The 60,539-nt window shown below is 31.9% G+C and overlaps 4 protein-coding genes across 4 annotated transcripts in view; all 4 read right to left on the bottom strand.

Annotated features, from left to right (window-relative positions):
- Positions 1–2,805: 2,805 nt before the first annotated feature.
- LOC144576205 (putative aquaporin PIP1-2) lies at positions 2,806–5,472 on the bottom strand. The gene is made up of 4 exons (XM_078326509.1): positions 4,835–5,472; positions 3,921–4,216; positions 3,700–3,840; positions 2,806–3,131 (listed from the first exon to the last, which is right to left on the bottom strand). Exons 1-4 carry the CDS (start codon positions 5,169–5,171, stop codon positions 3,039–3,041), a joined length of 867 nt encoding a protein of 288 aa, XP_078182635.1. The 5' UTR covers positions 5,172–5,472; the 3' UTR covers positions 2,806–3,038.
- Positions 5,473–28,365: 22,893 nt separating this feature from the next.
- Positions 28,366–35,052, bottom strand: SPPL2 (SIGNAL PEPTIDE PEPTIDASE-LIKE 2). The gene is made up of 14 exons (XM_078326508.1): positions 34,639–35,052; positions 34,212–34,367; positions 33,637–33,748; positions 32,931–33,050; positions 31,644–31,795; positions 31,355–31,540; positions 31,133–31,167; positions 30,863–31,019; positions 30,595–30,648; positions 30,412–30,504; positions 30,181–30,323; positions 29,348–29,418; positions 28,849–28,932; positions 28,366–28,752 (listed from the first exon to the last, which is right to left on the bottom strand). Exons 1-14 carry the CDS (start codon positions 34,789–34,791, stop codon positions 28,637–28,639), a joined length of 1,632 nt encoding a protein of 543 aa, XP_078182634.1. The 5' UTR covers positions 34,792–35,052; the 3' UTR covers positions 28,366–28,636.
- Positions 35,053–47,476: 12,424 nt separating this feature from the next.
- On the bottom strand, positions 47,477–52,810 carry LOC144543668 (cuscuta receptor 1-like). Its single transcript, XM_078292009.1, has 5 exons — positions 52,417–52,810; positions 51,612–51,767; positions 51,361–51,516; positions 51,145–51,291; positions 47,477–49,827 (listed from the first exon to the last, which is right to left on the bottom strand). The coding sequence occupies exons 1-5, from the start codon at positions 52,790–52,792 to the stop codon at positions 47,627–47,629; spliced, it is 3,036 nt and encodes a 1,011-aa protein (XP_078148135.1). The 5' UTR covers positions 52,793–52,810; the 3' UTR covers positions 47,477–47,626.
- Positions 52,811–59,371: 6,561 nt separating this feature from the next.
- The window catches only part of LOC144576202 (U-box domain-containing protein 33-like), an 8,379-nt gene continuing 7,211 nt past the window's right edge, over positions 59,372–60,539 (bottom strand). The window contains exons 8-9 of the mRNA XM_078326504.1: positions 60,016–60,539; positions 59,372–59,773 (exon numbers count right to left, since the gene is read on the bottom strand). The exon at positions 60,016–60,539 is cut by the window's right edge and continues 202 nt beyond it. Of these exons, the coding sequence (XP_078182630.1) occupies positions 59,588–59,773; positions 60,016–60,539 (710 nt within the window). The 3' untranslated portion in view covers positions 59,372–59,587. The remainder of the gene's footprint in view (positions 59,774–60,015) is intronic.

Here is a 60,539-nt window from a genome sequence, read left to right as displayed (position 1 = left end):
CAAACTTTATTACTATAATAAAAGTGCATTGACGTTTTGGTATTATTTCACTAACTGAGCTGAGGAACCAATGGTTATCTACAAGATAATTGGAGGCAAAAAATTCATGGACCTTTGATTTATTGTGAATTTCGTTGTTTTTGGAATATACCGTTTTGTTTTCTTTATGCAATCAAGGTGTTTAATACAACAAAAAATTCATGGTACTGGTACAATACGGTTCAGTGCTGGTGCTGGTACGGTTCAGTGCTGGTACTGGTACAGTACGGCTATGGATTGGTACTTGTACGATTTAATATTGTTTTCTAATACACTGGTCTTAGAAGGTAAAATGGGAATAATAGAAAATTAATCTTAAATATAATGGATTGGACAAATATGTGAGTTTCTATAATTTTTAAGGATTAATATATAATTATAGATTTTAGAGGGATAAATACGTAAGATTGAAACTTTTGAGGTATATACATGAAATTCCCCCCTTTAAATATTAGTGTCAAAGCAGATAGGATGGTTTGAATCAATACTCAAAATTTGCCAAGGTGGAATGCATTTGCCGATTTTTTTAAAAATACCCAAAACAAAAAATAAATAATTAAAAATAACCAGGTTTTGGACAAAATTTTAAAAATGCCCAAACCGCCTCAAAATTCGGCGGTCCGGAATTTTAATTCCTAACCGCCCCAAAATTCGGCGGTCTGGGCCTATATATACCCCCAAATGGCTGTTTCTCTCTCCTCACAATTCATTTTCTCAAAATCTCACTCTCTCTCCTCCCCACCCGAATTTCTCCTCTCTTTTCTACTCTCTTCTTCTCTCTTCTTCCAATTTGCAAGTAAGTCCCTATATTTTTTTGAAATTTCATTTGTAGTGTAAAAAAGTTGTAGATTAGTCCAATTATGTTAGTAAGGTACCAAAATTAGTATTTTTTTTTAGTTAGTTGAGTTAGTGCTAATTAGTTATAATTATGATTAAATAATTACGGTACCAAAATAAGAACAAAAAAACACTAATAAAAATAACCACAGTTAAACCCCGGAAGAAAAATTTATCGGTTGGGGCTATTTTTGCGAGCTTATATCTCACGTTTTGTTCAGAGATTCTGAATAAAACTTAGCAGTGCTGTTCTAGGATGTTGATACTATATGTCGGTAAATTTTCATGATTTTTGGAGATGTTTTGCTAAGGAAACCAGAGGTGCAAAGTTGGACCCCGGAAGAAACATTCATCAGTTGGGGCTATTTTTGCGAGCTTATATCTCACGTTTTGTTTAGAAATTCTGCATGAAACTTGGCAGTGCTGTTCTAGGATGTCGAAACTATATGTCGGTAAATTTTCATGATTTGTGGAGATGTTTTGCTAAGAAAACCAGAGGTGCAAAGTTGGACCCTGGAAGAAACATTCATTGGTTGGGGCTATTTTTGCGAGTTTATATCTCACGTTTTGTTCATAAATTCTGCATGAAACTTGGCAGTGCTGTTGTAGGATGTCGAGATTATATGTTGGTAAATTTTCATGATTTTTGGAGATTTTTTACCAAGGAAACCAGAAGTGCAAAGTTGGACCCCGGATGAAACATTAATCAGTTGGGGCTATTTTTACGAGCTTATATCTCACGTTCTGTTCAGAGATTCTACATGAAACTTGGCAGTGCTGTTCTAGGATGTCGAGACTACATGTCGGTACATTTTCATGATTTTTGAAGCTGTTTTGCTAAGAAAATCAGAGGTACATTTTATTGCAAAAAATCTAAATATATAAAACAATTTGATTTGCAAAAAACAAAAACAAACAAAAAAATTCGGACCACCGAATTTTGAGGCGGTTTGGGCATTTTTAAAATTTTGTCCAAAACCTGGTTATTTTTAATTATTTATTTTTTGTTTTGGGTATTTTTAAAAAAATCGGATGCATTTGTGTTCACCATGGCACTCTGCACTTTACTTTTAGCTTTTCTATAATCATACATGCGTGGTGCTAACTTAAAAGAAGCAAAAATCTTTTGAAATCTTGTAAAGTCCAAAATCGAATCTCTGGAGATGGATTATGCGGAAAGAACGGTAATAAAGTTAAATCACTATTTGGTAGTTGGTAGAGTTATATTTCTGTTATTATTCTTGTCTTGGAAAACAGCTTCTTTGATCTTAAACCTGATATAAAATAAAGGGATTCAATCTACTCTAAATTCATATCAAAAGGTCCGGCGATGGAGATCAGTTCTATATGTTATACAGAGGACGCACGAACAAAATTGAAACGACAAATTCATCACGAACTAAAAACAGAAGACAAACTCCTGAAATTTAAAGTCGCCATCTTTCTAAAAATTAATTTGTATTCGAAATCAGATGGTCTGAACCGTATAAACTGTCAAATTAATCTAGTCCGTGGGATTTAAAACGGATGGTCCGTTTTATAAATTGTCAAATTCCACGTTGTCTTGCACCGGGACATGTCTATTTAATCTCTCTCATTCTTTCTGGTACATCACATTCCACCTTGACAAAATTCCAAAATGGCAAAGCAGAAACAATACAACCTGCCATTAAATTTTGAAAAGGGAAAAGGAAAAACCAAACACGCCATTCAATTATCATTTACCAACCCTCTCCCCATGTGAGCTTGGGGGCCCACTAGGGAATTATTGCTGTGCTTGTCATGCTTGCACGCGTGTTTAACAGTAATTTTTTTTAATCCGTAAAAAAAATGTCAAAATAATTATAAAAACCAATTTAGCAATAACCATCTTGATCAGGACTCAGGAGACCATATTGCCTGATACAAATAATTGTGCCAAAAACATAATTTAACAAGGATAATATATACTTCAGAACCAGCTAGAGAAAGGTTACAAGCCACCAGAGTTCTAGATAATATAATTTACACAATTGATAGAACCATCATATAGTTCATGGAACCGGAAATACAATACAGCACTCTCAAGGGACCACAACAAAGCCTTGATGATACAAAGGATGATAAGAAAAATAGATGGATATAACAAACCCAAAACGGTAATAGTATTGTTTTTTCTGAATTTATCTGCTCTTGAATGGGATAGCTCTGATCACTATCTGGTGGTACATAGCAGCAAGCGCAGCTCCAATGAAGGGACCCACCCAGAAAATCCACTGAAAATAGATGACAATAAAAGATTATTATTTTTTTTGTCCCAAAGATAAGATATAAAAAGATTAGCACGTTAGATAAGTTGCTAACTAACTGGTTCTTTTCCTTTTCAAGGGTTACTGAAAAACAAGGGGTGTGATGCTATGGCAATTATTATCTTTTGAGCAAATAAGTGTACAAATGTTTGAGATGAGAGTTCAAATGCCTTCATTTTTAAATTTTATAAAAACAAAAATTCTAAAATTTGTGTTAAAATAAAACCATTGGATGTGATTTATATTATTTTCTCTATATAAATGTAAAAATTACTACTATTTAATTTTGTTTCTATGTGAATCAATACAAAATCAACGTTCTGAAATTACCCACATCAGTATACTTTTTTCAAACTCTTGATAACAATTAAAACAAAATTAAAATACCATAATCTTTTACATTCTCATAGAAAATGATGTAGAACACATTACGTATTTTACTTCGAAATTTAAATTTTAAATTTAGAGTTTTTGAAGTTCTAACAATGTGTGTGTTGTTTGTTGGAGAAAAAAACAGTTTAAAATTGCTACTCACCATATCATCCCAAGCATGGTCCTTGTTGTAGATGATGGCAGCACCCAAGCTCCTTGCAGGGTTGATACCGGTACCGGTAATTGGGATAGTAGCCAAGTGAACTAGAAACACTGCAAACCCAATTGGCAGTGGTGCAAGGATCTACATCAAAACATAAAACCCAAATCAGAACACACAAAAAAAAAAGTGAACAAGAAACTGTCAAATAGGCCACCACTTACAGGCACATGAGAGTCCCTAGCACTCCTCTTGGCATCAGTGGCAGAGAAGACGGTGTACACCAAGACAAAGGTACCGATGATCTCAGCGCCCAAACCAGATCCCTTTGTGTACCCATGAGCAACCACATTGGCCCCACCACCTGTGCTCTCATACAACCCCTTCTGGTATCCCTTCACGATACCAGCCCCGCATATGGCACCGAGGCATTGCATCACGATGTAGTAAACAGCCCTTGTCAGAGAGAGTTTTCGGGCGAGGAATAGACCGAAGGTCACAGCTGGGTTTATGTGTCCTCCTGTGGAAATAATAGTTAATTTTAGATTTTCAAGGTGTATTTGTGCAAAAAGAAAAGATGAACACCTTTTAAGCTTAAAGATAATGAAGTATTTTTTTTTTCAATTACTACCTAGAGTTTGGCAAAAGTGTTTTTGTTTTGGATTTTGGTTACGACTAATAACTAATAAATCGACATGGCTTGGTTCCTTAATATGAACAGTTTTAAATATGGGGGAATTTTCTGGTATCTCCCTCAAAACTCAAAAGTTTCAATATTAAATATTTCTCTTCTAAAATCAGTAATTACATATTTATCCATTAAAATTATAAAAACTTACATATACGTCCAAAATATTTGTATAAGAAAAAAGTACATATTTAATATATTATAGAGTTATAATGGATAAATATGCGAGTTTTTACACTCTGGATCTATTACTTCAAACTATAAACCTGAGCTTTATTCCAAAAAAAATTTTAAACCTGTGATCCTTCAGAAAATAATATATTTTCATAGAAGCAATTTGCCAAATGCCTTTGCTCTAACTCTAAGCACCATAATTGCAATACTTGTAAACTACATCACCCCAAGAAGAAAATAAACACCTTTATTACAACAACAAAAAAAGGATCAGACCTGAAATCCCAGCAGTGCAGTAGACCAAAGCGAAGATCATGCCACCAAAAGACCATGCAATCCCTTGGATACCAACAGATTTACACTTGGAACCGGAGTTGTTAACCCCCATCACAGTCAAAATGGTGATGTAAAGAAACAGAAAGGTGGCCATGAACTCGGCGATACCGGCACGGTAGAAAGACCAAGAAACCAACTCTCCGGCCTCAAAGAATGGAGCTGGTGGTGGTTCCTTGTAGTCTTTCCCTTCGTCATTGGTTTGCGCCGCCGTGCCGATCGGTTGCCTCTCAGAGAATTTGTTCGCGCCAAGACGAACATCTTCTTCCTTTCCTTCCATTTTTTGTTCTCTTTTTTGGGTGTCTCCTTTTTAGTTTCTTGGTTTGGTTTTTTGAGGAGAGTAGATGAGAGGAGGTTTCTGAGAGGTGGCAGTGGAGAGGAGAGTGGCTTTATACAGCACAGAGGAAGGGGATGAAGGTTGTTGAATACTTGAATGATTGATGATGTAATTTTCGCTGGGGTCCCCATAAAAGGTGATATTTTTTATTGGATGCAATTCTTATCCATACATCCATCATCATTATATTATTTTGGTGTTACGTTGTTCTTTGGAATGTGCTAAACTTCAAAATATAATTGTTGCGATTCTGGGATGCAATATTATCACATTTTAATTGCCAAAAAAAGTATTATGGCATCTTTACATATAATTTTCCTATCTATTCATATGTGAGATGATACATTTTTCTTCCTTATTTCATGCACTTGATAAATTTGTAGAAAATATCTACAAAATTTGTAGTAATTGATACGCATGCGTATTTTTCATTTAATACATTAAAATGAATTAACTGGGTACTTCTCATTTATCAATAACCAAAATACAAGTATAATTATTCACGATGTGATGCTTAATTTGGGTGAGCACCGCTGTTTTTTTTTTTTTATTATTTTGGAGAAAAGAAGAGTCGAACTCTCGTCTCTTTCTTTATATCTATAGAGAGGAGAGCAAACTCAGAATTTTAGAAATCGCAGTAGTTTAAGATAATTTCTAACCACAGTAGAAATAGGGACTAGGGAAGGTAAAATTTTATTTATGATCTAACAGTAGCAAAAATTTAAACTTCAATGACAAAGATGGGTTAAGATGTTGACAGAGTTAATTTTGCTTCATGCAGCGCATCATTAATGTAGACAGAGTAAGAAAAATTCAAGACTAATACATTAATGAAGCCAAACTAGCTCTGTCAATAGTTTTAATAAAAGTGTCCCAATCTCAGATAAAAACTACCGCACAGCACCGCACCGCAGAGAAAACCTGCGCAGAACCGCAGAGGATACGCTCTCCATGTACAAAGGACAAACAACTTTGAGCCTTAGGAATTATGATATATTTTTAATGTATTTGCCAAGAGAGCCTTGTAGACTTGGCCTGTGATAATTGGGTTGTTTAGGCAGTGTGTTCTGGAAAGAGCATCTGCCAGTCTAGATGAAAGAGCCATTTTCCTGTGTCAGAAATACGTGTGTCTTTTCGTGTTGTTCCCCCCTGACAGTAGGTTAAACCGTTAAAGCATGGGAAAGCCCGACAGCGCATCTGAAGATAACTCGCCACACTGTTTGAAGTTACAGAGGATATAGACTCAACAGTGGGGACCACATGGTCGGTTTGTTTGGTCTTATCCTTTGTGAGACCTTGCTATTGTCTAGTGTTATATTCCATATTTCCATCTGTCAATCACTTTCAATATGATCTCATTCGTTATTACAAGGCCATTTTTTTTTCTTCTCTCCTATTCTCAATTGGTCGTCTACAGCAAATTCCAAAAGATTAGTGTAGAAGATTATACTTAAACGAGAAAAAGACAGGTGCCGATATAATTTTAACATTTAAGCTAGGTTTGATCTCTGTAATTTTGTTCTAATTCATACAATTTCTGCTCACATACCCAAAAAATGTATTTTTAAACAAAGATAAAAGTCAAATCATTCAATTTTTCCTTAAATTGTAAACTTGGCATAAAAATTGTTTGGATTTGTTCAAAATTTTAATATTATGTACGATACAAAAATGTCCGTAATCAATACATATTTGCTGTGTTAATTAAAAAATAATCAGCTAATATCATTCTATTATCAATTAATACAGTAATTAGTCAGCATTTTATTTTATACATTTTTGCCGAAAGATGCCAACAGCATTATCCAGAGCATTCTTTGCAAATTTTATGTCTAACATTTTCTCCAAGTATATTTTATTTATTAACGTCGTGATAAGATTATTACTGAAGGAAATGTTTTGTGAAATTTAAGTTAGTCACAAATAATTAGAATAAAATGTTGCTGTGTGGATGTTGTATATATATATGCATTAGGGTGCAAATGAATTAGGCTAACTACAAATTTCAAATAATCAAGTTTTTTAAAAAATATTTTAAATCGTTTAAGCAGGTTTGAGACCCTATTTTATATTTGAAAAAAAAAATGTTAATTTACCATCTTTCTAAATCTCTTAACTTATGTTTATTTTAATCTTTTGTGACATAGTATTGTAGTATATATTGAACTATAATATTTAAGTTTGAAATCTTCTCGGTAACATTAAATACATATATATATTTTTATAAAAGTGTGTAGCTTCCACCTATTTCATATAGAAACCAAAAACAATTCATACAATAATCAATGAAATATTAATTCCATTGTGCTAAACAGAATAAACGGCTAGGTTACTACAACATAAATTGATTAACTAAGATAGAGGGCAATAAAGGTCATAAGGACTGTATCAGTACAAAACAAATAGCTAAAAATAACTAGTTAGAGCAAGTGGAGCAATTAGTCGATCTTAATATGACTAGCAAGTGAAGAAGAGCTAGGGGAATAAGAAGAAGAGGAGTCAGGAGAGAATTAAAGGCTCTGAATCAGAGGGCAGTGAACCATCATCCAAATCAACAAGCTCAGTTTTGTCTCTCAAGTAGGTTCATAGATCTGACTCCTCTGACCCAAGTCCTTGAGTGTCCTTGGTTATCTAAATCTGACAGTATTATCAAACTGCCTACTTAAAATAAGGGAGAGTAGGACTGGACAAAAAAGCTCGAACTCGTAATTCGCTCATTTATAGCTCGTTTAATTCGGCTCATTTACAACTCGAGTTGGCCAACTCGTTTAATAAATTAGCTGAGTTCGAGTTGACCCCAACTCGCTCATTTATAACTCGAGTTACATAAAATTACATAATATTGGTCACAATAAATTCCAAAATAATCAAAATCCGAATCTCTAGACTGTTATTTGTGCTTTGAGATTCGTGCAAAATATGTTTGAACTTGTGTTGTAATACTATCACTGGTTAAACGAGTTATAAACAAGTTGTGAGCCAACTCGAGTTGACAACGAGTTGGCTCTACAACTCGTTATTATCATCTCAACTCGAGTTGGCTCGCTCGTTTATTAAACGAACCGAGTTTGAGTTGGGGGTAACTCGCTCAAATTCGGCTCATTTACAGCCCTAAGGGAGAGACATCTATAGGTATAATCAATGTTAGTTTAAAGAAAGTATCATCTTATCTAATTTTGCATCAATAAGAAGTAAGTTAGATAATTAATAAATGTGTCTATACTGGTAAGAGTTGGAAGAGAGACATCATTAAAGCATAATTTATTTTGCACTAATTAAATAATCCAAAGAGTGGCAGCTCTAATTAATTTTACTAAAATGACATTTTTTTTTAAGGTATACAGGAGTCTAAAAACCAGATATCTTCTAAGACTGTACAATCATATTGAAAACCATTATGGTGAGATTTATGTAGTATTTAAGAACTAGTTTATTGTGTTTATTTTTAGAGCATAAATTATTTTGTACTAAATAAATAATTCTGGCAGCTCTAATTAATTTAACTAAAAGGATATCTTTTAAAGGTATACAAGAGTCTCAAAACTAGAGATCTTTCAAGACTGTACAATCATATTGAAAACTATTATGGTGAGATTTATCTAGTATTTAAGAACTAGTTTATTGCGTTTATTTTTTGTAGTATATAAGTAGTTATATGTTGTTTTGTTCTCGTGTTATAGGTGCTATTATTATGCCCTATCGTTATTATTGGATAATGATTATTAAGTATATAAATGAATTATATGGACTTTCGAAATTTAGAAAATATATCTTAATTAAAATGTATATTAAGATTTGATGTTCATTTTATTCCGTTTAGAAGTGAAATCATTGAATGATCACTTTGTCGTATTATAATTTCATCGAATGTGTTTTTAACAGTGTTGTAAGAAAGGGTCTTAACAATCGATTAAACGACTGTTTAATCATTAATGGTGGTCAAAATATTACGAATATACTTAACGGATGTCTGTTTGCAGATGAAAACAATTAATTAGTCATTTTTCCGATTAATCGGTCATTTTACCGTTTAATTGTCCGTTTATTTCCGTTTATTCCCGTTTATTACCGTTTATTTTTGTTTATTCTAATTTATTCCAGTGAATATTTATTTTCACATTGATTCTTTTTTTTTCTGTGATAGTGTGTGATAATAAGTTTTATAAATCTTGTATTGTAGTTTTATTTGTGCTTGGGCATACATCCAATATTTTTAATATATGTTTTTCTTCTTACTTACTTTGAAATTGATTAATTCTTTCGTTATTTATATACCATATATTTTTTGTACTTATTGATGTATTTTTTTTAATTAGTTCATATTTATTTATAAAACTAAGTTGTTATTATAAACTAAATTTAGTGATTTCATATTGGAATGTTTCATTTCTTTCAAATAATATGTTATTAGCATTTGAAAAAACTTAATTCTTGATTTTTTTTTCATTAAATAAATGTGCTACTTACACATGTAAAGTGCTTATGCCTTGAGAAAAAATAAGCGTAGTTTCATGTTATAATAATAGAAATAAGTTAAATTAAATTTATTTGATAATTTAATGAGTTAAATAAATTAGATATATATACATAAATTTAATAAAAACGTTAAATTGTCCTCATAATTATGGTTAATCGATCGCATACTGATTAATCGCTTGGTGGTACTCCGTCCGTCTAACGACCGCATACCGTTATTTACAACACTGGTTTTAAAAGCATGCTAATAATGTAAATGATCATAACTTTCGTTAATGTGAGAATTAGTTTTTTAGTAAATTTGCCTTTAATCTAATAACAAGGGTAAATATTGCTTGAGGCCACTAAACTTTGTCATTTGTCACGAATTGGTTGCTCAAGTTTGATTTGTCTATTTGTAGTCACTCAATTTTGTCATTTATTCTAATCAAGTCACTCTATACTTTTATGTACAAAATGCTAACAAAATATGCTCATTATGTTAGTATTTTGGACAGAATATGCTCATTCCGTTAGTATTTTGAACAAAATGAGTATATTTCATTAATATTTTGGACATAATGAGAATGTTCCATTGAGATTTTGAATGTAAAAGTATAGAGTGACTTAATTGGAACAAATAACAAAGTTAAGTGACTAGAAAGAAACAAATCAAACTTGAGTAACTAATTTGTGATAAATGGCTAAGTTTAGGGACCTCCATTAAAATTTACTATGATAACAAAGATAATATTTTTTTTATATAAAAACTCACATATTAAAAATCAGAATATAAAATCTCTCGTAAATATTAAAATAAGTTGAGTGATTGGACGCAATTTACTCGTAAAACTTTTGTTACTGCGAAAATATTGAGGTGATAAAAAAAATCAACGGTTCAAAAATTTTCATGTTGGTTGATATGTCTTGTCCTGTCTTAAGAAAAGAGCTCAATTTCTTTGGTTTTACTTAGTGTTTGGTAAACGGGCCAGGCTGGGCGGTCCGGGCAAAACCCGGGTACGGGCACGGGTAGCCACAGTCACGGGCACACGGGCAAAACGGGCCGGGCATCACGGGTTTTTTTTTCAAAAATCCTGCCCTGCCCGTTTAATACTCGTACCCGTCACGGGATCGGGGGCAGGACGGTCCGGGTACGGGGGACCGGGCGGTCCGGGACTGGATCCGATTTTTTTTATAAAAAAAACAAAAATAAAAAACAAAAATAAAATAAACAAAAATAAAAAAACAAAAATAAGAAAAATAGAAATAAAAAACAGAAATAAGAAAAACATAAATAAGAAAAACATAAATAAAAAAACAGAAATACAAAAAAAACAGAAATAAAATTCAGAAATAAGAAAAACAGAAATAAAAAAACAGAAATAAGAAAAACAGAAATAAAAAAACAGAAATAAAAAAACAGAATTTAAAAAACAAAAATAAAAAACAAAAATAAGAAAAACAAAATTAAAAAAAACAGAAATTAAAAAACAGAAATTAAAAAACAGTATTTAAAAAACAGAAATGGGGGAATTTGGGTTTAAATTTTGAATTTTAGACCAAAAGTAAAAAAAAAAAAAAAATCTGCCACGGACACGGGCGTCACGGGTACGGGTTACGAGAAAGGGGGTCCGGGTTCTCACGGGTATTTTCCCAAAAAACCGGTCCGGCCTGTTTAATACCCGTGCCCGTGTACCCGTGCATACCCGTGGCACGGGCACGGTTCGGTCGGGACACGGGCACGGGCGGACCGGTCCGGGTTGAGCCCCCGAGGGCATTTACCAAACACTAGTTTTACTGTGATATTTAAAGAGGTAAGATCATATTTGCAATCTAAATTAATATAAAATTATATCATATTTTAAAAACTAGAGTACTGTCTTGCCGATTTTTTTAAAAATACCCTCCAAAAAAAATATTTTATTAAAAATAACCAGATTTCAGCCAAATTTTTAAAAATAGCCAAACCGGGCCACGGAGAAAAAATTCGTACCCCAAAAAAAAAAAATTTAATTTTTTATTCCGAGCGCGGATATTTTCTCCTGCCCGGATTTTTTTTTTTTTAGAGTTTGGAATTTGGAAAATAATGTTTTTTTGGAATTTTTTGTCCAACTTTGCACCTCTGCTTAACATATTAAAACACCTCCAAAAAGCATGAAAATTTACCGACATGCATTTTTGACTTCATAGAATAAGACTGTGAAGTTTCATACAAAATCTCAAAACAGATCGTGAGACATCGGCTCTCAAAATTTGCCCGAACTGCTGAAGGAGTGCTTCTGAGCCCAACTTTGCACCTCTGGTTAACATATCAAAACACCTTCAAAAATCATGAAAATTTACCGACATGCATTCTTGACTTCATAGAACAAGACTGTGAAGTTTCATACAAAATCTCAAAACAGACCGTGAGATATTAAAAAAAAAAAATACAAACTCATGTTTCCTAAAATACAAACAAATTATGGTTTTATTTTAATTTTACAAAAATAGTTAATGAGCTCATCATTGACTCCCAAATTATTAAAAAAAAGCTCTAAATGAGAGTTTGTAATAGACATCTTCATAAAGAAAACGGATACCGTCCTCATCTAAATGAAACATTTTATAAATTCAGTCTCTAGGAGAATACTATATAGAACAAATTACATTCCTTAGATGTTCTTTCGAAGAAAAAAAATGGCTCACAAGATCTTAACGCTCCATCTAAATTGGATTATCTCAGTAGGTAATAGTAATGCACAACTGATCTCATATGCATATTACACAATGGTCCGCATTATGGACTCTTTATCTTTATTTATATAGTCCAAACAGTCGATCTGAACAATTCAACATGATCTTCATGTGAAAATATATTTGGACACCAAATTTTACATTTGTTATAATTTTTTACTATTATTTTAGATAGGTACAAAAATTAATTACCGCCATTCACAAACAGTGTTTTTTTACCTATCTAAACAAATTCTGAAAAAAAATGTTAAATTTGGTATGCAAATACATTTTCATAGAGAGATCATTTTAAATGGTTTGGATCGACTATTTCGACTTGGAATAGAGATATGAATCCATAGCACAGGTCGATCTGTAATATGCATATTATCATAGCCTCACTCTTTTAATAAATATGCACATCCCTAAACTTTACAGTATAGCATTTTACTAAACTTTACAAGGCAATTAATCAACCATGTGAGAAATAAATCAACCATCTCAGAAAAAATGCACAATTACAAGTCAATTTTACTAAATTTTACAGGGGCAATTAATCACGCAGGAAAGCACAAATGCTATACTATAATTCTTCACAAATAAATCAAACATGTCAGAAAAAATCCATATATTCCAATATATAATGTGTAAATCAACCATGTCAGAAAAATCAACCATGGTAACCCCACATGCATACTTAGTGCAATACCTAACTGAGTAGAATGAGATCTGAGTCGTCAGTTATAATCTAGCACGAATCTGAATACACACCCCCTATATCTAATTCTACAATATTTTCAACCTCAAACCACCAATTTTTTTATTGCAATAAAAATTCAAACTAAACTAACAAATTAAGAGGAAAATCAAACTAAACTAATTGAAAGAGGAAACTAACAAATTAAGAATAGAAAATCGAGACTTCGATATGATCAGCCGCCTCTGCTGGTTCACCGGCCACCACTGCCGCCTTGCAAATTAGAGAGGAAGGGAAGAACCGAGCGGGGCGGAGCAACAATGGAGTAGGGCGGAGCAAGAAGATAGCGACGGGTAGGGTTTGGCGGAGCAAGAGAGAGGTGGCGGGTGGGATTCGGCGGAGCAAGGGGCCAGTGGCGGACAGAGAGCACGGGGGGAGGGTTTGGAGAAGAAGGGTTGCTTCAAGATTTGTGTTTCGGATATGAAATTAAAGGGTCGGGCCGCGGGTTTGCTTCAAGATTCGTGTGGCAGATCTGTAATTTAAAGCCCGGAGCGCGGATATTATTAGCGGCCTGGGTATTTTTATAAATTCAGTTCAAATGTGGTTATTTTTAATAAATTTATTTATTATGTGGTTATTTTAAAAAAAATCGGCAATCTTAGTCTCTCTTACGTGTCTACAAAGAGAACCACTAATGTTCTCTGCGAGTTTGGTCAAAACCCTAGAAAAAATAAAAAGTTCTCAGTCTTGAACAGAAAGGACTAAGGACAAAAGTTGCAAAGATGTCCCTACTGGCTACTATTTCTTTTCTTAGAAGCACAATCAGGAAGTGACTTTTCATTTTTATTTTTTAAGAAAATATGGAGGTATGGCCTCCAATTTTTATTCACATGACATCAGAGTTCAGAGATGTTGGTTATTTACTAGTTTTGTAAGAAAAGAAAATGAAAGGAATGATTACAAATGTGAATCAGTGAAACAATTGCTTTGTTTTCTCGTTAAGTGTTTTTTTGAAGTTTTGATTATTAGCCATTACTAATTGTCTAATTAGCAACTCTGAATAACTGATGAATTCCTGTCTCCTCAACTTATAAACTAATTTAAAGGGAAAAAGATCGGCTGTTATTCCATTGGAATAACATGACCTTGTTGTTCTAATTATAGCCGTTAAGATTTTTCCGTGTGCGTATCTCAACGAAGACACTTTTTTTTATGCGAATTTCAACAAAATTGAAGGGTTATTATTGGAATAACAAGACTTTGTTATTTCAATTACATCTGTTCGGATTTTTTTTCGTGCACAAATCTCAACGAAAACACTTATTCTAATTATAGCCGATATTTTTCCAATTTAAAGTATATTCAATACCTCTTACAAAAATAGAAATATATCTAAAGCTAAAAAAGTCTCTGTCTCAAGCAAAAAGGTACCACAAAAATTGTCCGATTAAAGAATCATTTTTTTTTTTTAAAAAGAATCATTTGTTTTTAAAAAATATAGTTTTTTCCCATCATTTGTTCTACTAACAAAAGAAGATTAGGCCACTTAATGATAAGTGGCAAGTGGGGCCATTGCACTAATTGCTATCCGAAGGAAACAAAAAATAATAGTTAGGCTAACCTCCTTTTTGTTGCTTACCACATATGATGATTTCTCAGTGGACCCCACACAACACATCCAGCCTTAGAAATCAAGCAAAGTTGATAATCCTAATTATTTATTCCATATTTCCATTCAAAGGAATTAAATTAGAAATAAGATAGAAATGTGAATCATCAAAAAAGGGTCTATAAGAGTTCCATGAACCGAAGGACATTTTGGACAATTAACTGGACCGCCAAATCCTTTATGGATTGACACGTGTCATGTCACTGTTATTTAACTGTCCAGTGAACTGTTGCAACGTAATATACTGACAATCGCTATTTTTTATGCACGTTTATTTGCTGTTATTTGTTTTGCTAGATGAACTTCTGACCTCAAATGAAATTTCTTGTCGTTTTATAGCAATCTCGGAAATTAGATGCAAATTTCAAAGTTAGATATAATCATGCTCACTCAAGTTCTAAATAGCAATTATAGCGATATAGCGGGGAGATAAAAAAAAAATATTGCGAATAGCGTAACTATAACGGAAAATATCATAATAGTGATTTTTTCTTTTCAAATTTTATATTTTATATTTATACTAACCGATTTTTTTATTTATATCAAAAGAATAAATCAAATTACAAAAAAGAACCACTTCGGCATTGAATTTCGAAAACTATCCAATCCGGTTACTCAGTAACCGGATTTTTTTTTTCCGGTTACCCAATTTCCGGATTAGTGAAATGGGTCAGGTTATTGGTTAACCGGAAATGAGCAAAATTTTTGGTATGGTATATGTCCGGTTAATGGTGCACCTGTTTTGTGTTTTTTTTTTGTTTTTAAATAGAAATTTTTATTTTTTTATTTTTTGTATTAAAATATTAGAAATGTTGAATATATTTCTTTGAAAATAGATGGAATACAATATAATTTGATTTATTAGAAAGACTGCAACAAATAACCCGGATCAATATTTTTCAGGTCGGATTTTTCGCGGTTGTATGAAAAATTAATATATTTCTTTATGTGTTATTGGAAAAAAATAAAAATACTTAGATTATGAGTTATTGATCCTGGTTCAAAAGTCACTTCTAGGTAATCCAGAAAATATTATGATCTTTCTAGTACATTTAATTTATTAAAAGTTGTATCTATTTTGAAAAAAAAAACTTTAATTTATTTAATGATTGTTATTCAAAAATAATTCTCAAAATAAATACAACTTTTAATAAATTAAATGTACTAGAAAGATCATAATATTTTCTGGATTACCTAGAAGTGACTTTTGAACCGGGATCAATAACTCGGAATCTAAGCATTTTTATTTTTTTTCCAATAACACATAAAGAAATATATTAATTTTTCTTACAGCCGTGAAAAATCCGACCTGAAAAATATTGATTCGGATTATTTGTTGCAGTCTTTCTAATAAATCAAATTATATTGTATTCCATCTATTTTCAAAGAAATATATTCAATATTTCTAATATTTTAATACAAAAAAAAATTCTGTTTTAAAAAAAAATCACAAAACACAAAACTGGTGCACCATTAACCGGACATATACCATACCAAAAATTTTGCTCATTTCCGGTTAACCAATAACCGGACCCATTTTACTAATCCGGGAATTGGGTAACCGGATTGGGTAGTTTTCGAAATTCAACGCCGAAGTGGTTATTTTTTGTAATTTGATTTATTTTTTGGATATAAATAAAAAAATTGGTATACTAATTATCAACATAATCAATATTGGAAAATTAAGGTAACAACTAAATGACAACTAATCTAAGTCTATACTTTTTATCAATTACGCAAATAAGAAGGAAAAAAAATCTAAAAAGTTACATTATTTAATAGTTCATACTTCATAGTATTACATATTATAATAGACAAAGAGTAATTAATTTTATAGGTAAATGAAGTCAATATACATATTGTAGAAGAACCATACGAACATACTTTTTGTCTTATGGAGTTAAAATGAAGTCAATATACATGTAATAATAATAATCAAAATTAGCTTTCAATTGAAATGAACGATAATAATTTTACAAATTAATACTATACGAAGAGCAATCAAAATGAAGAATTAATATTTGAATATTTCTCGATATAGAATGAGAGAATAAATCACAAATAAAAATAGAAGCACATAGTTTGGTTTAGCATACTTATTGTAGAAGATCATGTAGCATTAGAAATAAAAATAGAAGTACAGAAGCCCATATAAATTGCAAAAAAAAAAACCCCATGTAGCATAGCGGTAATAACGGTCAACTATTATAGCTATAGTGGTTGTAGCTGAGTTAGCGCACTTTTATCTTATAGGTCCGGAAAAGCTATAGTATGGCTATAGCGCTGCTATAACTAGCTATTTAGAACACTGTGCTCACTACTTGCCAAACTTGCAAAGTATATGTACTTATTTAGTTACATGATTATTACGAGGACCACTCAGTATATTATGAAAAACTTAATACAAATGATCTAGTTCATTTCTTGGTAGCACCCAAATCAGGGAGCAACAAAGTTTGACAATTAATGGAATAATTTTTCTGTAATTCAATGTGATAACAAAAGATTAAACGTTTGAGGCATAATAGGTTTTTCCTTTTTCCTTTTTTTTTTTTTTTTTTTGAGAATTGATGCATAATAGGTCAACTTAATTGCTCATCAATTATACGCATTTGAAAATCTTTTACTCAATTATTTATGCGGACTTAATTGTTCTTGAACTTGAAGCAAACAATTAGAATAGACAAGCCCAGACTCGGATTGTATTTATTTAGGAACAACTCAACCTTGGGCTTAAATGTTTCTGCAAGCCTTTTTTCTGTTTTTTTTTTTTTTTCCAATTGTTCCTTAATTTTGATACACAAGTAGAGCATTATTTGCCGTAAAAAAACCCAGGACATTTCTTTTTCTGGTGAAAAAGTATGTCCTTGGGCACCGAGAATTTCATTCCAATTTCAAATCTTAAATGGCAATTTTATTTGTAATTTGAAAAATGTAAGATAGTTTTCTAAATAAAAAGATTTTTTTTATGAACTGCTTTCAAAACGTCACGTTGACAAAAATATTAATTTATATTTTCTTATCCATCTTATGTATAGTATTTTTTAAAATTTTTTTGAACGATAAAAGCAATCAAAATTAACAGCATGAATACAATGTTTTTGAAATTAACTTTATATTAATTTTAATTTGAGAGAAAAAATTGACTTAAATTATATTGTCTCTAACATTATATTGCAAGCGGAAATACATCTGTCATGACAAAGAGAGCGAACATTAAAGTATGGGGGAATTTCACGTTTACCCCTCAAAAACTTCAAAATTATGTATGTCCCCCTCTAAAATTTAAAATTACGTATTCCCCCTCTAAACTTCAAAAAATCACATATTTGTCCATTTTATTGTCTTTCCTATTAAAACTCATTCTAAATTTATAAAATACCCATTTTACCCTCTATTAAAAGTATAAAACGGCTCATCGAACTCAAATTTAAATCTGAAGGGTTCCTCTATCGTCTGATTCGCGCCGTCACAATAAAATCTATGCGTGTTCGCTTCAAGATTCGTGCTGATTTAGCGCACATGGATCTTAAAGCAATTTTGATCTGTGTGCATTGCATTATGATATGTGCACATTGCTTCAATATACGTGCATGTTCACTTCAAGAACGTGTTGACCTAGCACGCACAATCTTAAAGCAATTCGGACAGTAGAGGAACTTTTCAGATTCAAATTGGAGTCAGATGAACGTTTTATGCTTTTTAATAAAAGGGTAAAATTGGTATTTTATGAATTTAGAATGTGTTTTAATATAAAAGACAATAAAATTGATAAATATGTGAGTGTTTTTGAAGTTTAGAGGGGGAAATATATAATTTTAAAATTTAGAGGGGGAAATATGTATTGAATTTTTTGAGGGGTATATGTGAAATCCCCCCTTAAAGTATGATGATTGTTGTTGTTAGAATTTAGAAATTAAGAGCAGTTTGAAATCAGTAACGCATGAAACAATAATGAAGTGCATACATCATGAGTGACAGAGTGAGCCGATTCATTTTCTCTAAATAATGACAACTTTCTACATTAAAAGGCCTACAGAATTATTAAACTGATTGATTTTCTTTTGGTATGCCTGTATATTCTCTTTTGGTAATATTACAACTATCGAGTAGATTGACTGATTGAGAGTTCTCTAGCAAGCAATAAGAAAAATTACAGATGCCCAAAAAAAAAAAATTATAATCATGCTTAATTTTGAAGTAGTAAAATATTGGAGAAAACTTATTAAAATTAGTATGAGATATATTTTTATCTAGAATATTTAACATAATTATAAAAATATATTATTAAAAAAAGATAAAATGCTAACTTCGTTTTCCAAACAATATGAATGGAATTTCATCAATTTTGTGAAACCATAATTTATTCCATTTGTGGTTCCAACTGGAACAAAAAATATGTGTTGTCCTACGGTTCTTGTTTTCTTTTTCGAATATGTGTTGAAATTTGTAATAAGTGGTGGAGATAAGAAGGATAAATGGGGTCAATCGACCTCCATTTTTTTATTTTTTTATTATTTATACATGATTTGTATGTAATTTTGAGTAAAATATAATGTTAGATAAAATTGATCCCCATTCTATATACAAAAACTTTATATGATTGACTCCCGTATATTTTTGACCTCCATAATTTGAAAGTCTGGCTCCGCCCCTGTTTGTAATAGTTAGTTATGATTAGAAACATAGTATTGATGCCAAACTTGCAAAACATATGTACTTATTTAATTACATTATTATTACAAGGATGACTTGTATTAAAATTACGAAAAACATAATATTATTGACATGGTTAATCTTTTGATAATACCTAAATCAGAGAGCAAAAAAGTTAGTATACCGCTGTTAACACTTTTGAGTTAACTTTTGAGTTATTAAGATTAATAAAATATTTTTTATGTAATTCGATACAATAACTAAGTGAATGTCAATACATAAATAGCAAAATATTTAAAATGAAAAAAAATGAGCTCTCTCGTGAAATTAAATCTACAAAACACAAAGGAACCTTTCTGGGTTTAAAAATAATATACGCCGATTTGTGAATTTAATAAAAAGGAAAGATAAAATTTGAACTTCCGATCGTAGTTCTTAAATTAAGATCGGACTTTTAAAATAAAATGTTGTTCTCTCTTAAAATGTCAATTTCTCTTCTAATATTGCAGTTCGACTCTCAATCAGATTGCTTACTTTGCTCATTACCAATACATATTAGATATACATTGGAAAAAATATGTTGATAAAACTTTATTATTTATAAAAATAAACATTTTTTTAAGAAATAAATAAAATACAGAATAAAATTTCATGTATTTGTAAATGTTGCCGAGCACTTTAAATACAAAACAAAAACAACGGACGAATAAAAATTAATTAGATAATTTTCTTTAGCAATTTGCTTCTGTAATAAATTATCTTAAAATACGCAGCAATGAATTCTCTTTTTTCCTAACCTGGCAAAAGTTAGAATTGACTAATCACAAAATTGTAGTAAATATTGAGTATCTCGTTTATTTGTGTACCAAAATTTATTGCAAGTCTTTCGTTACATATAACTATATAATAAGATGGATATCAGCAAAAATATGTTCAAGAACTTTAATTGTATTCTGTATAAATTCACAATTGACACACTTTTGATCAATTCAATATCATATGACAGCAACGAGCATTTTACATTTAGTAACGAGCCTGGCTAGTATAACATCAGTGTCATTTCAGTCTATATAACACCAACTCTAAAATCTATCGAATTAACTTCAAATGGTGAATCAAAACTGTTCCGTTCAAACCGATTTACTTTATTAGTTGTGTTTACATGCAAAAATTTAAATTTTTCAAATTTATTTAGTATCAAGTCAAGCGGTCAAATGTGTGAGTTTGTAAGTTAATTTTAATACATTTATTTTTTTAATATTTTTACCGCTTGATTTGATACTAAAATAACTCGAAAATATAATTTTTTTTCCTGTAAACGCATCACTCATAAAGTAAATCGATTTAAACGGTTTGAATTAGTCGTTTGAAGTCTATTCAATCAATTTTAAAATTAATATCATATAACATCAATGTTATACTAGTCGAACTATTTAGTAACTTAACACACTTCAAACCTTTTCTTTTATCGCTCCAGAATTATTTATTCGGACTCGATTGTTCTTGAATTTGAAAGTAAACAATTAGAATAAAACAAGCCCAAAACTCGGATTAATGATTACTTTAGTAACAACTCAACCTTGGGCCCGACTATTTTTGCAAGGCCTTCTTCTTCTTTTTATATATATACAAATTGTTCGTCATTTTTGATGCAAAGGTAAGCCCATTATTTGCCTAAAAAAAGCCTAGGAAAATTTATTGCTGCTTAAAAAGGATGTCATTCTTAGGAGGCGGGGGGGGGGGGGGGGGGGGGGGGGGGGGGGGGGCAGGCAATTTTTTTAAGTCTCTCACATTACATTACAAACAGAAATGCATTTGTCATGACAAAGAGAGCTTCAATTAAAAAATGATTACTGTTTTTGATAGCAAGGGTAGTTTGAAATCACTACCGCATGAAACATTAAAATGCATACAACATGAGTGAGCAGATTTTTTTTTTTTTTTACACGTTCGTTAAGTAAAAGAGTTTTTGAAAAGACCTACATTACAAGATAAAAAAAAAGGAACGATATTTATGTTAGACATATTTGCCTAATTTTCAAATAGTATGATGTTGGAGAAAACTTAATAAATTTAGTATGAGATATATTATTATCTATAATATTTTATGGAATGATATCAATCCTTTATAAAATACCAGAAAATATAAACTTTATTTATTAAGAAATGTAAATTGAGTTATATTTGTTTTGAGCAACTATAATTTGTTAAATTTGTGTTTCCAACCACAACAAAAGGTTTGTTATTTTCTATACAGTCTTACTTTTCCTTCAAATTTTTATTAAGATATGAAATAGAGTGTTGATTCTTCTATCTTTTCAAAATTCTCGAGAGAAAATTTATTAAATATTTTTGTGACATATACACAAAAATGTTCAATATCTTCGTTTAGTAAATGAAAGGTTCCACATTTCTTCATATCGATCATTGTTTTACATGTGTAAAAAAAATTAAGCTTAAAACGATAGAGATTTGAGTGTCTTTCTCTATTCCAATCACCACAAATTTATTTAGTATCCAAAACTCGCTAACTGAATATGAGAGTTCTAAAAAATCCTCACAAAAATAAGATTGAGTGATTAACCCATTATACAGAGATACTCGTCAGTTTGAGATTGCCGCAACCCAACTTGTCAAAGACGAAACAAAGCCAGAAGATTTTTTAAAATTGATATTGTTAATTAAAAATGTGATGAATAAATTAATGAAAATCTTCAACTTCAGACTATTTTGTTCTAAAATAATGCTTTAGACGCTACTATAGTTTTTTCTTTAGACATACAAAATGGCCCGAAAAACCAAATTTGAAGACTTCTTATGTTTATTTTCTTATTAAATGAAAAACGTTTAGTAGACATTCAACTTGTTTACTTGTTTTTAAATATTGAAAGGTCTTTGATTCTCAAGTCATATCTCAGTGCAATTCAATTTTAGTCTCATTTACATAAGACGTCATTTCCATCTTCTTGAAAATCGTCGAACACAAACCTATATATGCAATGAAACATGCCTCTCAGAGTCAAATTCGACTTCTAGTTACAGATGATGTAATCCTCAGCCAAAGCCGAACAGAATGAAACATCATAGTCTTCATTTTTGTTTATTGCAGACAGCTGAAAAGTTATAAAGCAATATTTTAGGCTACAAGTGTAGCATCGGTACAAAATTAGTAGCCCACATAAATTAAACTTTAGAATTTACATTCATATATTATACAAATCAGATACCAAAAGGGACCTAACAAAGGTTAGCTCACAATCAAACGCATATCAAAGTCAAATTACGTATTGATACTGTAACAATACACTTGAAACAACTCATGACATTCCAAGTTTTACAATTGCTTGTTATATTCAAAGTATATTACAAGTCTTCCCTCTACTCGGTTGGTTGAGAGTGCAGCACTGCAGCATATGGATTTTTTCTTTTTTTTTTATTTAGAAAAAGAAAAATGCATTAAAACAAAACAAGTATCGTTGATGTTAAATTTTCGAAAAACAACTCCACCGAAACAGTATCTCGGTGGAGGGTGGAAAATTTTCTCGGAGCCAATTTCTGATCCGCTGACAGTTCTGTCACAGAAGCGCTATTGAAGATCTGTAATTAATAGTCAAATGATCAGTGATTCATAATTTGTTCTATCATGAATTACATTATATTAATATATTCTATTATGAACCGATTTACTCATACATCATTATATTAATAGTCGGATGACCGGCTTTTCTTCATTTTGAATTCAATTACTTTGATATTATTACTTCAATTACTTTTCTTCATTTTGGCTTGTGTGATGTGCTCTACGAACTTGGCAGAAACTACTTTCCATCTATTTTTCCAATGTAATTATGCTAGATAAGTATGGTCTTGTATGGGTCAACTAGTGCAGTTGGATGAATCGGTGGATAGGCTGTGGGAAGTATCATGGAGCCGATACAAAGTGTTGACAAAAGAATCAAAACGGGTCTGGATGACTCGTATTATGGCTGTTCTTTGGGGAGTATGGAAGCAGCGAAATGCATGTATTTTTGGTCGCCAGTGGAAACCTCCGTGGTTATTGGCACAGGATATCAAAGAAGAGACTGCGATGTGGTTGAAGTGTTGCAGAGGTGAACTAATTATTTGTTGAGATCGTGTATTTTATTTGTTTTTCATTTTTAGTTATTTTAAATAGGCAATTTATCTGTCTTTTCTAAATTGCCCATGCACCTGTAAATCAATTTATCTGTCTTTTCTAATAATCCATATAACTCTTTTCATATCAATGATTACAATTTATTTTAGGTAATTATTTAAAAAAAATTCAAGAATTAATCAGAGCACGGCATAACAGAACATTGTACATATAATATCTTTGCCTTAAAGAAAATGAAATCACGCTTCTCGTGTAGGGAAAGGAAATTTTGAAATTGCAGATCTTTTGTGGTGCTTATGTGGCGAGACTGCTGGTGGGTTAGAAATTAGACAGTACTTTGGCGGAGTTGTTTTTCGAAAATACAGCACTGAAGATGTTTATTTCGTTTAGATGCATTTTTCTTTTTCTAAATGAAAAAAAATAATGCATGTGTATATAGTGCAAACCCTCTGAGGCTCTCCTCTTGTCCAAAGGTTTTTCGACTCCCCCTTTTTTTGACCTAGTGCTAATAAGGTGCCTGCTAATGAATTTAATAAAAATAGAAGCAATTAGCTTTTTGCTTGCCTATTTGCTAGCAAATAGTCTTTCTTTCTTCTTCGAGTGAGACTATGATACTAGCGCATTTCAGTCCGTACTATAAATATATATTTTAATTTTCAAAATTCAAATGATCTGAACTGCTTAACGTGATCGTTATATGAAAATTTACTAGGATGCCAAATTTTATCTTTTTTTTAGAATTTTTCTTACTATCTAAATATTTAGATATGTAATAATCATTTGATTTAAACATTATGGACCATTCAAAAGTAGTGATTTTCTATTTATATAAAAATAGTAACAAATTCTAAAAATATAAAATTTGGCCTCCAAGTACATGTTAATTTGTAGGTCACGGTGAACGGTTCAAATTAACTATTTGAACTTCAAAAATAAAAATATATAAATATAGTATGGATCAAAGTGCACTATGCATAGTACTTAGTAAGTACTAACCTCACTCCTTTTACTTCTTTTTTTGAGAAAAGTGGATTGAAAACTTACCTGATGTGAAAGTGAAAGGGAATATATACAAAAAAAGCTGGTTGTCCATGGCCATCCACTTTTAAGGCCCTGCATTGATGTATGCAACCAGTAGACCTAAAAGAAAAGAACACAACAATGTAAGTTTTCAAGAGTGAGGCTATGCTAATATGCATATTACGAATCAACCCGTGTTATAGATCTATATCTCTATTTTTTAAGTTTAAATAGTTGATCTAAACCGTTAAACACAATCTTCGTATGAAATTGTACTGAACGGATCCGATTAAAGTATTAAACTATATATATCTAATAGTTTGTTAATGAACCGGACTGGTTCGGAACAAACCGGATCTAGTTCAAACTCGCTTATTCTGATCCGAGTCTATGAAGCTAGCTTGTTTTAGCCCAATCCAGTAACTAACGAGTTGTTACTGATCGAGCTACATGCTGACCACGAGCCACAAGTTTTTTTGCTACCTCTACTTTTGATCAATTCAATATCATATTCACCGCAACGAGAATTTTACACATATGTAGTCGAACACACTTCATTTTTTTAGATTTAATGCAGAATAGGTCAATATAATGGAAATAAATCTGCTACGATCCTAACAGGGATTGTAGGGTCTTACGATTCCAAATCCAACCTTTTATTTGTTTTGAGATTCGTGCATAAAAATAACTTTTATGGAGATTCGTAATACTTAAAAAATAGAATGTTGGATTTGGAATCGTAGGACGCTACAATCCCTTAGGATCGTAGCAGATTTATTTCCCAATATAATTGCTCCCCAGTGATACGCATTTGAAAATCTTTTCCTCAATTATTTATTCAGACTTAATTATTCTTAAACTTGAAGTCAACAATTATAAATTTATAATAAAAGAAGCCCAAACTTGGGTTGCTTTATTTTAGGAACAATTCAACATTGGGCTTAAATATTTTTGCAAGCCTGCTGTTTTTTTCCCCAAATTATTCCTCAATTTTGATGCACAGGTAGCCCATTATTTGTCGTAAAAAAGCCTAGGAAATTTTCTTGCTGCTTAAAAAGAAATGACATTGTGCATTGACAATTTCATTCAAATTTTAAATCTTAAGCCAACAATTTCATTTGTAATTTTATAAATGTAATATAATTTCATAAATAGATTTTTTTTTAATGAATTGCTTTCAAAACGTATGTTGGCAAATATATTAATTTTTATTCGCTCATCCATCTTAGAAATTTAATATCTAGGATGTATGATTTTCTTTTCTTTTTTCTGAAAGAGAAACGCAATAGAAAATTAATCACATGAGTGTAGGGCTGCACAAAAAATTCATAGTCCATGATTCAATTTGAGTTTGATTTGAAAAAAGTTCATAAATAATTGATTCAAAATTAGTTCGTTTTGAAACAAATTAAACTAGTTCGTTCAAATCTTATTCAAACTCAAACTGGGTATAGTTCGTTCGAAATTGGTTCGTGAACTATTTAAATTTGAATCTCAAATAATGTAACTAATGGCTTCAATCATCAATTTTTAATAATGCAGGAACCAAACTTATACCGGAGCTCAAAATTGTTAATATACTGGTAGCTTATAATAAGAAAATACTTTAGCAGCGTAACAAATTAACAATAGAAATAAGTTCCATTTGACTAGATTCATACCGTGATTTTAATCAATTCAACGTCATAAAAGGTAAGGAAATTTTGGACTGGCCCATAATTCATCAATGTGAATTCGTGAAAGGTAAAAGAAAACGGTGTAAATTTTGTTCCGCGTGAAGAAAACTAACGAATAAACTACCGGTGGCTGCCAAAAAAAAATCTGTAGTTCGTGATTCGATTGACTTCAATTCAATTTGAAAAAAAAATCACAATTAATTCGTTTGATTGAAGTTCATTCTGAAACAAATCAAACCAGTTCGGTTCAAATCTTATTCAAACTCAAACTCAAATTGAGGTAAGTTTGATGCATTTGCAGCCCTACATGATTGCAAAGTTTTTGAAATTAACTTTAAATTAATTTAATTAGGAAAAAAAGTGACTTAAATTATTTTGTCTCTAACATTAAATTGCAAGCAGAAATGCATTTGTCATGAAGAAGAGAGCGACAATTAAAGTATGATGATTGTTGTTGCTAGAAACTAAGAGCAGTTTGAATCAGTAATAAAGCATGAATGAATAGTGCATACAGTATGAGTGAGCCGATTCATTTTCGTTTTACATGTCCGTTAAATATTCTCTTTTGGTAATATTTTATAACTATTGAGTAAATTCTCACTAAAAGGAAAAATCACAAATGACAGAAAAAAAATGATATTTACAAACATATTTATATTTATGCTTAATTTTCAAAATATACGGTGTTGGAGAAAACTAATGACATTTAGCATGTGATATATTATTGCCTATAATATTTTAAGGAAATATTTCAAAATATTATAACAAAACAATAAAATATCAACTTCATTTCCCCACCAATATAAATGAAATTGAATCTGTTTTGTGTAATTATGATTTTTTCTATTGTGTTTCCAACTGCAATCGAAATTTATTTTTTCCTACACGTCTTACTTTTCTTTTGAGTCTTTATTGAGATATGCAATATGTCGTTGTGATCCGAAATAGAGTTTTGATTCTTCTATCTTTCGAAAATTCTTAATAGAAAATTTAAAAGATCTTTTCGTGACATGTTTGTTTAATATTTAAATAACACAAACGTCCAATATTTTCTCCATGCAAAGTGAGGGTTTTGCATTCTTTATATCAATCATTGTTTCAGCTGTAGTAAAGAAATGTCAGATGATAGATGTCAGATGACGGATCATGCTTACATTGAGAGAGAAGCTCAAAGCGACAATATCAAAGGGAGTCAAGTTCCTTACACGCAGAAATTAGGATATTTGATTTGTGGTTCATATTTGTTGTTAGGGTGTTTTATTATCTTTTAATCTTGCTAGTATAATGTCATTCAAGTATGAATAAAATAAACCTAGCGGGTCAAGTTGCAAAAAAAAAAAATATATCAAAATGATAGAAATTTGAGCATCTTTCTTCACCTCAATCACAACAAATTGTCATGATACGTCAAAACTCCCCAACTTAAATATGAAAGTTCTAAAAACAGCCCACAAAAAATCGAATTGAGTGGCTAGCACATTATATATAGATCCTCGTGGTGACGAAGTAGAGCATAATACTCACACTTTACAATTTTTTGACGTTTACAATTAATTGAGGATGTGATGAGAAAGCCACAAAATTATTTTACAATTAAGGATGTGATAAGAAATACGAAATTCTTTTAACTTTGGACGTAGCTTGTTTTTGAATAATGCATTACACACGCAGAGGTCTCACACTATAATTTTTTTTTCTTGTCATTCAAAATGCCCAGAAATACAATATTTAAAGGCATGTTATGTTTATTTTATTGAAAGAAAAAATATTTAGTAAACATTCAAATTGTTTTTAAATATTCGAAGTTTTCGAGTCTAAGTCGAATCCCTGTGCAATTCAATTTTTGTCTCGTATAAATAACACGTCAATTTCCCCCTTCTTAAATATCTTTGAACACAAATCTATCGTAATCAAACGTGCCTCTCGCAGTCAAGTGCAATTTCTAGTTATAAACGATGTTATCTCAGCCAAAGCCAAACAGAACGAACAACATATATTTGCCAAAAAAAGAATGAAACAACATAGCCTTTATCTTTGTTTTTATGGCAGACATACTCTCCAGCTGAAAAGTTAGAAAGCCCCACTTTGGGTTATACGTGTACCATCGGTACAAATTAGCAGCACATGATTAATAGCCCACATAAAACTTTAGAATTTAAATACATATATTATACAAATCAGATACCCAAAAGGACCTAACAAATTACACTAACAAAAGGTTAGCTCACAATCAAACGCATATCAAAGTCAGTGCCCGTGTCCACCTAACTAACACTACAATCATTTATTATGTATTGATACTGCAACAACACACTTGAAACAACTCATGACATTCCAAGTTTTACATTTGCTGGTTATATTCAAAGCATATTACAAGTCTGCCCTCTACTCAGTGGTAGTTGGTTGAGAGTGCGAGTGCATAGTGCAAACCCTCCGAGGCTCCCCTCTTGTCCAAAGGTTTTTCAGCTCACCTCTTTTTCGACCTAATGCTAATAAGGTACCTGTAAATGGGTTCAATAAAAATACGCGCAATCAGATTTTTGCTTTGCCTATTAGCAATTAGCCTTCCATTTTTCGTTTATGGATAGAGAACTTGCCTAATGTGAAAGGGACTATATACAAAAGAGCCGGTTGTCCATGACCATCCATTAGGTTCAAGGCCACGTATGTAACAAGTAGACCTGAAAGAAAAGAACACAGCTATATAAGTTTCCAAGAGTGGGACTATGGCAATATGCATATCACGAACCGACCTATGCTATGGATCCATATCACTATTTTCAAAATTCATACAGTTGATCCGAACCTTTAAACATGATCTCTAAAGGGAAATGTACTCGAGACCAAATTTTATATATTTTAAATAGATAGAAAATCAATTGATCTAAAAATTATGGACCATCCGAAAGCAATGATTTTCTGCCTGTTTAAAAAAAAGTAAACAAATTCCAAAAAATATAAAATTTGGTCTCCAAGTACATTTTCATACGGAGATCATGTTGTTTAATGGTTCAGATCAACTATTTGAACTTTGAAAATAGAGGTTTAGGATTTGTCCAAAAGAGCATCGAAAGAAAAGAAAAAATGATCCCTCACCAGCACCATAAGCCACCATTGTCCACAAGAAATAACCACCACGCAAGCTTTTCTTGGCAAGCCAATCATATCTGAAAAAGATATAGCGAGTTTTAGACTAGAATTCTGCCTGTTAATTCTATTTGAATTATAAAAGGTCACCATCCACATACTCGTGTTGCTTTATGTTTAGTATTGAAGAGGGATCCAATGCCCATTGTCATCGGAGTAAATCGTAAGATATATTTTAAATAATCTCACTTTCAGGCATATAAAAAAAAATTTAGATTTTGGCTTCATTTTGGTAAATGACCAAATTTGATCCAATGATTTTGTTAGCTCTTGGTGCATATCGATTGAAATTATGTAAATTTTTTATGTACGCATATTGCATGATATATAAAATATATCTAATCAATTAGTTTTGTTATTTAAAAGTTCAAAAAATAGTTATTTGAGATTTTATTTTGTTTGCACTGATTTGGGCATTGGCTCCTTTCTCTTTAATATTATTTAGTTTGGTATAGTCTCTTTAAGCGGTCACCTGAAGCAACTTTATGTTGAAAAAAGATTAACAGGTCCAGAGGCTTGAGAAATTTCATGGAAGCAAACTGTTCAAATAGAACTGGTCCGCATGCACGGCTTAAATTAATCCTTCTTGTTCATAACAATACCTCCAAATATTTTATGGATACATCACACAGTTCATTGTCCAAGGTCTATTAATGTTTCTCCACAAGTTTTCAAAACAAAAGGAAAATTTATTACGGCTATAGTTCATTTCACCATTCTAGCGGAACATATACAACAATAACATAATTTTTAATTATAAATTTTAAGAGGAGATCAGTAACCTTAATGCAAAGGCGATTAACAAGCCAGGAAGAAGGATGTCACCAAAACCAATAATACTGTAACCACCCCACGGATCGAACATGCGTGGTATCTTAAGCAACATTGGAACCCCATCCTCGTCCGTCTTATCCCCTCTCGCTACCTTTTTAACAATTCAAATTATTCAAGTAATATCATTGGAAATTGCTTTGTTAAGAAAATTGTTGCTTTGATGCCCATTCTATACTTACCACAATCATGACACTCTCATGAAACCACCATTTTGAGACGAAAACCCAGAAAATGTCATATAAAAAGGCCAAGCCTAACAGCACAGACCCCACCTGTAAATGACAAAGTAAAAAAAATATATTATTTTACGGATACATTGTCCGGCAATAGAAATTAAGTTGAGGAATGAGAATTGAAATTACCTTCAGATTAGGTAGTCTGACGATTTGAAGAACGGTGATAATTAAAGCAATACCCTACAAAGTATAAATTCAACTGTGAAGAACTATAGTCACAATCACATGTGATTGCAGTTGAGGGATAGTCACACTAGAATACACAACAAGAGCCGGACAGCCCATTTTACATGGTAGGTACTATTTTTAGATTTCCAATTGAAATGATACTCACCAATACAATTGAAATTTAAATGATTTTCTTCTTTTGATACAAGTAACATAGTATGATTACCAGGATATCTTGCCCGATCCAAGCCAAGGAGAGACGCCGATAGATTCCCCAAAGGACAGCAAAAACAATGCAGAACGGAGAGACTGCCACTGTTAGGTAAGAAACAGCTCCGAAGAAGGGAACTTTTACAAAAGATTCTGCAGCACGCTTAAACCATCTGAAAAGGGAAACAAAGGACACCAAATTAATTAGAATTTGGAAGGTTCGCCGATGCCATATAATTTACAGAAATCAAATCAGCAGGAAAAAAAAAGAACTTGGTAAACATACATTGATAATAAAGCCACCAAACAAGTTTGTAAGCCCTGCAACACAGGTATGGTTGATAAAGATAAGTACCGGCATTTAAAATAATAGAAGTAATAGATTTGGAGTAAAGAAACATGAAATGACATGTTTAATTAGCAAGAAAGAAATTTAATAGCATAAAAAGGACAAAAGGTGAAGAAAACAAAGATATGAAGGAAAGACAAAGTAGAAAGATACACGCACCTCAACTCCACCAATGCAAAATAAGACGACCAAAAGTTCGACAAACCAATAGGACATTAACTTGTAAAGAAGGATCAAGAAAAAAGATGCCACTACAACAAATAATATAGCAGATAGCGTGCTTATATCAACAACACCACTTCCACCAGCAGCCTGGGCATTAACAAGAGCAGTCTCATTGCCGTCCTTTCAAAAAAAGAAGAAAAAAAAAGCAAATCAACATGTCAGAAATAAAACAAAAGCATTTGAGGAAGAAAGGATCTCTCTTCAAAAAGAAAAACAAGCAAACCTTGAGTAGCTTCTCATGCTCAATGGAAGCCTCTCTAGCACTACAAGCCGACCAATAGGATGCGCACAGAATGGTGCCCACAGCCATCAGCCACAGAAAAACCTCGGCCGTATCTACTGCAGGACGTTCTGGAGAATACAACTGGAGAGATACTGCAATAAAGTGTACATGAGCTTGGTTGTACTAAAAAAAGAAGAAGATTTCCAAATTCTTGTTTAAGATGTCCATGGAAGTTTTCTCTTGATCATTTGGGAAACATGATAACAATTTCATTCAGCCATAATGATTACTTATTAGAGTGAGGCTATGGCACAATGCATAGCGCATATTGGTCCATACTATGGATCAATATCTCTATTTTAAAAGTTCAAACAGCCGATCTGAACCGTTCAGCAGAATCTCTATTTAATAATTTATTGCAGACTACATTTTACATTTTTGGAACTTTTTTATTATTTTTTTAGATAGGTATAAAATCACTACTTTTAGATCAAGTGATTTTCTACCTATCTAAAAGAATAGTAAAAAAAATTCTAAAAAATGTAAAATTTGATCTACAGTTACATTTTTATATGGAGATTATGTTGAATGGTTCAGATCACCTGTTTGAACTATGAAAATTGGGATATTGATCCATAGTACGGACCGATATGAGCTATGCATGGTACCATAGCCTCAATCAACAATAATAAGTAGGAGTTCAACAGTGATTACTATGGGTTGAAATTTAGCAGTTACAACAGAAATCTTATAGGAATATTTAATATAAAAAAAAAAAATTAAGTACCCAGTCATTCAACTTAATGCGCAATGGTTACCATGTATCTTAATCCCAGACCCTTTTGATGTCAGGATCAAGATAATATATACCACTAATCTGTTCTCTCTTTCTTTACCGTACGGTTTCACATTACTTAATTTTTTGAATCCTAAATAAGAAAATCAAGGACATACTTCTAACTTTAAATGACATATATGAATCCAAGTCAGACAACTCCAATAACCCATATTCAATAAATTGAAGAACTCTTTTCTTTCATATGTTGGCTTTCAATGAAAGGATTTGTCAAATGTAAATCCCATATGTTATTTTGCAAAAACAAATCATTTCCAACTACGGACATGGGTGTCCCATTAGAAGAACTGATATCAGTTAGTAACATGTATCAATATTGTACAAGTTTTCTAGAGTGCTTTCTTTTTTAATCACTATTTTTTGTGCTCCATTTGCTTTACTACACAGATAGAAGTATAGAACTGTGAAAGAAAGTGGGATGTAAATATAACCTGAGTGGCCTTGCTTCAGTAGTTTCTCTAAATTGACACCGGCATCTTTCGGCAGCATAACTGCAGCTAATTTTATATTCAGATCTGTTTCATTCTGGTCGCACACCATCTTGTAAAGCTCTGTGTGAATTTGTCCATTGAAAACATTTAGGAGGTTTAAATTGAAGAAATGCAAGTAGAACTAAAAGTGCAGAAATATCACCACATGGTCCAGTAATATTACCGTCACCAGATATAATAGGAGAAGAACCAAAATATCCAACCCCACTTTATATCTGACACACACACACACACACAAAGAAAGCTGCAAAATGTTGATTACATTTTGCGACATGACTGGTCCTATCACATTGCCAGTTGAGTCAGGTTACACCTAGAGCTGATCTGACACAAGGTGATGCAGCCCAACTAGGCTGTATGAACTAATTTATCATTGTTATACTTATAATCTATACATATAAATGCTTAAAAATGGTAATATTTTTTTTTATCAAAATCTGGATGAGAAACTACATCTTCATCAGGTCCTCTCTACTTACTACTACCCTTTGTCAAACCAAACAATTGAACAACATAATTCTCAGACTCTAGTAAATTTAAAGAAATTGACAATACACATCAGGTCCTAATCTGAACCAAAAGCAATATAAATCTCCAATTGCACGAGTGGATAGATGCAAATTTATCTAGCTTCACATAGCAGTACCTTTCCGGTGGTTAACAATAAGAATAGCAGAAGCACCAGCTGCTTCAGCAGCTCTCGCCTTCTCAGTGAACTTGCACGTCCCTCGGTGCACCAGTAGAACATCACCTGCTACCTAACAGATTTAAACAGCCCTCAGAAGCTCATTTGGAAAAAGGATTGCTCTTAGATGCTAAGAATTGGACAAAACCTTGTCAGTTGCAGTGCTTAATATGGTTTCATATAAAATAACCAAGAAAAGAAAATATTCTTTAGTCTACTTATAACTATTAGTATATCTATTATAAGCTTGATAAGAACTGGTGCCAGTAAGTTAATTTCCATATCCAATTACAATGTTTTCATTCAAATTCAATGGTATCCAGTGCCAAAACAAATATAACCCCAGACGGAGATGAATTGAACTAAATTGCAGTCCCCTGACAACTGGAATTGAATGCATTCTGACTTCGGTACCAATACAAGCCATCCCGTCTATTACTTCCCGACACTAGAGCATTTGTGTGTGTGTGTGTGTGAGTGCAGTATATAGAGGGTGTGTGAGAGGGAGGAGGAGGAGGGGGAGGGGTGGCGAGAACCTTTGAAGGTGGGGTACAGCAGTCAGCAGGGTCTGCCAGAGAAAGTTTGGTTCTATTAGCATGTTTCTCTTTTGACTCAATGGTTTGACCGAATCGAGCACCAACCCCAACAAATTCAGAATCCTCATGTCCATCTACCCAGGTTTGCACTTTCACCTGATCAAATTAAACAGCAACAAACACACAAAAATCAATAAAAAAAACTTTGTTAATTCAATTAGTGTTCAGCAATTTATATGTTCCAAAAACGAAACCACGGACAAAAACACTACCCCTAAATTTAGAAAGGGAAAATTGAAGGGTCCGTCAATTTCTTCTAAAAAAGGAAGATATTAAGACCGGCCTGCATATAGCTAATGATTGTTTCTATATCAGTAAACTCAAACAAAAATCCCACAGATCAAGATTCCAAGCTGGAGAAACTAACCAGAACGAAATTATTCGAGCATCCAACCATCTTTGGTGCAGTCTCGTCATCTTGGACCGTGTCTCCAGCCATAGCCAGCCATGGAAGCGCTAAGGAGAGGAGAAGCAAGAGCAGCACGGTCCCCGGTGCGCCGCGGCGCTGGACCGAGTCCATGGTTGATCCTTCCCAAGAAATTATCGAAGAAGGTCAAATCCGTGAAAATTCGTGGCAGAAACTTCAGTAATTACCTGACAAATTAGATCTGCGAAAGTAGCTCATGCAGGGGTTGAGGAACTTGCTTTAATTTAATTTTAGTTCCTTTTCTTCGGAATTTCCACTGAATTAGACCGAGTTTAATAAATCAATAAAAGTGAGCTCATTGTTGTACCCATACGGCCATACCTTCGTCCGTACGGGCGAAAGGAGTTATGTACAATTGCATCGATAGAATCTTCCTACAATGTCTGATTTATTTTCATTACACGCCCCCCCCCCCCCCCCCCCCCCCCCCCCCCCTTTTCCTGAGGGATTCAGATCCTGTATACTAATTAACTTATTAAATTTATTAAATACTTGCAGTTAATAATTTATTAAATAAATTTAATTGAACTGTATACTAATTAACTTATTAAATTTATATAATAATAATAATAATAGTTTAATCTTTGCAAATGTAAAGAGACGTGGTTTGAAAGTAACTCGGTAAGCATCGCTGCTACAGTGCGTTGCAACGCTACGAGGGTTGCTTTATTGCTCTGTCTCATCTCTCTCCGTACACATCAGTGTTGTAAATAACAATACGTGGTTGACGGATAGACAAATAAGCAATTAATTAGTATACAGTTGATTAATTGAAACTATATAAATAATTTAATATTTTTATTAAATTTATATATATATATGGGTCTGTCTAAATTGCTGCTGGCAGCATTTCGGCAGAGGTGCTGCTGGGGCTATATTTAGCCGTGTGATGTCCAAACAACAAATCCAAACCGTTAGATGTTTAATCTATATTATAATCTACTTGGAGACCAAATTTTACATTTTTTTGAATTTTTTTACTATATATTAAGCTGGTTTGAAAACCGCTGATTTCAATGCTGCAGAAATTTACTGAAATCAGCGGTTTTCAAACCAGCTTAATATATAGTAAAAAAATTCAAAAAAATGTAAAATTTGGTCTCCAAGTAGATTATAATATAGATTAAACATCTAACGGTTTGGATTTGTTGTTTGGACATCACACGGCTAAATATAGCCCCGGCAGCACCTCTGCCGAAATGCTGCCAGCAGCAATTTAGACAGACCCTATATATATATATATATATATTATAATTTATTTAACTTATTAAATTTATTAAATAAATTTAATTGAACTGTATACTAATTTATTTAACTTATCAACCGGCTTGGGATTCGGGTCACTGTAGGGGGCCCCATTTTTGGGCTTTGAGATTCGTGCCAAGTTAAAAAGTACGGTTCAGATCTAGTAATTGTAAAAGATTCCCTTATCAGGTATTGGAGAGGATGTGAATCCCCCCCTTTCCTGAGGGATTCAGATCCTCCCACGAATCTCAAAGAACAAATAATACTAGCTCCCTGCCCCATTCAGCCATTCTGAATAGTCATTGTTTTTTAGTTAATCTGAAACCGTAAAGTAGTGGGTCTCCCCATCCAATATCTGAGATATTTATTCTTTTCTGAGTGCGTATCCTCTGAGATATCTCAACATTTACATGATCGACTCGACCGTATAGTGTCTATTCGAGGATAGCACAGGGGCAGTATTCTTTGTGCTTTGAGATTCGTGCATAACGTATTTTAACAGTGGAGATTTTCCACACCAAAAAAACACTCAAAGTCTGAGATATTTTAGTGGATATGAATTCCATTTTCCTGAAATCTACATCCTCTGCAATAACACACCGTTTTAGTTAATATTTATGTAGATTTAAATTGGACGGTCCTGATCTCAACTCAAAATTTGAGTTAACCCATAGGATACCAATTCCTTTTCCAGTCCTATATTTTATGCGTATAATTGAACTTAAGAAAAAATTAATCTTTAGGCTAATTTTAAACCTAATAATTCAAATTATTCAAATTTATAGAATATTTCAAATCATTAGGTTAAATTATTAGTTATTTTCAATTTTTATTATATGACTGAAAATTATTTAATTTTATATTGATTACTGTAAATATTTATCAATGTGTGATATATACTTAATTTATTGTATGATCATCTATTGAAATTCCTTTATATTCTATGATGTAAGGTTTTCAAATTTCGATAAGAAAAATAATCATTTTTTTTTAAAATAAGAAATTTTAAAAGTTATTGAGTACATAAACAATTAATCAAGATAAATGAACAATAGCATAAAGAACTGAAACATTGAGAAAATTTTAAATTATTAATTTTCTAATTATACCCATCATCCATAGTTGAACTGATTATATTTTTTAAACCATACCCTATTTAAATTAATCGGATTCGAGTAATCGGGTAAAAGTAGCACCTCTAATCACAGCATCCTCTGTAACATGATATTTTTTTAATCCTACATCTCTTAAAAAAGACTGTCGAACAATTTCAAAATAAGTAAAAGTTTCTTCTTTTTATACTTTAATTTGTCTCTATGTGAAATATATTGCTTTCTGTATATTAAAAAAGATATACTTTTTTTCATGAATCGGAAAAAGAAAATCTAATTTCACTCTCCCAACATTTTAAACTTTTGTCAGATATGATTGGAATGACATGAATTCTTCAAGATATATGAGTTGAAAATAAAATTGATAAAACCATCAGGAGGCGGCACAAGTAGAAACCGGATAAAAAATTTTTGGTTTCAACATTAAAAACTGGAAATATTTTTTCCGGATTAAGGCCTAAGTCCAGAAATTTTTTTTCCGGTTTCTAATGTTGAAACCGGAAAACTTTTATCCGGTTTGGGTAGTTTTCAAATTTCAATACCGGTTTGGTTATTTTTTATAATTTTATTTATTTTTTGGATATAAATAAAAAATCGGAAATTCCACTGTATGTAACAATTTTAGACAAGATAATGTATTTTTCCGAAATTTTTATAAATGCCCAAAAAAATAACAAATTACGAAATCTACTCCAGTTTCGATTGAATTTCGAAATCTACCTAATCCGGTTACCAAATAACCGGATTTGGCCCTTTCCGCTGACTGGGTGATCGGACTTGGAGAAATGGCCCGGTTATTGAATAACCGGAAATTGAAAATATGTCCGGTTATTTAATAACCGGTTATAGGTCCGGTTATTGGATTACCGGAAATTGGAGATTTTGCTTTTTTTTTTTATAAAACATAAATTTTTTATCTTTTGTAATGAAATATTAGAAATGTTGAATATATTTTTTTTGAAAATAGATGAAATACAATATAATTTGATTTATTAGAAAGAATGCAACAAATAACCCGAATCAATATTTTTAGGTCGGGTTTTTCGCGGCTGTAAGAAAAATTAATATATTTCTTTAAGTGTAATTGGAAAAAAATAAAAATGCTTATATTATGAGTTATTGATCCCGGTTCAAAAGTCACTTCTAGGTAATCTAGAAAATATTATGATCTTTCTAGTACATTTAATTTATAAAAAGTTGTATCTATTTTGCGAATTCTTTTTGAATAACAATCATTAAATAACTTAAAGTTTTTTTTTTCAAAAATAGATACAACTTTTCATAAATTAAATGTACTAGAAAGATCACAATATTTTATGGATTACCTAGAAGTGACTTTTGAACCGAGATCAATAACTCAGAATATAAGCATTTTTATTTTTTTCCAATAACACATAAAGAAATATATTAATTTTTCTTACTACCGCGAAAAACCCAACCTGAAAAATATTGATCCGGGTTATTTGTTGCAGTCTTTCTAATTAATCAAATTATATTGTATTTCATCTATTTTCAAAGAAATATATTCAACATTTCTAATATTTCAATACAAAAGATAAATTTTTAAAAAAAAATTCTGTTTTATAAAAAAAAGAAAAGCAAAATCTCCAATTTCCGGTAATCCAATAACCGGACCATTTCTCCAAGTCTGGTCACCCAGTCAGCATAAAGAAGGACCAAATCCGGTTATTTGGTAATCAGATTGGGTAGATTTTGAAATTCAATCGAAACTGGGGTAGATTTCATAATTTGTTATTTTTTTGGGCATTTATAAAAAGGAAGCTGATGTGAGTACCCTGCTACAGTACCCGCACCTAAACTGCCATATATAATTATTTGTGGGGACCAAACTGCCATAATTGCACTTTAGATCTGTAACTTTTTTTTTAATATTAATAGTCAAATCTTGAAGTATGTAGTCCAAATAACACAAATATTTTATATCTATATAGTAAACAATGTAAATGATAAATTAATTATTTTTAAATAATCGTACCCGCACTTTTTTTTTGAAATTTATGATGTCGTACCCGCACCTAAACTGCGATAATTGCTTGTGGGACCGCAACTGTTCTAGATCTGTAACTTTATTTTAAAATATTAATAGTCAAATCTTGAAGTATATAGTTCAAAGAATACAAGTATTTATATCTATATAGTAAACAATGTAAATGATAAATTAATTATTTTTAAATAATCGTACCCGCACCTTTTTTTTGAAAATTTTGACATCGTACCCGCACCTAAACTGCCATAATTGCTTGTGGGGACCGCAATCGTTCCAGGTCTATAACTTTTTTTTTAATATTAATAGTCAAATATTGAAATATATAGTTCAAAGAACACAAGTATTTATATCTATATAGAAAACAATGTTGTAATTTTTACATAACTGCTTGTGGGGACCTAAACTGCCATAATCTTGTAATTGGATCCCTCCTCTTTTTACATATGATACTGAAAGTATCAATATCTAAGTATTGAAAGTATTTATATCTATGCACTGAAGTATTTATTTTTATGATGTCAACTATTTTTGTTAGAGAAATGTTGACACGGAATTAGTGCCGAGGTTTTGAAAGGGTGCTGCTAGGATTTTAGAATAATAATGAATGGATATAATATAATTAGTGGGGACCATAATATATTATTCCTCTAAATGCAATTACTGTAGCGTGAGTACTGTGCAGATACTGTAGCGCGAGTACAGAAATTATTATTCTTATAAAAATTTCGGAAATACTTTCGTTTTATCAAATATGTAAGTCTCCATTGATTTTCTTTTTCTTGTTGATAACGGCATCCAGGTTTCCCGGTCTTTGGTTTCTGCGAAGCCATACTCGTTTTCTTGTGGAATTGGAGGCCTACTATTGGGTACTTGCTCGTAGTTGATGGATTGATTGATGCCTTTTTCTGTTCAAGGCTTATCTGAATATAGAGCATGGATTAATATATTAATAAATTTAGTTTGGCATCACCGTATCAATCATATTTTTTATTTTATTTTGATTTTATTATTTGTACAATTAATTATATCAATATATTTACTTAGAGAACAGAGTAAATTCGATGAGCATCGGATCTATTTTTGGGATTCAATGAGCTCTATTACCGTCGGATCTGTATTAAGATTTGTGTGTACTGATATTGAAGTAGACACACGGATTTTAAAGTGAAACGCACACATTTTAATACACGAGAGAGACTTAGATTGGGAAAGAGATGCGACGTCATACCATGGCGGCTCTGGATGGAGGGTTAGGGTTTTGCGGCTGGAGAGTTAGAGGTCGCGCAAAACCCTAGGCAACTGTTCCGTCATTCCTCATCTCTCGCTCTCTCTCTCTCTCTGACGCGCAGGGGTTTTTGGTTCTTCTCCCGGAATGAAAAGGAAAAAGAAAACGGAGGCGGGGAAGGAAAAGGGTTAAGAAAAGAGAGACGGGGAAGGAAAGATAAAAAGAAAGCGGAGCAAAGAAAAAGTAAGAAAACGCGTGAAAAAGGAAAACTTAAATATTACAAATTTTATGTGGCTCTATGTGTAGCGAACTAATGTATAACTAAATTTAAACCTGTACACGTACAAACACGTAAAATAGATGTATAATATCTTATATTCAACACAATGGTTTACAACAGTTGGATTTGTTAGATGGAAGGCTGAGATCGTCTCTGAACAGATACACCATTCAGTCCCTTTATTCAACGTGCTATTATAGGAGTTCTGATATCAGACACGATACTCATAAAGTTAGTTTGGCCTCCATAATATATTTTATTTTATTTTATTTTGATATTATTATTTGTATAATTAATTCTATCATTATATTTACTTAGAGAACGGAGTAGGTCAGATGAGCATCAAACCTATTTTTAGATCCAATGAGCTCAAACAATGTATAATCCGTAATAAAATCTGTGTGCATGGAAATTAAAGCAGACACGCGGATTTTAAAACAGAGCGCACACATTTTAAAACAAATAAAACAATGATTGAGACCGTAAAAACAAAATAGGTCTTATGGTGGATTCAATTCTGCTCTAAAAGAAGCACTCTTCTATTCCTCCATCTGAGCCGTTCAAAAACGATCATACAGCTTCAATTACTTTTTTCTTTCTTTTATATCAATATAATATATTAAAACAAATCAGATGTAATTGAAGCCGTATGATCGATTTTGAACAGTTAGGATGGAAGAATAGAAGGGTGCGAGGTTTGAATCCTCATGGTCTAAATTCCGATTTTTTTATTTTTATCCAAAAATTAAATTGAATTTCAAAAATCAACCGAACCGCATTTCAAATTTTAAAAGTACCCAAACCGCTAAACGGTTAACCGGACCCTAGGTTCGGTTAACGGTTTAGCGGACCAAGGGTTCGGTTAACCGTTTAGCGGACCAAGGGTTTGGGTTCGGTTAACGGTTAACCGGATTCGTTGGTTCGCTGAACCGTTAACCGAACCCATTTTTTTTTTTTTTTTTTTTTTTTTTTTACTTTTTTTTAAAACAGAAAATTTTCAATTTTTTTTTCTATTGAAAATATACATGAAAATTCGTATTTAGATTTATCAAATTTACACCAAAAATTTTTGTAAATCAAATATGAAATTTAAAATTATAGAAAAATACACATACACATACACATATACATACATATACATAAATAATATACAGTTACCAATTTTTTTTACTTTTTTTTTACTTTTTTTTACTTTTTTTGAAATATACAGTTACTAATTTAAACTGAGAAATTCATTTTGATGGTTCATGATTACGGATCTTATACGACGAATTTAAACTGAGAAATTCATTTTGGACGAATTTTGGATTAATCCAAGAGTAAATTTTTTTTTGGGATTAATTACTAATTTTAATCGGAGAATTATTAATTTTATTTAATTCTTTGGTTCGTATAAATTTTGAGAATTATTATTCTTGAATCAATTCATAATTATTCTCTATTATTAAAATTTATGGGAGATGCAAAAGTTGGAGACCTTTAACCTCCCAAGAGGCCTCACATGTGCATCTCTATTTTTGCTATATTGGATCTAATACAACTTAAGATGAACAAAAATTCGGTCCAACCTCAATGACAGCCATGCATTTTGGCAAAATGGGCCGAAAAGTTGATTGCATGGCTAATAAAGGGGAAGGACCGAACTATGTGTTATATGTGTTGTATTGGATCTTGACTATATGTTATATGATAGGATAAGATGGGATTGCATGTACAAAAAACTATATGTGTGTATATGTTGCACAAATTGTATTATGTTGGTATTTTCTATGATTTTATATGAATTCATATATAATTTTCGGCCTAATTAATTTTCTGTTGCAGAAATTTATTATATATATTTTCATATAAATAATTTTAGACCTTATTATTATTATTATTATTATTATTATTTTAGACCTTAATAATTGGATGTTGCAGAAACTATATATATTCTGTCGGAATATTTATTTTATTAATATTCTATATAATCTATATACACTAACCCTAAACCCTAAACACTATATATTCTATATAATCTACATATACATATAAAATAAAATTCGTATTTAGATTTATCAAATTTACACAAAAAAAATTTGTAAATCAAATCTGAAATTTAAAATTATAGAAAAATATACATACACATATACATATACATATAAAATAAAAAAATACATATACATATGCATTTAAAATTTTCTGTTTTAAAAAAAAAAAAAAAAAAAAAAAAAAAAAATTGGGTTCGGTTAACGGTTCAGCGAACCAACGAATCCGGTTAACCGTTAACCGGACCCATGGTTTGGGTCCGGTTAATGGTTAACCGAACCATTTTGAAAAGGTCCGGTTAACCGTTAACCGGAAATTTGGTCCGGTTAACGGTTAACCGGTTTGGGTAGATTTCAAATTTGACATCCGGTTCGGTTATTTTTTGAAATTTAATTTAATTTTTGGATATAAATAAAAAAATCGGGTCTAAATTCATTTACGTATATAGAGTACCGTTCTTACAAAATTGATAATTGTTGTTTGATAATTCTTGTCATGGTCTCAACTCACGTATAAGGAAAAAAAAAATTAGTTAAGAACTTGGAAATAAATCTAGATGTATATGTTTATTATGGGTTCGGATCTTCTAAACTAATCGTTCGATTAGAATGGACTAATCTGATTTAAGATGGAATGTACGGAATTTTTTTAATATTGTGCTAAAAAATAAATTAGACAGACCAGATCGAAATTCAAAATTTGAGTTACTTTAGAAGATTCCAAGTCATTTATTATCGAGTGCTGTAGATCGAATGTGATTATATATCTGTTTGTTCAGATTTAATCTGAATTTAGATCAATCAATCGCAACCGTTGTAGAATAAGGACACTCAACATAATTAAACATGCATAATATAGGAAATGAGATAAGCAAATACATTCATCCCTCAATCTGAACCGATTGCCCAATTCAGTCACTTAGAAAATAACGTACTATACTGTGAACGATTTCTGCAAATAAATGTACAATTTATTTATTTTAGTGATTTATACAAATTTGAAAATAAATTATTTATACTGGGCTAATTTCAGTCAATTATAAAACATTTTATTAATTTTAATTAACGTATTGTTTTATTTGTATGAGTAATTTTTTCAAACAATCAATCGATTCTAATCAATATACTGTTCAGTTAACCGCCTCAGCGGAGGTCATGGAAGGTTCCGCTTGCATATATGACTTTTGTTTTTTCAAAAAACTATTTATATATGACTAGTTCAAAAGTTTGACCCAAACATATTTTATGTATTGTTTATAACAAGTGATAAGTATACGGTCCGCGGGTCCGCGTTATCTTATCTATATTCCTAAAAGTCCTGATTCCTAGAATTCGTTTCCTCTGCATTAACTCAAAAGGGAATCTTTTGAGCTAATGAATATTGATCATCCGATTTTCTTTAAGATTCGTGTAGACCAAGTCCACACTAATATTAAAGGGCCCTCTATATCATAAGCAGAGATCAAATTGGTTCCGATTAAAATTAAACGATTGAGATTCATTAACTCAAAAGATCTCTTTTTGAGTTAATGCAGAGGATATGCATTCTAAATCCTAATCTACACCATGCCTTTTTTTCTTTCTTTATTATATGAAGGCTAAAACCGAATTTGCTTCAAATGACAAATAAAATTAGAAAATTAATAAATTAATTTTAAGGCATTCATTTTTTGAATTTTTTTTTACCACTTAAATTTGAATTTGTGCAAAAATAATTTCAACATTAAAAAAATTACATGTAGGCGCATCACTCGTAAGGTAGACGGGTTTTAACTGTTCGGATTCATCATTTGAAGCCGATTCAATGGGTTTTAGACTTGAGTTCACCAAAAAATTTGGTGAACTTAAGAACACCCTAGTTCTACTCTCTCTCTCTATATATATATATAAAGTGTCTATATTTGATCATCAAAATTGATACCCCTAATCTTTCTAGAAATAAAATAAATAAAAATTATATTTTTATTTATTCGAAAAAATATTAAGGTATTTCTCTTACGATCATTAAAACAAAAAATAAGCGACATACTAAATATAAATATATGTAAATTCAACTATAAATAATTTTCATGCTAAGTGTTAATATTTTTTGTCCGCAGACAATAAATGTATTGTGTAAAAAAAAATCTCATTGTGGATGGTTATTATTCTGTAGCCGCCATAATAGCACCCAGGAGAACAATATGAGGTAATTAGAATTCCTTTTCCTTCATTTTAGAATACTTTTTAATTAAGTTTTATATTGCTTTACATACTTTTTTTCATCCAAATGTTTAATATTCCCGAAAAATTCTCTATCTAAATTTTAAATTTATTACGAAAAATGTTTATTTATTAATTATTAAATTATAGATTGATTCTCCTAATATCCGAAACACTTGATTTACATGTCTGAAGTATTTAGACCGATTAGGAGGGAACGCATATCTTCTGTAGTATCGTACGGTGGAATTCACTACTTTATGATTTCAGATTAATTCAAAAAATAGTGCCTATTCGAAATAGCGTAAGGAACCAATATTATCTGTGCTATGAAATTCGTACAAAATTAAAAGAACGATTCAGATCATCTCACTAGTAATGCAGAGCATACAAATTCAATTGGGATGGTGGCGAGCAATAGTCTTCCTACTTGCGTGGTCAACATTACCAAATGAACAATGACCATTGACCAGTCGTACTCGTACGAATTTAATTTCAGAAATAAGAAGCAAAAAACAATGCACCCAGAGTCAATATTGTCCGTTGGTTTGGTACAATGGTACATTGGTACGGGCTGATTGGGAGTGCGCGATATTATTTTGCTTTGGGTACATGATAACTGGACACCGTGTTCAGTCTCCAGTGGTTTCGAAATTTATTCTAAATCCCACGTATTTTGGTACTAGGCAAGTAGGCCGTGATAACTGTTTTTGACAATACTGGTGTCTACATATATCAGTATTGTCAAAAAGAATCCTTCAGTCTAATTAATTGACTGATTAATCGTTGATCAATTAGTTATTTATATCAAATCGTTACAAATTGTATGTTTTATATTTTTATTGTATTTTTTTCATTTATCTATTATATGTATTATATTTTATCTTGTCTTATTTGAATTTTTTTTAAATAACCAAATTTTATAAAATTTATTAATTAACAATAAAACTAAAAACTAAGTTAAAATAAATTTATTTAATAAGTTTCATGAGTTAAATTAATCAATTATAATAATTACAAGTATATACACATAACTTTAATGAAAATACAAAATTATTCGTAAAACTTCAATTAATCAGCCACATACTTAATTGCTTGGTAATACCCCGTCCGTCCAAGGAGTACATATCCTTATTTACAACACTGACTTAATACACAGTAAATTATAAACGTGTCGTGTTAAGAAACATCTGAATCGAGCATAACAAGTTTATGGACACATCACTTTTAACCACATCGGGTCAACTGTGATCCTGTGTGCCTACCCCGGCCACCCCTCTCTCCTCTTTGCCTCGTCTTTGACTGCCTCGCTTCAGCTCCTAAGGCTGCAACCCTCATCCCCACCTCTGTCACCATTTTCTTCTTCTTTTCTCCTCTTCCCTGTCTTTTACTTTCTTTGTTTTCTTGAGCTTTCCAAAAGCATGAGAGAGTGCGAGAGGCAACTTGGGAGCTGGACAACTGGCTGAAAAAGCAAATGTGAAGTTTTTAATTTAGCCTCTTGACAAAAACATGTTATCAAACATGAATATTTATTGATTATACCTCTGTTTTTTAAATTTCTTATAGACAAGTCCTTCTGCGTTCAAACATATTTTGCCATGGCCGTGCTAGACGTGATGTGTTCAATCGTGCTGAAATTCGCTAAAATAAATACAACACGGCACAAAAACATCTTGACAAGACACGTCTAACACCGCGTTCTGTGTTCTTCTGTGTTCGAGCCCGTGCACGTTGTGTCGTGTTCATGTGTTATGTATATTTTGTTATTCATTAGTTTTACATCTGTATTAGTAGGAGGTAAATGGGAATTCATATCCTCTACGGTATCGGACCATCTACAGTCCCAATTGTTCCATAGTCATGTCGGTACTTATTTAGAACATAGAGATCTATTTTGAAATTTGTGCCGGATTATAAATCTGAATTCAAGTGAACTAAGAGAGGAAAGGGAGAGGAGAGTGAATTTTTTGTAATTGTAGGGATAAAAAATTTATACACTTGCAAAGCAAATTGCAAAAATTTACATGACATTGTTAGATAACTAATTAGTTTGGTAAGATTGAGAATCTAATTAATGAAATTTGAGGAAAGAATAAATTGCTATGTCCCTCGTATAACGGTAACTTTAAAAAAAACAAGTTGTTGAGCTTCTTTCTACTAAAAAAGGTGGCTTCCATTTTTTCTTAATTAGCCGATGATGACAATAAGTCATACGACTTTGAGGCTAATCTCCATTTTATTCTAAATCCTATTTCTGAACAATGAGAAGGGAGACCAAGACAACCTTTCTTTTATTATTCTATATAAAAAAAATTCCTCCTATCTTTAGTTTGACTAGTCAAGGTATATTTCAACAAAACTCCATTATGGGCCTATGGCTGGTAAAAGTACAATTTTTGAAGTATCGTAGGCTCGTAGCATGTTTCATTACCAAACCAGCTTCTCATTTTGGTTTTCCTCCTTTTCGATTTTGGGCCTTATATGGATTGTTCTCATTGGAACTCCAGTTCAAATTAATCAGGCTCTTCCTCTGTTTTTAGTTTCGGTCTTAGTTTTGGAATTCTTGTTCAATCGAGAATTGTATAGAATCATATGGTATTTCCTACTTTACATAATATCATATAATGGTCCCAAGTTAATAGTGAAAATTATAGGGCACATGAGAAATTCGTAAAAAAATGTATCAGCATAAAATAAATATACAAAAGTTGTCTTACATATTTTTTCAAGCCAAAAGTTCATAAAGATTCACTATACATCATACATACTTATTCATGAAACATATAATAAAACATATCCTTCCAAATTAAAACTAAAACAAATGATTCTTTAATTACCCCTTGGATTTCTAGTAGTTTCAATCTTTCTCGCCCAACAAACAATCTTCACATATATCATATCACCATACCAGTCTACAAAAGTAAACAAAGCATAACACAAATTTCTCTTGAAATAAAGAACGGCTACGAAGCCCCAAAAACTGACCACAAAGAAAAGAGAGAAAGAACCAAATAATATGAGAAAATCTGTGTCTTTATACTTTTCTTCGTCACTCATTTCATTTGGAGAAGGTCGTGTTGTGCCAAGAGAAGGAACACAACTTTTTGACAGGGGAGACCCACATAGATTCGGGTTACCTTTATAGCTGTTATTATCAAATGTACTAAATTGTGCTTCCACACCTAATGTAGGTCCAGATAAATTGTTATATGCCACAGAGAAGGATTCTAGTGAGGTTAGTTTAGTCAGTTCTCTTGGTATTTCTCCGGTCAAACAGTTGTGAGAGAGATCCAAACTTTCTAATAGGTGCAAATTGGATAAGGAATTCGGTATTACACCGCTTAAATGATTGTTCGACAAGTTCAGTGTTATTAACCAATTCATTCGACCGATTTTTTCGGGAATGTTGCCTATTAGTTTGTTGGAAGACAAATCTATTACATACAAGATTGCTAAGATTTTTTGCCAATAAATATTTAACCTTCCTTTTGACATAAGTTCCAATCCAAAGTTCACTAATTCCTCGCTTTGCATGTCGAGATCAGATGTAATGTGTAAGAGAAAATTGGCATCACTGAACTTCAGCTCTCTCCATCCAAAAATATATTCATTAGTTTCACCTAAGAAACTGACATCGTAGTGTGTTGATCCCATATCAATAATGCATGGTGGTATTTGTCCAGAAAGATTATTGTATGACAGATCTAGTATTCGTAAATATTTGAATTGACATATTTGTTCTGGTATATGTCCTCCAAACATGTTCTCTCTTGCTAGGAGTATATTGAGATTGGATTCCATACCGATCCAAATTGGAAGCTCTCCAGATAAATAGTTTTCTCCAATGTTAATGGCTCTTATATAAGAAATATTCAACCATGTTATCGGAAAGTTTCCGGTTAGATTGTTTTGGCTCAGATCTACAATTTGTAAGTCTGATTGATTAGAGCAAGGAGGTATTGATCCAGAAAGCTTGTTATCTGAAAGGTCAAGGAACCAACGGTTTGGCACATCACAAATCTTCAACGGTAAGGACCCTTCTAAATTATTTCCACTTAATTTCAACGCTGAATTTACACTTCCAATGCAATCAAGTAGAATGCCGTTTAGTTTGTTGTTACTGAGGTCCAACACGTGAAAACTGGCATTGCAAATGCTAAAAGGAATCTTTCCGCTTATATTATTATCATTTAAAATTAATTTTATAGATTGAGTAAAGTTGAAACTACTAGTGAAAGATCCATATAACTTATTAAATGATAGATCTAGAATACAGAGAGAATAAGGCTGAATCCTAGGAAAATTATTTTGTATATTATCAGTGAGATTGTTGAAAGATAAATCTAGAAAATATAAATTGCTTGTAGATATGAGTGGAAGAGGGCCATGAAAATAATTTTTTGATAAGTTAAGGCACATTAATTTTGGAAGCTTAATGATAATGTCAGCCGGTAATTCTCCACCAAGATGGTTGTCAGATATATCCAATATTGAGAGTTTTTCATGAGTTAAAAACGGAAGTTGAAGAGGCCCTGTGAAGAAGTTTTTGTGCAAATCTAATTTGATCAAATTCGTATTATTTTCTAACAACCACACCACTGGAACATGACCCTTGGAACAAGTATTAGAGAGATCCAACACTTGTAATTTATGCTGAGAGTGCAAGAAAATGGGATCAACATTAAGAATACAATTAGCTAATTCAAGAACTTCAAGCTGAAAAGGTAGACTCACAATTTCGACTTGAAAGTGTGATGATGCCCTTGTTGAGAGCCCCAGAGCTTGAAAATTAGAATGGTTCAAAAATGACCATATGGATAGATTCCCCTCAATCTTGTTATCTGACAAGGAAAGGTACCTTAGGGACAGAAGTCTATTAAAAATAGAGGAAGGAAATTTTATTTGAAAATCATTATATGACAAGTCAACTAGTTTAAGAGATGAAAGATTTCCCAAACATGGAGGAAGATTTCCAGTAAAACGGTTGTCTGAAATATCTAACTCTTCAAGATTCTTCAGTCGACATAATCCTATAATATAAACAAGAAAAATCATCAAATAAGATTAATCATTTGAAATCGATGAGGCCAATTACTATATGAATTAAGAATATATATATATATATATATATATATATATATATATATATATAGAGAGAGAGAGAGAGAGAGAGAGAGATGGGCTATGGTGCATTGCAATGCATGAACCCCCTTATGCATTGCACTATAATCACGGATTTAAAGTCCAAACGACCGATCCGAACCGTTAGATGTTTAATCCATATTGAAATGTGCTTGGAGACCAAATTTTACATTTTTTTGGAATGTTTTTACTATTTATTAAGCATTTTTGAAAATTGCTGTTTTGCTGTGAACAGTAAAAAACAGTAAAATTTTCTGGACCATCAGATCAGCGACTTTCAAAATTTCTTAATAAATAGTAAAAAAATTTCAAAAAATGTAAAATTTGGTCCCCGAGCACATATTAATATGAAGAACAAGATGACCGGTTCGGATTGGTCGTTTGGACTTTAAATCTATGATTTATAGTGCAATGCATAAGAGGGTTCATGCATTGCAATGCACCATAGCCCATCTCTCTCTATATATATAGAGAGAGAGAGAGAGAGAGAGCGAGAGAGAGAGAGAGATGGGCTATGGTACATTACAATATATAGACATTTTTGTACATTTAACTATAAATCACTGGATTCAAAGTCTAAATAACTGATCCAAACAGTTCATCTTGTTCTTCATTTTAATATGTGTTTGGATGCCAAATTTTACATTTTTTGGAAATTTTTTACTATTTTTTTAGATTTATTTAAATTGTTGTTTTTTAGACAAATCTGGACCATAAAAAAACAATGATTTTCAATAAATCTAAAAAAAAATTCAAAAAATGTAAAATTTGGTCTCGAAATACATATTAATATGGAGAACAAGATGAACGATTTGAATCAGTTATTTGGATTTTGAATCCGGTGATTTATGTCCCAATGTACAGAAATGCCTATACATTGCAATGCACTGTAGGTTCGTAGCCCATCTCTCTCTCTCTCTCTTTATATATATATAACTGGGCCCTTATTTCACTATTCTTTACAGCCCTGCCATTGATCAGTAGATGATTAGGAGCTAATACCACCAAGAATACTACTATTATGTTACTATTCTATATTATACTATTTTGAGAAAATTGTATGATGTCAAACATCTATGATCTACCTGTGTAGAGATACTACATAAAATATATAACTTTTTTCATATTGCAAGAAGACCAATGTCCCAAATATAACTTGTTTCCTATTGACAACAATGTTTAATTGTGTATTACATTGTAATTACCTTCTAATGATAAAGTGTCATTTAGATCATTGTACGCCAACGAAAGGGCTTTTAGAGAAGACCACTGTCCCAAATCAAGATCAAAACTCCCATTAAACCCACACGCGCGTAGACTAACCACCTCCAAATTTAGTGTACTTGTAAGCTCTGTCAGATTATTCCATTAAATTATTGGTCAAGAAAATAAAAGAAGCCTATTGTTGCCATAGGGGTTACCTTTGACAGGGACATTGCCTCCTATATAATTATGATCCAGATAAAGTGTTCGAAGTGATGATACTTTGGATAAATAGGAAAAGATGCCTTTAGGCAGTTGGTTCCATGAAAGATCTAGCATCTCTAGCTTAGTCAAATTGGACCAATATTCAAACCCTGACAAAAGAATACATGGAGAACCTTAATTTCTTAATCATTTAAAGAAGGAAGCTCATTATAAATAAATCATAACTTTAATTTAATTTTGTTACCGTTGATGGGGAGACTGTTGTTCATATTATTATAAAACAGATCGAGTGTACGAAGTGATGAAACACCAGCTAAATTGTATATGATGCTTCCATCCAGGTGGTTGTAAGAAAAGTCTAAAATCTCCAACTTAGTTAAATTGGACCATGTTTCAATTCCTGAAAAAGAACAAGGAAATATCAACAATAATAAGTGATAGAACAATAACCGCATCATTCGTGAAATAGATTGATTTCAACGATATAAAATCTTTGTTTAAAGTCATTATGATAAGTTTTTACAATTAAGTTCACCAAAAAGCTTGGTGACATGAGCTTAAGAACACCCTAGCTAGTTTTACTCTTGAAATGAATTTATTAGGACCTTCAGACACATTAGATATCAACATAAGTTGTCCCAAGTATTTTTATAGTGCTCATAAATTAAGCATAAATGTTCATTGGTGAAAATGGGGCTCCATTTAATACTTGTAATGTCATCGTTAAGCAGTACAAGCCACAAACTTAAACAAGAAATGTGAAACATGCATGCTGGATCAGGAAACAGAAACAACTCATTTTTCTTTTAATTAATAAGCTTGTTAGGAATGATTGCAATAGGAATTGCTCATTTCATTTTTCTCTTCTTAACAGGAATAAACCTCAAATTAATATGCTATTCTAATAAACTAAGATAAATAATTTTTTTTTTAGGTTGATTTATTTTTGTATTGCACTTGTTCTACTACAAAATTCGCATATATACAGACTGGGCGTAAGTACATAATTTTTAAACAAGAAATTAAGAAATTAAGGTGAAGATACATACCAGCACCGTCAGTACAATTGTATATGCCATGTGCAGCTAATGACAGATTTCTTAGGTGACGAAGAGGCAAGAACAAAGTGGCATTTAGTGAAATACCCCCCTGATTATAATCGATCCAGACATCATCATCAATGGAGCTGAGGTCAAGTTGAGTGACATGGCCGGTGATTGGATCGCAGGTGACTCTTTCCCATCGGCAGCACTCATTGCCTTCCCATTTGCCATCTAAAGAGTGAATAGTAAAGGACATTGAAGCATTGATGTGTAGAAGAGCCAACCTCTCATCTTCCCTGCACTGTACTGAGTGTGACCCGCTCACACATACATTCTTCCACTGTACTAGAACCAGAAAAGCTACTGCCAATAATAACTTCATTGCTTCTGTTGTGTTATTCAATATCATGGCTTGAGCAGACTACATATGTGGTCTGATTTATAGGAGGATGAGGATGATCTTAAATTCTTAATTTGTTTGTTAGAAATAAATAAACTGACCAGCAATTGCGTAATTGACTGGTCACACTTGACGAGTGACTTGAAAATTGAAAGCTCTTCAAGAGAGAAAATGAAAAGCTGGAGTATTTTAATGTCACATCCGTATTTAAAGCAATGTAAAATATAGTTTATGCCTATGAACTATAAATTTAATTCAAATAATTTTCAATTGACAATTATATATATAGAAAATATAATTTATGCCTATCAACTATAAATTAGTCCAGATCATATTAATTAGTAAGAATTAAATAAAAAGTATTTATCAATTATTAACTTTGTTGTTTCAAAAATAAAAAGAAACACTTTATTTAATGTGTTGTACCATTGTCTTCTAATTTCTGGATTTGTGACAATTAATGTAAACGTTTGAAGAAATTAAGTTTCTATAAAATGCAAACCATGAACGTATTACCAATTAATGAAGTAAAATTTCTATAAGATTCACATTCAAATCCGTAGTTCCGTACACATAGTTCATTCTTAAATACGTACTAAATTATAATTAGTGTGAATAAAGTGCAAACCATATATTACCAATAAAATTTGAACCATATTAAATATATTATTATATGATTCACATTAATTAATATATATATATATATAATTCGTACTTTAATTTAATAGTAAAAAATATGTATAATTTGGATCACAGTAAAAAGTTGGTCATTATTACAAGTCTCAATTAATTGGCACATCTCAATTAAGTCCAATTAATTGACATCCATTCACTGTGTTTGACAAGTCTTGCAGGTACATGTGTGGTATATATGAGGAGCAGAGTTAGACTTTCAAACTATGGGTGTCAAAAATATATGGAGGTCAATCATGTAAATTTTTGTGTAAAGAATGGAGATCAATTTTACCGTAACATGACATTTTACTCTAAATTATATACAAAATTATGCATAAATATATATATATATATATATATATATAAGAGTCAATTGACCCATTAATGCTTCTTACCTCCGTCTCTGGTAACCTTGGATTTCATTTTCAACTAATGAAATCGGTAACAAATTAACATCCAGGACACTTGGCTGGCATCCTGTGAGGCAGCAATTAATTGCACAGGTCGTAGGGTAGAAGAGAATTAAGACATCGATCACCTGGTTCCTATGTGTGCCTCGTGGTTTTTATGGAGAGCGAAATGCTACCTAGGATCTTTTAAGGAACTCATGTAACCACCACCAAGCACGCTGACAGAGAATTATCAGAGTAGAATAACTACGGTGTTCCTAAGTTCACCATTTATTTGTCAACTCCATTCTAAAACATATCGAATTTATTTTATATAACGAATTTGAACCATTAAAATCCATCTACATGTAAAAATTTTAAATTTTTGAATTAATTTAGTATAAAGTCAAGCTAACAACTTTTGAATCATTAATGTTAAACTTTCGAATTGATACGTCTACATGTAAAAATTTTGAACTTTTGAATTAATTTAATATAAAGTCAAGCGGTTAAAATTAGAAGATTTATAAAATTAATTTTAATGCATTCATTTTTTTAATATTTTTTTTTTACTAAACTTAAGAACACTCTAGTTCTACTCGAATTATTCGTAGGGTACAACTGTAAAAGTCATTTAATGTCCTTCAGAATAAACTCAAATTACAATCATCTATTATTATTTAGATGTAATTGGAACACTTTTATTTTCTTTTTGAAATGTAATGTATAAAATTAATTAGTGTTATTACAATAAAGTAGCATCTTGTATAAAGAACAAAAGTTTCACTCTTCCAGTTATTCATTTTCCTCTGCATTAATTAACGTACCGTTAACGGCTTAGTCGACAATCCGTGACGTGAGGGATGGGTTATTCTACAGTTCATTGCTCTTGAGTCTTGACCATACATCATATGACCACTCGACCTTGACCCGCTCAGGCTCCATGCATTGCATCTAGAACCAGCAGCGCTACTGCCATTAACTTGCGGGTGAGGGAGGAGTTAATCAGGCCCGGCCCTGGCCCAGGGTACCCAGGGCAATGGCTTCGGGCCCCAAAAGCCAGGGGGCCCAAAAAACAAAAATAATAGTTTGTATATGCCTCAATTTCGGGCCTCTCTGTTCCACGTACAGTTAGGCCTGCGCACTCTCCAAACCACCTCCTTTCTTTAGCTGGGCTGATTCATTCTACTTCAGAAAAAAAAATATGCCCCTCTTCGAAATTTCTCCCCGCCTCCTCTGTGTGAAACGAGAAAAAAAAAAAAAAAAAACTTTAACTCCTCCAGTCCTTCCATGATCTCGTTTTGCGGCTGCTTCGAATATTTTCGCATCTTGCTCTTCTAGACTAGCTGAGGTTCGAATAGGGGTTAGAGATTCTGGATTCTTGTTCTTTTAGACTAATTGAGGTGAATTTGAATTGGGGTTCGAATTTTATAAGCCAAGTTCAAATTGGGGTTCGTCTCTTTCGAATTGAGGTTTTATCTTTATAAGCTTTTTTTTCGGATGGCATCTTGTTGGATTTCCTTTGAATTGATGAATATTTTTTAGTGGAACTTTTGTCAAACACTTGGCATGCATGAGTAATAAGCATCCACCAGTAACCATAAAATCAAGCAAATGACATGGCAATTATTTAAACAGAACCAACTCTTTGGGATCTGAACGCCAACAATGCTTGCATTAATACTCTATCAAAATGGATTTTAAAACTCAAAATCAGCAAGCCTTAAAATAAAAAAAAATAAAAAAAAAAGTATTTAGAGGACATAAGAGGATCCAAATCGAAGAATAAACATTACCCACATACTGACACTATAGCCAGTTTTGTATTAATTAATTTAATAACTTAGCTTTTATGCCCCCTATTTTGTGTGACATTATTAGTATATTAATAAAAAAAATTACATATATTAAGACCTCAAACTTTTCTCACGCCCCGGACCCTAAAATCTTTGGACCGGTCCTAGGAGTTATTAACTTATTACGATACATATTGCTTCTCTGATGTGATTAATGGCCATAATAGATTATGTGGCCTGATTTGTAGGAGGAATTGTCTTAATTTTTTAGAAATAAATTAATGACCCTGCAATGAATTAGCATCATCTGAGATATCTCAAACTTTGAGTGTTTTTTCAAAAAAATGGTTCAAATATGTTCTGCACGAATCTCAAAGCACAAATAATATTGCCCCCGCGCTAGCTATCCCCGAATAGGCATCGTACACGTCGTTCACGCAAAAGTTGATATATGTCAAAGGATCATACACACTCCTGCAATTGGGTAATTGACCAATGACGAGAGAGTTCAAAGGTCCTCAAGTGTGTAATAATGAACCGCAGGAACATCATACAAAAAAGGGATGATCTCATAGAGACCGAATCGTCAGCCCCCCGGGGGCAGGAATTCTGCCCCCAGAGTCTCTGCGGGTGGGACCCATTTAAAAACAATAACAATAGTTAAACCCTTAAACAGTAACCGGTCCCACCCCGGTCCCACCCCGCAGAGACTCTGGGGGCAGAAATTTCCTGCCCCCCGGGGGGCAGACGATTCGGTTTCGATCTCATATCCGTATTTAAAGTATGTAATAATTGTTTTAGTTTTCTAGTCCTTTATAGAAAATTATTTGGGTTTCAGATGATTTTTCAATTGACAATTATATGATGAGGAGGGATCTAATTACATTCTTTTTTGGTGACATCAAATTACACTCTATGTTTATAAAGTCCAAACAGTCGATTCAAACCATTCAACATGATGGATATGTTAAAATTTGCTTGCAGATCAAATTTTATATTTTTCTGAATTTTTTTACTATTTATTAAGATGGGTACAAAAATTCAATGGTCTGAATATAGCGATTTTGTTAAATACTTAATAAATAGTAAAAAAAATCTAAAAAATGTAAAATTTGGCCTGCAAGCACATTTTAACATATTCATTATGTTTAACGGTTTGGATTGACTATTTGAAACTTGAAAACTTTAAAAATGAAAAGTGTAATTCGGTGTCACCAAAAAATAGTGTAATTGGATCCCTCCCCGTGATATAATATTTACGTAAGATATCACTGATTCATGTATGATATACGCTTTGTAAATTAAATTTAAATTTATACATGATTGAACATGGGTACCTTAATGAGCGTTAATCCTGCACAAAATATTCGTAGTTAGTGCAAATTATATTAATTAGTACCAGTGTTCTAAATAGTTAGTTATAGCGACACAATAACGGTGTTATAGTGTTTTCAGTTCTTAAAAGCTATGATGCCATCAGCTATTTTTTGTGTTATAGCGACGCAATAATAGAACTATAGTGTTTTTTGAGCATTTCCTCAGTGACGCGATAATCACTATTTAGAAACTTTATTAATACAAATGAAGTAAAAACTATGTATTAATTATACTATTTTTTTTAATTTTTGGTGGCGAAGTGTCACCAATAAATATATTAATAAAAAAAAATATATTTACAAAGGTAGCATCTCAAAAAGAAAAAATGAAGAAATATAATATCACAACTTGTGGAAATATAATAGGGCACAAAAATTAGCCTCATGGTTCACTCTAAACCTACTCGTGTTGCGACCGTATGTCAAGTGTTGTATCATTTATTAATACGTGCATAGGTTTTCTCTTGTTAGAAAAGAACCTCATGTTCCTAACACCATAACGTCTAACCTTTCTAAAAGTTGGCATCATATTGGCATGTCCACAAAAGATAGTCTCTGATTTCCAAGGTCAATGAATTGCATCGAAGACACTCCGGTTGTATCGTGCATCCGCGTATTAAGAGAATCTATTGTGTGAGAATCCTTGTGTTGCTGATTGAAAATAAAAAAGACACTTTATTAAATGTTGTTGAACAATATTGCATTTGTGAACTAATGGTGTAACATTTGAAGTTAGAAATTAGCAAAGAGAATAAGCTTTCGGAATTGTAATGCCAGAAATCTTATACATTTGCAAAGTAATTGCAAAACTTTTATGATAAATCACTAGTTTTAGTAAGATGGTTAAATCAGGAAGTATTTTACATTTTTTGCAATTAAAATTGTAAATACCACATCAACATTTGTAAAAAAATTTATAAGCGAATGGAGATGCCATTATAATCGAACACATGGAAGTTCATTAGCCCGACATTTTTATTTTTACCTCATTAAAAAATTATTTTAATAATAATAACCAAAGTTTAGCAACAATTTTAAAAATACCCCACCCGTGGAAATTTTCCACGGGCCGGAATTTTAATTCCCATTTTTTTTTTATAAAATAGAAATTTGTTTTTATTTTTTATTTTTTTTATTGAAATATTAGAAATGTTGGATATATTTCTTTGAAAATAGATGAAATACAATATAATTTGATTTATTAGAAAGACTGTAACAAATAACCTGAATCAATATTTTTCAGGTCGGATTTTTCACGACTGTAAGAAAAATTAATATATTTCTGTATGTGTTATTGGAAAAAAATAAAAATGCTTAGATTATGAGTTATTGATCCCGGTTCAAAAGTCACTTCTATGTAATATAGAAAATATTGTGATCCTTCTAAGATATTTAATTTATGGAAAGTTGTATCTATTTTTGAAAAATAAAATAAAAACTTTAAGTTATTTAATAATTATTATTCAAAAAGAATTATCAAAATAGATACAACTTTTTATAAATTAAATGTCCCAGAAGGATCACAATATTTTCTAGATTACATAGAAGTGACTTTTGAACCGGGATCAATAACTCATAATCTAAGCATTTTTATTTTTTTCCAATAACACGTACAGAAATATATTAATTTTTCTTACAGCCGCGAAAAATCCGACCTGAAAAATATTGATTCAGGTTATTTGTTACAGTCTTTCTAATAAATCAAATTATATTGTATTCCATCTATTTTCAAAGAAATATATCCAACATTTCTAATATTTCAATACAAAAAATAAAAAATAAAAACAAATTTCTGTTTTATAAAAAAAAATGGGAATTAAAATTCCGGCCCGTGGAAAATTTCCACGGGTGGGGTATTTTTAAAATTGTTGCTAAACTTTGGTTATTATTATTAAAATAAATTTTTAATGGGGTAAAAATAAAAATGTCGGTTCATTAGCGGTGAAGAGGAAAATCAAAGTTGGTTAACCAAATATTTGTTCCTCTTTATTTCTTTTGCTTTTCTGGCCCAATCCTCTTTGAGCCCTTTTGTGACGTTTGCAAAGTAATTTCTCATTTAATGCATGGAAGTTAGGAAGACTGAGGCCTGAGCTCTCTTTTTATCCAAAAAATAAAATTCAAAAAACAGTTTTAGTAACGAAATTGATTGACGGTTTTACTTGCCTTCGGTGGAATTAAGCTAACTCTCTGATTATTGATTAAATACATGGAACAAATATATAATTGCAAAAAAAAAAAAAAAACATTGAACTAAACAAATAAAGATTGATATTTAATGAATAGCTTTTTTAATTTATAACCTAAACTACTTTTGCACAATATATCATCCAAAAAACAAAGTTATGATAATGAAGTTTGCATATACAAAATAACAAACAAACATTACAAAATAAACCACTTAAATAATAAAAAAACAGGGCGCAGACAAAAAAAATCTACTATTTACAGACAAGAAATCTTCTTCCCAAGTATCAGGAAAGTAAACACTAGGAAAGGAAGCACAAAAATTGCATCCCTTTTTTCTCTAAATAAACAAATAACTTATCTTCGTTTCAGCTGCAATTCTCGAATCGCTGAGCGAAGTGCATGATTTGGTGTTAGCTCATCAGTCGAAAGCTTGAGATTAGTCATTGGGGAAGTGTCGTGCCCACTTTGTAGCCATCCTTTTATAGCTTCGGCTTCATATGTAAACCCATCTGCTGCTATTTGCGGATCTTTCATGATCTCCTGCGATTTCATATCATGCAGAAAAAATCAAAAAAAATATTTCTCTTTAGTATAAGCCTTTTTTTTCCCCAAAATTATGTGATGGTTGAGGAGCATTCTATCTCTAGAGACTAGAGCTGATCCAAAATGTAACCCAAATTTTAAGTACCGGTTCTACAGAGTAAACTCAAAAGTCGATGCCCAAACACTATGCAAATTAAATTTTGACAAAGCAAGAGTTTTAAGTGAGAAGTTGACCGTACCTTAAGTATTGGGCACAAGAAGTAAGAAGGCACAGAACCACCAAAATCTGAATCTGACCCAATCGACCAAGACCGATGTTTAGATACTTTGGCTGAATCCATTAAGGGCTCAACCACTCTACAAACATCTTCTATCACTGGCCGATTGTCTCTCTTTATATCACAACACCTTAGTGCCAACTTAGCCAATTCTTTCGTCTCCTCCGAAGGCCAATTCCCGGCCGATCCATCCAATACCTCATGCAATGTCTCTTTATCCAAAGCCTCTTGCACCACCTTTTTTATCCGAAAGGCAGGCCGACCAGTCAGTAACACCAGGAGTAGAACACCAAGTGAGTACATATCACATGCCGGTATGAGTTCCCTTGTGGCAAGCAATTCGGGTTCTGCATAAGCCACAGTGGATCTTCTTGAATGGGAAATGGCCATGCCGAGGTGCAAGTCAGATAGCTTGACTGAGTAATTTGAGTCGAAAAGTATGTTGCTTGGCTTGAGGTTGCCATGTGCTATTGGGTTTGGTTGGG

The sequence above is a fragment of the Carex rostrata genome, chromosome 25 (assembly GCF_964058835.1).
Source record: "Carex rostrata chromosome 25, lpCarRost1.2, whole genome shotgun sequence".
NCBI classification, from domain to species: domain Eukaryota; kingdom Viridiplantae; phylum Streptophyta; class Magnoliopsida; order Poales; family Cyperaceae; genus Carex; species Carex rostrata.
The sequence above is the reverse complement of the archived record's forward strand: the minus strand, read 5'-3'. Positions and strand labels throughout refer to the sequence as shown.

Coding starts and splice junctions, on each gene's coding strand:
- LOC144576205 (XM_078326509.1), bottom strand. CDS start 5,171: ATGGAAGGAAAGGAAGAAGATGTTCGTCTTGGCGCGAACAAATTCTCT. Junction 4,217..4,834: donor CTGCACTGCTGGGATTTCAG/GTCTGATCCTTT, acceptor TTATTTCCACAG/GAGGACACATAAACCCAGCT. Junction 3,841..3,920: donor CTAGGGACTCTCATGTGCCT/GTAAGTGGTGGC, acceptor GTTTTGATGTAG/ATCCTTGCACCACTGCCAAT.
- SPPL2 (XM_078326508.1), bottom strand. CDS start 34,791: ATGGACTCGGTCCAGCGCCGCGGCGCACCGGGGACCGTGCTGCTCTTG. Junction 31,168..31,354: donor TTTGCATTGGTGGAGTTGAG/GTGCGTGTATCT, acceptor CCTGTGTTGCAG/GGCTTACAAACTTGTTTGGT. Junction 28,753..28,848: donor TATAGTCCCTTTCACATTAG/GCAAGTTCTCTA, acceptor ACCCATTTACAG/GTACCTTATTAGCATTAGGT.
- LOC144543668 (XM_078292009.1), bottom strand. CDS start 52,792: ATGAAGTTATTATTGGCAGTAGCTTTTCTGGTTCTAGTACAGTGGAAG. Junction 51,517..51,611: donor CAACAGTCTCCCCATCAACG/GTAACAAAATTA, acceptor TTCTTTTGTCAG/GGTTTGAATATTGGTCCAAT. Junction 49,828..51,144: donor TGACACTTTATCATTAGAAG/GTAATTACAATG, acceptor TTTATATTATAG/GATTATGTCGACTGAAGAAT.